The sequence below is a fragment of the Phaseolus vulgaris genome, chromosome 8, assembly GCF_051622355.1.
Source record: "Phaseolus vulgaris cultivar YP4 chromosome 8, ASM5162235v1, whole genome shotgun sequence".
Classification (NCBI taxonomy): domain Eukaryota; kingdom Viridiplantae; phylum Streptophyta; class Magnoliopsida; order Fabales; family Fabaceae; genus Phaseolus; species Phaseolus vulgaris.
This window is the reverse complement of record NC_143505.1, coordinates 8,752,605-8,824,693: the sequence shown is the minus strand read 5'-3', so window position 1 is coordinate 8,824,693 and position 72,089 is coordinate 8,752,605. Positions and strand designations below refer to the sequence as shown.

Here is a 72,089-nt window from a genome sequence, read left to right as displayed (position 1 = left end):
TGAACACCACTTGGTTCAACATAGGTATCCAATAGAACTTAGTTACCACTATTTGCATTGACAATGTTGTTAGTCATAATTGTTTGCACCTTCTCTTTACGCTTGTTTCTGCAACAAATAATAGAACCCTTTCCCACCTTTGCTTAAAAATCAAAGATAAAAGAGAGCATATAACACTCTGTTGCACCTACTCGGAACATATTACTTAAATACTTAATACAAAGATGAGATTGATGGTTAAACCATCCAAAAAGCTATTTATAACTAATAAATCTGAGACATTGTAAATGGTATACGATCCAATCAGAAAAGAAGAATGAAATGCATTGCGTAATCAAGAAATTCATAATATTTTTTTTTAAATGTATTATAAATAACTATAAGTTATTTATTAAATAAAACTAATTTTAGATACCAAAATAATTATTTATTATTTTATTAAATCAGAGACCATTTTATAAACTAAAAATATTATTAGTATCTAAAGTAGTTTCTATTATTAATAAAAATCTATAAAATAGTTTCTAACTAGGTATTTACTCATTAACTACCAATGTTTTAAATACTTATTACTTTATATTCTAAATTAGGCTCTATTAGTCTTTTAGATATTTATTTAGAATATAAAATATTAGTAGCTAAAACATCTAGCTAATTTAGATATCAATTTAAAAATTATTTTATAAATTTTTATTAATAGTAGAAATCACTTCAAATACAAATAATTTTTAATTTCTAAAATAGTATTTAATTTAATCAATATATAGTAATTAATTATTTAATTGCTATTTAATGTTTTTTTATAGTGAATTATGTAATTCGAAATAATTTATAAATTACACAATAGAGAATAATTTTTTTAATTAAAGAATCTTAAATGTGTTTTGGAATCAAAATTGTACCACCCAAAATATATCTCCAAATCTCAGCAATCCCGAAAATGTAAATATGAACAATTTTGACTTTTCTAATAGCTCGTGGAAGTGCATGAAAAATTCATGACTTTGAAAAAATAAATAATCTTATAATTGTTTAGTAATAAGATAATGGGCCACTTGTACATAGACATAATACATAAAAAAAAACATGCTTTTAGATGATTTTCACTACTCTCACTACAAGAAAATCATGAAATAAAAATCAATTTTTAGAAAGTAAAATAATTAGTTGTAATAGTAACTAAATTAGATATCATTTTAGAAACTATTTTTTTATTTTGTTTCTAAATTAGTTTATATTATTGTTAAATAGTTTTTAAATTAGTATTTAATTAGTAACTAAGGTTTTTGGTTTCTAAATTAGTTTTTATTATTGTTAAATAGTTAACTATATTTAGATAAATTATTTATCTTTTTGTATGATTAATTTCTGTTATAATACAACTTAGGCATATATAACATTATATGCAGCACACTGAGGCCAACACTGTAACAGCATTGTACATGTAAATGAAAATAAAACCAGCAACTAATATATGTATGTATTCACAAACTATTCTCTCAACAAAACAAATTCATTCTACTAGGCTACATCTACAGCACCTTCCAATTAATTCTCAACAAAAATGAATACAATTTATACTTTCTAAGATATTAAATGTATTCACTTTTAATTTAATATTTTAGAGTATAAGACCACTAGTTTTTTTTTTTCAGCTATAAGACCATTAGTAGAAGGTAGATATACCATCACTCTCAACAATTACTCATCCATTGACTCCTAGGCTCCTAAAAGAGCAGATAATTTCAAAATGATTAGTTCCTAACCTGATGAACAAGATTTTTAAAAACAATATGTAGACGCAATGTCACTCACAACATCAAGGTTTTTAGACTTTTTACAACCGAAATAATAGTTGTATGGATTATATTTATTTGTAATAGCAATAACTATGACGAAATTGCATATAGAAATAACAATATTTTTTATAGAATTTTTTTATTGTATATAAGTGAGTGCAAATTTTATAAGTTGGTTTTACAAAGTTGAATTAAGCTTAAATTGTATTTCTTAATATGAAATTAAAGTCATTTAGAACCTATTTTAACAAATATTTGTGTTTTGTTGGATTTATCAGATCATATAAATCGCTTTCGGACCACTCATATTATATAGTATTAGATACGAGTCGATAAATCTCGGTTTGAGAAAGATATATTTGATATTCACATCAACTAAAAATAAAAACATTTTATAAGAAATAATGTCTAACAAACAGGTTGCATAACTTTTCGTGTTATCTCTTTCCTTATTAGAACACGCTTATAAACCAGAAAATACTAAAAAGTATAAAAAAGCAGAATTATATCAACAGGACAAATATTTGCTAATACAAGTTATGGCCTCTTAGTAAGCTAGTGTCTCAAGGTAGTCTCAAAATTGTAATGCATCATAAATTTGATGAGATAATCAAATAGATGCTAAAGTACTGATGATTAAAAGCAATAGAGCCACATTAACTGCTTGCTGGAGCTGCACCAGCTATTCAAACTTTACATGCATTAGGAGAATCAATTGCCAAAAAAGGTTCTCAGTTTGTACTCTTCTTTGGAAAACTATATTATATATACAAAGAAGTTAAGAAAACCTTAAGAATCAAGTAATCAACCAAAGCGAGAAGTAATGAATATGTATTTACGTTTTCCAGCTAACACAAAAACTACTTCACCAAACTTTTGCTATATGAATATCATCTTATTTATTCCTCAAGTAAATGATTAGCTTCACCCATACTGATGATACAATCACAAGATCTCTGGTTGGTGGTGCACAGAAAAGTTAATGGTGCAGTTGCTACCTAAAAGAACTGCTGCAGTGTCCTACTGATGTTTAAAGCGTATTTGGTGCCGTAAATAATGTATCAGTTAGACCATGTTACATATTAAGATCAACGATTTAAAGTTTTAAGTCTATGTATGTGAAAAAAAGTCAACATAATATGGTAAATAGATATTTTGTTGCATCATCATCTTGTACTGTGGACTCTCATAGTAACCCTGTCTACAGTGAGGGGAGTTATAGAAACCAGACTCAATTATGATGTTCAATTATGATGTTCATGTGAGGTTGCCCAATTACACAAATAGTAATATATGGCAATTATCATCATGCTCCTTCTCAGAAAGTGCCTTAAACAGAAGGAGGAGAAAATAGAAAGAGAAAAATAAATAAAATTTGAGGGAGAAGAAGAAAATAGGAAGCACTGACAGTGAAATTAGACGCTAGTTGCTGATCTGAACACAGAAGATGAAGATTTCCCATTGAAAGCAGCCACATCCAAGACACTGTTTGACAAGTCACGTTGTTATCTGTTCATGGCATTGTTTTATCAATGTTTGATGGTTCCACAGTACAGTTACAACACTGAAATATAATGGAGGTACAGTTGTGTGGGTCATAATTTTGCTGTCAATTACGCCAATTTAATAAAAATGCATTCTAATGATATTGATCATATCTGTTAATTCCAGGAAAATGATTTGAATTATTCATCAAGTCATGTTAGGGGGCTCTGAACAGTGTTGAGTATTTAGATAAAAGTCATCTCCTATAACTAGTAATTTACGTGGATGTGAGTTTATTTTTAAGTTAAATTTGAATATGACGATTGAACAGGTTTAATGTGTGAAGTTCGTCATTTCCCTGTTTGGTTTATTTTCACTTTTTGCAATGAAAAGTTCAACGTTTCAGTTAAACTTGAAATGGTTTATTTTCAAAAGAAATTCTATTAATTTTTTATGGTATATGTAAATCCTTGTTCAAATGATTAAAAGGGATATTTTCATTTTTAAATCTCTATTTACATAATTTACTAGTTGTGCAAGAAGGAGGTAATACAACAAGTAAAATTCCATACTTAAAAATTAAAACATAGAACAAATTAGCTTATGTCTAGGTAAAAAAAAAAATTAAAAAAAATTAATGGAAGTTATTTAATAGAGGTTAATATAATTTTAGGAATTGATTTAATTAAGGGAGATTTTTTTAACTTTCGTTAAATTTCAAAAGGTTATTCTAAAACTCCAGTAAAATAATGAAAGTTTTTTTAACATTCGTTAAATTTCAAAGGTTTAATTTAAAATCTAAGTAAAATAACAAATATATTTTTTTAACCTTCATTAAATTTTAAAGATTTATTTTAAAACCTCAACAAAATAACAAAGATTTTTTTAACATTCATTAAATCTTAAATGTTTAATCTAAAACCTCAGTAAAATAACAAAGATTTGTTTAATCTTTACTAAATTCCAAAGGTTTATTCTAAAATCTCAACAAAATAACATAAGTTGTTTTAACTTTCGGTAAATTTCAAATGTTTATTAGTAAAATAATTAAGATTTTTTTAATCTTCGCTAAATTTCAAATGTTTATTCTAAAACCTTGATAAAATAACGATTTTTTTTTAACCTTCGTTAAATTCCAAAGATTTATTGTAGAATCTCAATAACACACTCCAAATTTTTCAAACTTTAATAATTAAATATAATTAAATCTATTTATAAATAAATAATTAAAAACTATATAGTTTTAATATATTTTATAACTAAATTCTTTAAAATTTTAAAAGTGTAACTTTACATTACAAATAAGATTTCTAAAGTTTCAAAATTTTATTTTAAAAATTCACCAAAATCCAATAATTGATTCACTGTGAAAATGAGAAGTGATAAAGCTAATTTCTCCTTACAATATGTTATTGCAATCTTTGAACCTCGAAGCCAAGAGCATACATTGCTTTGAAGCTCACATCTGACAGATAATGCAATTATTTAGGATATATAAAACAGTGATAAACAATAGTTGTTGCCAAGCTAGAGTGATGGAAGAAGCAATGATAATGCCTTATTTAGTGCTAAGACTACCGTTGACGGTCATTAAGCCTGTGTCGGAGAGCAATATGTCTATGGTGGAAGAGAGAAGTCAAAATGATCGTTAGAGGTGGTGGATAATGTGAAAATAAATCCTCGTTAAAACCATTTTTTTCTTGTAGTGGTAGTGGTCCTTCTGACTAGGTATTTGCATATCTCTGTATATTTAAATTATTTCATAGTCACATATAATAGGAACAAAGGGAGTTATAAAAGACAAACTATATAAATCAAACTTCTATAAAGTTTTGTATACAATTTTCAACTCTTGAATTTATAGTTAGAATAATTGATTGAAGAATTTAGTGAGGGTGAGTTATTTATAAAATGTTTTTAAATTGATATCTAAATTAGTCATCAAAGTTTTACTTACTAATATTTTAGATTATAAATCATTTTTTAATAAATTAATAGAGATTATTTTAAAATATAAAGTAGTAAATAACTAAAACTTTGATACTTGATGGTTAGATACCAATTTAAAAACTATTTTATAAATTTTTATTAATAATAGAAATGCTTTAGATATAAATATTTTCTTAATTTATAAAATAGTATCTAATTTAATCAAATAGTAACTAATTATTCTGGTCTATAAAATTAATTTCTATATAATAATTTTTTTATAATAATAAATATCAATAAAATAATAATAAACATAATTAATTATGTATTAATGTATAAAATATAGATATAAAAAATATAAATAATTATATTTTAATATGTTTTTATGAGAAAAAGAATAAAATAATATGAAAGACAATGTTTTCAAAATTATATTTTAACATAATTAATTATAATAAAAATATATATTATAACTACAATCTGCGTAAATTTTTTCTTTTACGTAAAGATTTATTTTTTAAAATTTATGTTCTTTAGTCATTACATAATTTTTTAACTTTCTTATGTTTTCTGTACCCTCTTTCCTCTTTCTTTCCATCGGCAGACGCAGATCCAAACATCAATAATTTAAATGTGAATGTTTGTGAAGAACAAAATATTAATAAATTATCTTGCATAAAAGTGACCTAAGAAAATTGGTTTCAGGTCACATTGGCAAATAATGTATGATACACACTAAACAGTAAAACTCAAGATCATAATCAAACTTGTTTGTTTGATTGCATCCAAATTAAATAGACATGTGATTCCAACTGAATGTCTATGCCAATCTGAAACATGTTCCAGAGTAAACGGTACAGTAGCATAGCATCATACGAATTACTCTGTTTTTTTCGAATGCTGTTATCCACGTCATTGAACAATAAATTCCAACACAACATCTTCTGTCCTTCTATTTTAATTGAAATACGAAAAAAAAATGTCCCCATTTTGTGATTGCATTTATAAAGTTAAATAATTAATATTCTTAATTATATTTACATCTTTATTCAGTTATTGTACCGTCATTATAAACATAAATAAAATTATAACTAAAAAAATCATTATAGAAATTAACTAAAATAATAATTAATTATTATATTAACTAAAATAAATATTATTTTTAAGACTAAAAAATTATTAATATATAAAATAATTTTTTTATTAATAAAATTTATAAACTAGTTTTTAAATTGATTAGTTATAAAAGTTTTAGTTCCTTATAATCTAAATTAATTAACTAACAATTTAAAAATTATTTTTATAAATTTTATTAATAATAGAAATTATTTTAGATATTAATAATATTTTTTAATTTATAAAATAGTGTCTAATTTAATCAATATAATAATTAATTATTTTTTATTTTTAAAATTAATTTTTATGTAATGTATTAAAAAGTATAATGGTAAAAAAAAGTCTTGTATAAACTATCTTTTACTATTCTCAAGCATCTTACTATAGCATTTCAATGTTTCCATGCACCGATAATAATTATTTAGTTAATATATTTTTTCTTTTTAGGAAATATAGCTTTTTTAATGCTTTGATTGAGATATATAGTTAACATTTTTTTACCAGCAGAGCAGTTAACATATTGTGAAAACACATCGAGAATTTCTTTTACTAATAATACTTCTACTCCATGGAATAATCAACCTATTTCTTGTATAACATTTTGCCAAACATAGCATGAGATAATTAACTAATTAGTGATAGTAGCTTATATATACACATACAGTGATACTATAAGAAAATCATTAAATAAAAATTAATTTTGGAAACCAAAATAAACTATATTAACTAAATTAAATACAATTTTTAGGGACTAAAAATGTTTTTGATTTTTAAATTAGTTTCTGTTATTGTTAAATAGTTTCTAAATTGGTATCTATTTAGCTACCAAATTTAGAATCTAAATAATTGGTAGTTAAAACCTTGATAGCTAATTAAATACCAATTTAGAAACTATTTAACAATAATAGAAACTAATTTAGAAACCAAAAAATTTTAGTCTCTAATTTAGTTAATATAACAACTAATTATTTTTTTTGTCTATAAAATTATTTTTATTTAATAATATTCTTGTAGTAGGAGGTTAACATAAATGAAATTAAATAAGGAAGAGATTATTTTTGCGCTAATAGTTGATTTCATAAAAGGTGAAGTTAAATTGTAAAGTTTGTAGAATAATTTATTGGATCCTTATTGAACTACTTTATTTATATATATATATATATATATATATATATATATAATTTAGTAAAAAAAAACTCTTTGAGATATTTTTTCTTCGAGTGAAAAAATGTCAAAGATTCTATATCAATTAGTAATGTGATAAAATTAAATTATATAAGTAAAGAGTAACTATTATTTTACAATTGATTTTATAGAATTGAGTTGAAATTTAAATCATAGGTGTATAAGTTGATGTGAGATATCTTAGATCAAGGTTTGTTATATTCTTTAAGATTCGTAACATGAGAAAATCCCATGCTGAATAAACTATAGATGGTCAAAGAATAGTTGATCTCCAACTTTCATGGGGAAACGCACTTCGATAGGACGACTCCATTGTTTTTCAAAGCCATTATAATCTGCTTACTCATCATTCTTGTTTCTATCAGGAAAAAAAATAACAAAAGGCTTTTCAAGCTATAAGAGGATATAAGAGGCTAGAAATTCTGCCAATTTTTAGGAGGTTGCACTACTGATTAAAAATCATTGTTGTTCTTCAGCCAATGGTAGAAGCATAATGCCTTGAAGAGTTGCTTTCTCCTACCTTTTTAATTTACCTTTTAAGAGGAATTCTAGCATTTCTCTTCTTTGATTCCAAAAATAAAAGATGGTTTCAACTTTCAAGGATCATGTGAAGGGGTGTTTATCACTCATTATTATAGCTGTCCTGTGCAATCTAAATGATAAACAAAACTTGATGTCTTTGTACAAATGATCCTATTGTCTTTCTTTGATGCACTTTGGTTGTTTCTATGTGTAGGTATTGCTGGCTGGATTGAACATGTGAGGAAAAGAGACAAAATATGTTTGTATGATGTGATCATGGAATTTTTGACAACCCAATGTTCTGTAACGTAACTAGAAGCTAGCCCGTGAACCTCGACTTCACTTACAACTCTCACATCAAATTTGTAACAGATTTTAATAAAAAGGGTATTTCCTCTTTTGTTATCTTGCTAATTATCCGACTTCAGTGTCAACGACCATTGGCATATATTAAGTTAAACACAAATTCTTGTGAGCTGGCAATAATGAACTAATTTACACATTGAGTTAACTTTGAAATATTATGAAATAAAACTTTCATCAAATATTATGAAAGACTATGAGAGCTATCTTGATCATGAGGGAGACTAAAAGTGAACTGTTTGAAATGAACGGTGTGAGAAACCGGCTAAGGTCAAGAATGAAATCCATGAGAAAAGATGGAGGTGCAGGGAGAATTTGCCATACATGTCATAGCTCAAACAAGAGACCTGAATCTGATCAAAAGACCATGGACTTGGATCAACATTGAAGAACTTCAGTCAAAATTTCTCTGTTAGTCAATTATGTGCTTTAAGTATATCAGCTTGATCCACCTCAACACGTAGATGTGATTCACCTAAAACACACTAGCATTGTCTATCTAGGACAAAACATTAGTGTAAAATAACTAAAGTGCAAATATATTATTAATCATTCAAGTTATTATAGTTCAGAGGTCACTGGTGTAGGGCTGACTTTTACTGATAGAGAATGGGAAAAGTTTAAATGCTGGCTAAAATAGAAGCTCTGACTGCATATACAGTTCTCTACTCTAGTCAAAATATAAATAGGGAGAAATTAATATAGAATCAGTTTTACTAAATTAATAAAAAATATATAGACAGCAAAATATACATAAAATATGCTTACGTAGTTGTATATTGATTTTCATTTCTCCTGAATTTGCCCAGAAACGTTTGCAAATGATATATAAACAATGAAAATACATTGATCCAAGAAAAAACATGGTGTAAAAGTTATTCCATTTGAATTCCTGTGTAATGGTGTTGGTCTTATATGCACAAGAGACCCACCATATGGAGTCATGAGCAGGAAACCATTCTCTGTATGAATGGAAGAAGACATATATATCTGTAGAGTAGACCCTGTGACTTCCAATTAGCACTTAAGACTTGTTTGTATATAAGCTACATGTTTGGAAGGTCTCTTTCATCCGCATGCACACATGTACAATGATATTGTCTCTTCAGGCTTCTCAATCTCTCTCAGCTGCCTCTTCAACTTTATTATACTTGTGTCACAATTGTCATAACAAAAATACAGATTCACTTTACAATTTCTTTTCTGCATGATTAACTGTCTTTTTAAATTAACAACTTAGTAATTTTTCAGTCACCAAAAATGATTGTGTTGTTGTACCCATAAAGGAAATCAAAAGGGTGGTTCTAGTTAATGGAAAAACCAGGAAATGGTTCTAGTTACCAACAGATATCCATTGCAATAAAACTGTTCCATTGAATGTATATATATGAGAAATTAGTATATATGTGCTCTTATTCCTTGTGTGTAGATTTTACACTTAATTATAGGCTTAAATGATCATAATAATATGCTTCAGAGAGCATAGAGCACGTAATGATATCTTAAGCTGCACACCAAAGATCAATTTTTTTTGCAGTAATAAACGCTGGAACAACTTTTCACTAAATGTTTGTGTTCTGTTCTGGATAAGTCTATTCTGTATCTACAAATGAGCATGATGTTCTATGAGGAATTTATTTGTTAGAGTCTATTTGAACTATGGTTGAGCACATTTTGTTCACTTTTTAGCTCAAATTTAAAAGGATAGGTGTGGGATGTAACAATATAGTTACTAGAATATATTGTGATGTAATTTTGCTCTGGTGGTGCTAGCTATTGTTTTGGTGTGAACTTTTAGTATGTTCATAACAAACTTTTTTACAAGGAAATATTTCTTAAATATTTTAATATATTTTATTTATTTATTTTAAGATAAAAAAAATAGTATAATAAAATATATCTTTACAATGAGAATTGAAAATTTTGGTAATACTAAAAGTACGAGATAAACTAAAAAATATTTAAATTAGAACATGATATTTTAGTTTAATAATTTTGATGTAAAATGTTCAAAACTAGAAAAGAAATTTAAATCTATATTGCTTAGATCTAAGTAATAACATTTTAGAAGAATATAAAAAGTATAATATGAGATATTTGATAGGACAAAACATTTTTCTTTATGTCTTACGTGTATTTTAAGCATTTGTAGTATCTATGAGGTATAGTACCCACACTAACCAAGGCTTAAATTTATATTTATTTATAAATATTATGGAGATTTTATTTTGAATTTTTTTTGTTACATTAGAAGAGAGTTAAAAGGAAATTTAATTGATTAATAATAATTTAGCGTGTGGAGTAAGTTTATCATACTCATATTGGTGTCTCGAACTCCTAATTTGTATGAGGTTAATCAATGTTGTTAGGAGATAAATGCTAGTTGTTTTTTCATTTAAGTTAGAAAGTTAGAAGAATAGTGTCTCATATTTAGTATAAGGGTTGAAATATCCTTAAAATACTTCTTATTTATTAATTTATTTTACTAATAAAAAAAATAATAATTTACTTGTTGACGTGAAAGTTTTCCTTAATTCTTAATAAAAGATTTAGTATAATTCTAAAAATATATTATACAAACTTTTAAAAGGTTTAATATACTAATTTGTTCTACTATGTGTTTTTTTTTTTAATTTCGTTCCATTTTTTTAAACTTTTTAATTTGATTCTTATTTTTCTAAAAGCATGTAAATGTAATTCCTTCTATTATGTTAATTTTAACGACATTAGTTACATAACGATATGGCAAGTGACTTCATTATTAGCAACCTACTAGTAAATGATGGGGTTTGGATTGTATTATGTTTATGTCTTTAAATTATGAGGGGTTCATGGCATAAGGTATTCATTTTCTTCCTCTCGTAAAGGTTCCATAGTTGGTGGTGCCGTGAAATTTTATTGTTTGTGGCTTCCATTGTTCATCATAAATTGTGTGGGAATAATATCTCAATTTCAAGTATCTTTTTGTACTCACAGGGTGCTTCATGTCATGGTTGAGGTGTTGAGAACAACTAAAATTGTTAGGAATTTAAGAAAACATACTACAGTAAAATAATCAATTAGAGTCAGTAAAAAAACAGACACAAAGTCACTTAAGCATATGCTACAGAAAATAATTCAATACAAATCAATTTTAATTTTAGAAATAAAAAAACATTTAATTATTGTATTAACAAAAAAATATTAATATATAAATTAGTTTTTATCATTAATAAATAATTTCTAAACTAGTATTTAATTAACTACTGAAATTTTAGCTATCAATTTTAAAATCTAAATAATTAGTAGATAAAACCTTAATATCTAATTAAATATCAATTTAAAAATTATTTATTAATAATAAAAATTAATTTAAATACTAATAATTTTTTAATCTCTAAAATAATATTTAATTTAGTTAATATAATAATTAATTATTTTTTATCTTTAAAATTATTTTTTATTTAATAATATTTTGTATTTAAAATTATTTTATATTTAATAATTTTTTAATAGTGTTAATACATTATTAGCATTTGAATTACATCAATCAACAAGTTCACACTTAAAGGATGGAAGCTACATAATTTTGTGTTGGTTTTAAAATGCGACACTAATAATAACGGTTTAACGAACACAAAATACACAAATAACATTAATTATAAGATTCTAGAATGGGTTAAGTCTATATGTGTATGTGTGTGAGAGAATCAAGCCCATGCCAAAGAAAAAAAAAAGTTATATTTATTAGAAAGGGTTGGACAAACGTTAATGTAAGGGATAAAATATCTTTGCATGGCCCACACTACATTTAAAAAAAATATTATTTGAGAGGGTTTGATGGACATTAAGCTGAACAAAAAAATGGAAATGATCAGTTAGAATTTGGTGCACTTTTCTCAGTGTGTCAAAACATTTAACTTTAAATGGGGATTCTAATTTGTCAATTGAACTTTTGAGAATGCTACACTATTAATAAGTTAGGTTTTCTATTTTCAAGGGAAAACATTTCTCACCTAAATCTAAATGTGTAACATCCAATTTAAAAATGTGCTATCAAAACTAGCATTAACTCCGCAATGCATATTTGTAAATGTTACTGATATATCACATATTCTTTAACTAGTGTGCTCAAGCAACTACTTTTGCATAAGTTTGACCATAAATATAATTTTTACTCAAAAAGACAATATCGTTTTAAGAGATTCCATTCTTTATAGTCTCTTAATTAACCATAATTTTTTAATCACATTTAATATTGCTTGCTAAGGTAAAAACCACCTAATAATTCATTTTGCATTGCCCGGTCTTATATCCATTTATTTATTTTCAAACTAGTGTTATCAAATATGAGGTTGCATATTATGTGGATGGCTTTTCTCGGTGATCTCTTTTGCTTATTTATCCAAGTAGTTGTTTGGGTTACTGCTTACATACTTAATGAATTTTATGACAAACTTCAAATTGTATCTAGATTTATACTTTTAATCTCACATCGATTAGAGATTAAAGTCTTTCATACTTTATAAGTGGATAAAAATCTCACTTCATAACTTGATTTTATGAATTTGAGTTAAACTTAACGTCTACTTCTTAATAAGGTATTAAAACCATTTTAAATCTATCTCATTTAACCGATATAATATGTCATTGTAAAATGTATTAATTTTACGTGTATTATTCTAATTATCACACTTGTCTCTAATCTTTTAACTTAGCTTAGATATTATAAGCGATATCATTATGTTTTTCATAGGTTTTAGTTTGGTATAAAGGTTTTAGCTTGATATAAAGTCTGCTTGGATTAACAACTGGTGGGAGGATTGGTAGTTATTTTATTGTTACTTTTTGTACCTAGCTCTTTTTATTTTTTTTGTGGGAGGTAGGTTTGCTATTTTTGTTTTGCTAGACATCTTTTTATATAGGGTTAGACACTCCTAATTCCTTAAGTGCTTCCTCCAAATTAATTATTATTTATCGGTAAAAAATTGATAAGTAGACTTAATGTAAGGTTACTCATGAACAGGTATAACAACTAGTGCTTGTGGGTTGAATAGTGGTTATGTGGTTACTTATGTAGCACAGACACTAATACAACACAGACGTGGAGATACGTATAAACTCTAAATGTAGATCACGGAGACACGAATCTATATATTATATAAATTGACAATAAAGATTTATGTACACAAGTATGTTTCAGTTTTTTTTTGTAGCAAAAAGATATTTTTCATGGCTAGTTCAAAAAGATTTGTTCCTTACTTTTATAATTATACTAAACATTCATACAATAAGTTTGAGTTTTTAAAAAATTAATGTGTTTTTCCTTTTAAAAATTGTGTTAGAATCGTGTTAAAATTGTCAGAAATCCAACAAATACTTTTTAAATTGGACACTTCACGATACGTGCTCTAAGAGTGTCTTTCGAGTGTCGGTGTCTGATACATGTGTCCGATATGGACACGTCATTTAAGAGGAGTGTTCGAGTGTCATAGGTGTTTACCCATTGTATCTAAAATAATGTTTCATATTTTTTCCAATACTCATTTTGAAAAATACTCATAGATATTAAAAAATATCTACTATTATTTTAAAATTAAATTATCTGAATATTATTTGTTAAAAAATATAAATTTAAATAAAAATATTTTTAAAGCATAATTAAAATAAAATTATATTCTAAAATATTATTATAAATAATATTAGTGTCTCTATATTATCGGTTCAAATAAATATTACAACAGTATAAATTTAAATAATTTTTTTTAAAAATTATTTTTAATTTTATAAATTTAAATAAAAACATAAATCATAAAATAGTATTCAACTCTATTTTTTTTTCTGAGAAAGAACTTTACTTTTCGAAACTTTAATTTTTTTAATAAAAATACAATAATTTTTTTTTAAAAAATAATGAATAATATAAAACATTTTAAGGATGGTCAACATTCTTACAAAATTATTTAAATAATTCATATATCCATGAATTATATATCATAATATTTATATTTGTCTTATAACAAACAAGTAATTAAAATATTTATATTTATATTAATTTATATTTAATATTTATTGTAAACTTTATAAATATCTGCAAGGATGTAATATGGCCCGGCAGTTGCAGGTGATAAATTCATAGTTAATGATTTTATTTGTATGATTTCATGGATTATAAAAGAAAGAAAAAAATATAAGAAAGCCAAATTTTATTTTTTTTAAAATGTTATAGTTTTAATACTAAATAAATATTAAATTAATATTTTCATTTCAATATATATTAACATAAACTAAAATAATAATAATAATTATTATTATACTTATTATCATTATTATTTTTATTACATAATCATCATATTATTATTATCTCTACTATTATTATTATTATTTTTACAAATTATTTAATTAATATTTTTATTTTAATATGTATTAGCATAAAATAAAATTATTAACATTACAATTATAGCATTAATATTACTATAATTATTATCATACTTATTTTTAATATTATTATTTTTATTGTAATTATTATTATCTTTATCATTATTACATTAATGTATTAAATTAATATTTTCATTTTTTTATATATCAAGATAAAATAAAATTATTAGTATTATTATTATAAAAAATATTATTAAGATTAAGAAAATTATTATTATTATTATACTCATAATTATTTTTATTATAAAAATTTATTGATTAATTTTATCAAAAATAATTTCAACATTTTAATCTATCTGTAAAAGATATTTAAGGAAAGATATTAGAAAATTCCATTTTGAATGAGGATATGATTTTTAATATGATTAGTAATTCAATACATCATGTCAAAGAATTAGATATTTTGGTAAAATAAATTATTACTAAATTTTAGGTGAATAAAATAAAAGATACTTTTAATTATATAAAATGACAAAATATAAAGATATTCATGTGACAAAATTTCAAAGAAATAAATAATTGTTATGAGATTATGTTATTGATGTTTTGTTTTTTTCTCTATTTTAAAATATTAAAAATTAATTTAGTTAATGAAATATTATTGTGATAATGATTTATAAGTGTCTTATTTTATTTAGTATGTTGATTGAAACAACTTAGGTATTAATTAAATGTTTGTGAATTTTTTTTTTAATTTGTATTTGGTACAATTTGATTTATTTGAAATTGATGTTTATAGAAAATAAGATTGTTTATTCAGTATATTATATGGTGTATGAAAGGCTTTAATCTTTAGTCGATATGTGATCTTCAGCACATCCCTTTCATGCTGAGAGTCACAGCTCGTGCGTGAGACAACATATTATGTGTGGTCTGATAACGATCCGATTGCGGGTGACTTGATAAGCCCAACAAACAAACAATCGCTAAGATAGACTCGAAATAGTTCAAATACCATATTAAGAAGTGGACTTTAAGCCTAACTCAACCTCATAAAATCGGCTTATAAGATAAGATTTGCACCCACTTATAAAGTATGAAAGACTCTAATATCTACAAATTTAAAAATCCTCACTAAGGTGAAGACCTTGGGGTTGTCGATAACAATCAGTCCAATTTAAAAAATTCTCACTCAGTTGAAGAGCCTGGGATGCCGACAACGATCCGTCCAATTTAAAAATCCTCACTCAGGTAAAGAGTTTAGGGGTTAACGACAACGACCAGTGCAATTTAAAATTCCTCACTCAAGTGAAGAGCCTTGGGAGTGCCGACAATGATCAATCCAATTTTAAAATCCTCACTTAGGTGAAGACCCTGGGTGGTGCCGACAATAATCGGTCCGATTTAAAAATCCTCACTCAGGTGAAGAGCTTGGGGGTGCCGACAACGATCAATCCAATTTAAAAATCCTCACTTAATTGAAGAGCTTGGGGGTGCCAACAACAATCGATCCAATTTAAAAATCCTCACTCATGTGAAGAGCTTGTGATTGCTGACAACGATCGATCCAATTTAAAAATCCTCACTCACGTGAAGAGCTTAGGGGGTGCCAACAATGATCGGTCCAATTCTTTTTTAAAAAAACCTCACTTGGGTGAAAAGCATGGGGAGATGCTAACAACGATCAGTCCAATTTTTTTTTAAAAAAAAACCTCACTCAAGTGAAGAGCCCGGGTGCCGACAATGATCGGTCTAATTCAAAAAAATCTCATTCAGGTGAAGAGCCTGAGGGGTGATGACAACGATCTGTCCAAATTAAAAAACCTCACTCAGGTGAAGAGCCTGGGAGGTGTTGACAAAGATAGATCCAATTCAAAAAACCTCACTCAGGTGAAGAGCTTGGGGGTGCCGAAAACGATTGGCCTTACCTGCAAATGTTTTTGATAAGCCTTTTTGCCTCGCTCACTCGACTCAAGGTTGAGGGGCTATGTACCGTCTGGATTTAGTCGATCATATACCAATTGACCCGACCTGTCAGGTGGTCCAAGGCCATGATCACCATGATTTTTGGGACTATTATTATAGACCCCCACCTAATTATATTAGTGTAATAATATTAAATTAGATAAATATTGTGGGAATCAATCTTATAAGTGCACAATTAACGTGATTTTACATACACAAAATCTCTTATTATATTACATAAATACTCTAATTTACTTGCTCAATATCCCTTATTATATTACATAAATGCTCTAATTATATTACAGAATACTCTAATTTATTATATATATGATATTCAGATTTTATGAAAGGATAATTTAATACGCCACATTAAAACTTGGAGAAAACAGGGTCAAAGATCCAAGCCCATGAAGACTTATAAATACATGACCACTCATAGGGAGTACTAAAAACTCGAATCTTTACTATATTCGCTATACACAAAATTTGATGCTCTTATTGACTTGAGCGTTAGAGTATTTTCTATAGGTGGAGCCTCCCTTCATTCCCTGGAGGCTGAATCACTAGAGCTTGAAAGAAGATTACTCAAAACCTATATGGATTACAACCGACCTCGAGTCAACGAGAATAATACTCATTGTTAAAATTTGTCGGTAATTATCGACAAACACAAATATATTATTTATCGATAATTAAAAAATTATCAACAAACACAAATTCTTAAATAATTTTTTTTATCTATAATTCAATAATTTATTGGAATGGAAAAGACATAGTCATCATTATCTAAAATGTCCTACTACTATTATTAATATCTTATAAACCCATGAACCATACTAATAATAATATCTTATAAACTCATGAACTATACTGGATGAGAGGTGTCATAGTTCACTTTAGGCTTTTTCTCCTTTCTCATATTACTTAACTAATTATTGTATACATGTTATAGGGAAAATATATAATTCAAAGTACATGAAAAACATCTTAGACAATATTCTATCTGTTTTTTTTTATCTACACCTGAACTTTTTTTTTTGGCCATATACAAAATTATCTTCTATATTCATATTCACTCATTTTTAAAAATAACTTTATTTCTCTTATTTCAAATGACTAATACTCACGTATATTTCTACACTTTGATACAAGAAAATGGGATAGAGACAAATATATGTGAATTAGCTAAGTGTGTCACCAAAGCAATACTACTAGTAGATTGGCATGTTTAACACCATTTGATAAAATCTTCATTTTTCGTAATATGTGACTTAAGAATAGATGTGTGGATAATATTGATTGAAAGAGGGAGTTTTTTAAGCAACTTCCAACATTTATCAATGGTACTTCCAATATGGTGACAATATTTGTATTTTGGATGACTTTTTAAAATTATCTGTGTGAAAATATAAAAAACTATTACTCTATACCGCAAAGGTAACATTTTCTCCCATAAACAAAGTATATGTCTTTGTATTTATTTTATGAGTATGAAAGAACACGAATGATACAAAAGTCATAGATTGTTTTAATTGTATTCCCAAAATTTAAACATTTCTAGCAATATATAAGCCCAAGATCATAAAATATGTATTGTAGTGAGAATAACTTATTAAAATCATATAAGACCTTCAAATTATAATGGAACAAGAAAATTTTATATATTAAAAAAAAGAATATATTAATAAAAAAATACTTGAGTTACTAGTCCATATACATTTATAAAAGCTAATTAAAATAAAAAATAAAAAACAATAAAGTTGCTTCCAATGTTCTCACCCTTCAATTTGGTGATGTTTCACTATGCCGACAAAATTTGTCCCAACTAAACAATCAATTATACTCCTTATTGCTCCGTGAATGAGTTGATAGGCCTTATTTATGAACAAAAAGTCTCATGAGATTTTGACACATGTCATACAAGAGTTGTGTCATTTGTCATTGGATAAAGAGCACAAACCTCACTCCAAGCTCATACGTCTAATGAACGAAACAGTTGCTGAGAAAAAAAAATGTCTTATGAACGAAAAATAAATTTGAATGAAGTGTTAATAATAATAAAACTTCATAATTCAACATTAATAACAATCTTCATCCATTTATGAGCAAATCCAAACCATTATAATAAGACAAAATTTGTCGCGGAACCCATTAAACCCTTATCCAAATTTCGAAGGACTAAATTGAAGAGTTAAAGTTATCAGTATAAGAAAATAATTAAACAAAAATTAATTAATTATTATTTTAATTAAAAAAATATTATTTTATATATTAAATAAATTATTAATATTTAAATTAATTTTATTATTAGTTTCTAAATTTATATCTAATTAATTATAAACTTTTAACTATTAATTTTAAAATCTAAATAATTAATAACTAAGTAAATATTAATTTAAAAATGATTTAATAGTAATAAAAATGAATTTAAATAATTTTTAAATATTTAAAATAATATCTAATTTAATTAATATAATAATTATTTTTTATTTATAAAATTAGTTTTTATTTAATAATTTTTTAATTGCATACTTATTTTTAATAATAATATGATGAGAAAAGATGTGAAAATTTATTTTAGATACTAATGGATTGTTGGAAGACTTTTCCTTTTGATGTTAAGGAAAAATAATAAAATATAATGCAAGAAGCAAGAAAAGTGGATTAAACGACGAAAGAAAATAGTTTGAAAGAGCCCTAACGAAAGGGTAGGAGCACATGGAAGAGGAGGGGACCTGGGCTCCGTCGGAGTATCTGATGAGAGAATAGTCACGGGAGGTATGGAGGAGGCATGCACACGTGCAAGGAAGTGAAAAGAAGAGAAGAGAATGAATGTTTTTGTTCTGGGCTTGCGTGTTATAAGATTAGAGACACGAATGGCACGGGTTAATTGGTGATGGTAGTGGTGTTTGTGTGTCTGTGATTGATATACCAGTTCTTGAAAACCTCAAGATGATTCCATTCCATTCCATCATAATTATTACTCCTATTCCTATTACCATCCAAAATCACAAGGATGTGTCAACAAGCTAGTTTAGCTGTCATTTCGAGCACTTCACTCACGGGGCTCCATTCATCTCTCTCTCTCTCTCTCTCTTTCTCTCTCTCTCTCTCTCTATATATATATATATAGATAGATATATGCGTCTTTTCATAATTTTTCACTCACATACCCTTCCCATGTTAACATACTCAAACCAAATTTATAGGTGGGACTAATTATTACAGGTAGAAGGAATACTTTACATCAAACACATGCTGATTTATGAAAACTATAAAATTATATATAAGTGAAACTCCTTGTGTAAAAAGTAAATCCTAAAACAATTGTAATTAAAAAGTATCAGTCATAGAGGATGTATTAAAAAATTAACTGTGTTTCTGATGTATGTTTAGTACTCTTTCTACTAAAACACTAACCTTATTTTTATGAAATTTAAATATTTTTGTTAGTTGTTTAGTTATATATACTTATGTGATTAATGTTTAACGATTGGTATTTATCTATGATTAGTTTATGTGCATTTATAAGGTTATAACGCGGTTTGCGAAGATAAATTAATGGAGAAAAGGATGGTATATAGAGTAAAATTAAGTAGATGAAGGATGTTTTATCACGTGAGTTAAGGAAGATAGAAAAATAAAAAGAATCTGAGGAGTATATATCACTTCGCATTGTCTGGAAGGCTAAGTGATAAATATGACAACCATTCACCTTTTTCTTGGGATCAGCACTTCCAATTTTACTATTATAGATCGTTATATCCAAGATCTAGAACAGAAACAATTAAGGAAAATTCAAAAAAAAAAATAAAAATAAAAAATAATATATATATATATATATATATATATATATATATAAAAGTTTGGTAGTAAAAAAAAGGAAATGATAATATCATAGCATGTCACGGGGAAACATAAAACTTATATTTCATTTCTGTTTTACAAAATGATTGTAACTTTAGTTTTTATTTTTTTAAATTACTTCATGTTTTAATCTTCAATAAAATATTTTTTTTTAATTTACTCCCACATAAATTATATCAATATTTTGTATCTGTAGTAGTTTGAATATAATAAGATTATCTAAATATATATGTTTCAATAAATGAAATATTTTTACTTTTTTAATCTATGAAAAAATCCTTCAATAATGACGTTTTATTACATTATAAACTTAGATGCATATAACTACTAACAAAGCTTTTTGTATTATCAAGACATAACGTGGATATATCATATTCAGAGGTTGACTAAATACAAATTATCAAAAGCTAACTTAGTAAATCTAAAAGATTTGTAATTTTTGTCTTTCTCTTCTCATTGTTTATCAAAATATCAATATTAATTTTTAATTTATATTGAATTGTAATGTAATAAACAATTAAAAAGTTATGAGTATGGTTATTACGTTATGTAACTGATGGTTACCATTGTAAGACTAGACATTTGTTATACCATTGTAGTTGTAAAAGAACTGTCCTCTAGAAGTGAATTATAGATGACAACTCTAAAGTCGTTGTCTATACCGAAATAGAATAGACTACGTGATGATAAATAGCGATTTCAAAATCATTGTATAGTTGTTAAAAAAAATCGATATATTGATCTTTTCTGCGTTAGTGAATAAATCCTTAAACAATGATAGGACATCATAAATGTTAGCTATTGTTTTTTTTAGCAACAAGACTATAGAATTTTATAAATTTTATACTTAGAGTATCTCTTAAGTATTATAATTAATTAATTTTATTTTTTATTGATAATAAATATAGACAATAAAATTATTAAGAGAAAGACTTGGGTTAGAGTATTCTTTAATTAATCTAATTATTTTATTTTATTTTTTATCAATAAAAGAATGTAGCCAATAATTATCAAGAGAAACTCTTGGGTTATTATGAAGTTATAACTATAAATTTGAATGATTAAGATTAATGACTATTATTTTTATTAGAATAGTACTGTGTATTTACCTAATAATTTAACTATCTTAATGATTACTTGGTTACCATTTATAATTATGACGTCTTATCATGTTTGTCTTGCTTCACCCAAAAAAATTATATACTGATATCTGAAAATGGCGAGGTCAATTTCGTAAAAGCATAATTTAGTGTGGGGAATATTTAGGTACTCGTCATGCAAACAAACGACATATTACACATAATTTTTAATAGCTCAGCCAATTCTATAAAAAAGGAAAACCTGTCTAAGCAGACAGATGGAAAAGGAAGGGCAGAGAAAACAAAAGGAGAGAAAAGCAAAAGCAAAATCAAAATCAAAATATCAACTACACAAAAGTGATAAGAGGAAGAAGAAGAAGAAGCATGGCTTTTAGGGACAAAAGAATAGCGTCTCTGGAACAGACTTTGCAACAACTTCGCGATGTCACAAACTCCACTGCTGTAATTTGTTTCTATATATATCCATCTATATTTTGATGATGAATTAATCACTGATGAAGCTTGTGCTTCTATCTGATTCATCTTGAATCAAAGCTTTCAAAAGAATTGACCTAATTAACAGTTTCTTTGTTATTTTTTGGCAGCTGAACAAAGCCTCAATCATTGTAGATGCCTCAAAATACATAGAGGAGTTGAAACAAAAGGTGGAGGGACTGAACTCGGAGCTGGGGATCACGGAATCATCATCAAACTCTCAAATTGATGAACTACCAACGGTGCTTATTAATCTTTTTCTTTTCTTTTTTGATTGTTGCTGCATTTAATTTGTTGTTCTTATGAATTTCTGGGTCGAAATTAAAAAGATCTTATTGAACATTCAAGAATTCGATTTAAGATGAAAAAGAGATATTAGGGGTGGTAAGACTTTTCGTAGCAGAGTTCAACACTGATAAATCTTATAAAATTGATATTTTTGCAGGTAACGGTGAAAACCCTAAAAAAGGGTTTCCTCATTAATGTGCTTTTAGAGAAGAATAGCCCTGGTATGCTCGTGTCCATACTCGAAGCCTTCGAAGAACTTGGTCTTGATGTGCTTGATGCTAGGGTTTCTTGTGAAGACAGTTTCCAGCTAGAAGCCGTGGGAAGAGAAGTAAGACAAAATAATAAAAGTTTCTGTTTAATTATTCTCCTAATTAGATTTTCCTTTCAAATAATTTTAAACGTATAAAAGAAACACACATTAAATGTATGAGGCTCTTATATAAACAATCCAAATATTGTACTTGTGTGTTATTTATATCGATTCGTTGAGACAGAATTTTTTTACCCTATATTTGCTATACACCTCGTACTTCGTACTATAGGTAAAAATAACATTATTTTTGCATTCAGATTGAAGAATTGAATCATATAAATATATGCTCCAAGAGGAAAAAATTCCAGGAGGAGGAGCATACAAGAATTTTTCACAAGTTTGATATACATGCAGTTTGAAAATCAAATATCTTGCTTCAGATTAAAACATTGTTCACAACAACAACAATAATTGAAGTTTTTCTCTAAAAAAAACAGAAGTTTGTTCGTTATTCTACCATTTTTGTTGTTGCATGGAGTATATGATGTGGCAACAAAGTCTAGAGCTGCAATAGTTACATAATGTGAAAAGGGTAAATAAAATATGATGCCACCAACAATACTCTAAAGTTTTGATCTAAAGTTTGACAAGAGCTTATTTTGCAGAGTCACAAGAACGACAGTGTTGACGCGCAAGTGGTAAAGCAAGCAGTGTTGCGAGCAATCAAGAACGAGGACTAATTAATGAAAGCACACGGATTAGAAAAAAACGAAAAAAAAATTTCAAGTACCGTTTTTGTCTTGTTTAAGCTTTGAAATTTGCACATGAACTGAAAGAATTGGTGATTGCATGTTCTGCCAAAACCTCACGAGGTACCTCTTCAATGACCCTTACGTATTGATATGGCTTATCAACATCTTCTTGGATAGTGGGAAATGAATGAATGGACATGCATTGCCCAAGTTGATATATATATATATATATATATATATATATATATATATATATATATATATATATATTGGTATTTTGGAATTCAGTGGGTGGGGAAGACAATAGACAAAAATAAGCCCTATGACAGAAGAAATGCATGTTATTATGCGTTCAATTATATTATAATTAAGCAAGCATGATTTCAGTTAGTGCTTATTAGTGAAAACATCCATGGTGTAGAAACCTAACAGTATATTTTCACGCATGTCATTAAGCTATAACACTTTTCTTAATTATTAAGGATAATGCTTGATATATTTAATGAATATAAATTACTAAAAAATAGATGATAATAATAATAAATATGAATTAATTAGAATAAAAACTAAAATCACTTTATATAATTATATCGTTTATGATAAGTTTTTTAATTTTAAAAATAAATATGTATATTTAAGATAAATTTTTAATACCAAATAATTATCGTGTATAAAAAATGAACGCTGATTATAAAGAATAGAGTAATATTTATGATTTATTAGGCAATACAATTGGAGGAGGAAGAATATGAGTACATATTTTTAATGTGAATTACATATTGATTAAAATTTACTGGCAAAAAATTGTCAACCTATTTTTAATAAATTTTTTTGTAACACATTTATTTATATGGTTTAAAATTTATTAAAACCTACAAACGAAATTCGTCAAATGTGGAGAAAAACTCATAATTATTTGCATTTTAATTAGATTATTCCTTCGTAATGTTATAGAATGTTTCATTGTCCTGTCTATCATCATCATTATTATTATTATTATTATTATTATTATTATTATTATTATTATATATATATATATATTCACTTTTCATTTAATAATATTTATTTTTTAATATTGCAAGTGTATCGGAAGGATTGTTTTTAGTTACTTTTTTAGTTTTTTTCTTCTCTATTTCTATTCATTACACTGAAATATTATCATTCCTTCTAAAGTCATAAAAATATTAAATGATAATTTTTAAGAGACAAGTACTTTTAAATAATCATTTTTAATTTTTAAAATAGTAAATCAAAGTATTATATTGCAAAACTGTTTCAATTTATTAGATTTCTATAAATAATATAAATATAAATATATATTAATAATAACTCATGTAAAATAGTATATATCTCCAAATTTCTAAGTGTACTTCATAAACAATCTACATCAAAAAGTGATTATATATATATATATATATATATATATATATATATATAATTAAAAAAATTTATTGTTGGATGCACGTGTCAGTAAACGATCAATGTTAATGACGTCGATTTGTCACACGTGTTCCTTTTTACGTTTTGAATTTTTGTAATTTTAAATTAATTAAAATATGTTTATCTTTTAATATGGATATAAATTAGATTTTTTATCTACATATTCTTGGAACCATAACTACATAATCTAATTTCTTCTAAATTTTATTAAATTCTTCACTATTATATTTTTAGTTATTTTATTTATAAAGTGTATGATAAACTGCTAAATATGTGGATAAAAAGAAAATTTTCAATTTTTGAAATAAAATATTCAAGTCACATATTTATTCTATTCATATTAGTGATAAATAGTGACAAATAAAATATACAAAGTTATTTTAAGAGAGTATAAAATAATGTTGTTTGGATTAAGAAAATTAGAGTAGAAAGTGAAAAAAAATAATGAAAGTTTTAGCGTAATTTAATTAATGTGATAAAAAAATAAATGATTTTTTAATTGATAAATTTGTAAAATTAATATTTTGTGTTATACTTAAAATCAGTTTAGAATGAATGATGATAAATTATTTATATCTAGTGTCTGGATATCCGGAAGCTCAATTGAAAAATAACTACAAATAATTTTTAAATTTTGTAATTAAAAATAAAACAAATTTGAGTAAAAATAATTATAAAAAATCAAAACAAAATTTTAGATTATGTAGGACTTCAAATAATATACTTAAATTAGTATCACATCAAACACATAATTAAAATTAACTAAAGAAGAGTACATTATAGTAAGATGATAACTTTAATTAAAAATTACTCTTATTATTACTAATTAGTTTTATTTTATTTTTATTATTTATTTTTATTATTAATAATATTATTAGCATACAAATTTATTTATTATTTTTATTAATAATATTATTATTATAAAATTTATTTTATTATTACATTTTTTGTTATATTATTATATTATATTATAATACAATAGTTAATTATTATGATATAATATAATGTAAACATCATCAGTTATGTTATATACATTATTAAGATTATGTTTATCTAATAATTATGTTTATGATTATGTATACGTTATATATGTAATATGAAAATATAATAAGTTATTATATATATATAGATAGATATATAACTTATTATATTTTCATACAGAATTGATTATTACTTTTATATTAAGGATAAGGATAAAACTGTAAAACATTATCTTTGAGCGGGATTTTCCTTGTTTGAATATTTTTTCGCAAATCATTTAGAAATAAATAACTTTTTGTGTGTCTACAGTTCTCACAGTGAAACAGACACGTTATTAAAAGAAAGATTATTAAGAAAATGAAATCTAAATTTAATTTTCACTTTAGAAATAAAAGAACAACTTGAATAATATATATAAAAAAAATGTAAAGAGTAAAAAGAAAATATTAATCTCTGGAATACCGTAATTAACCTTTCTAGCTTACAAAAATATCATTGCATTATAGGAAGGATGATAAAACAAACTCGGTTTCTCATCATTTACGTGGGAAATTAACCTTTTTAACCTGTCATTTCGTACTTTCTTATTTTTGTATTTATAAAGAAAAATTTCATGTTTTTAAATAAAAATTGGTAGTGATCAATATTTTATATAAAACTTTATTTACATTAATTTTTTATATCTCATTTGAGTCATTGAATTATTATTGATATTTACTTTATTTTGTTAGGTATTAAATTTTCTTTCATTTTAATTTAGTTTATTATTTTTTTTTTGCATATTTATTTTCTAAAAAGTGATATCAATGATTATAACTAAGTAAATAAATCTAAAACAAAAAATTAAAAAATTAAAAAAATTAAAAAAATTGAAAAATGACGGGTCAGTCCACCAACTCGCTTGCCAACCCACCCTATAACGAAGTGAGTTACTATTTTCAACCCGCACAATCTTGGGAGCTAGTCCGTCCCGTCTTGCTTTTGGCAGGCCAATGGTAGGTCGGACCTAAATGACCCCTTTTGTCACCCTAATTATAGTGTTTCCAAATTGATCACACAAATGCAAACTAAATAATTATTGTTTTTCTTTTTATCTTAGGAGACCCATGAATCACATAAAATGTAATCTTACATTCTTATGCTTTACACCTTTTAATTCTCACCATCTTGGACATTCCCCTCATCAGAAAAAGTCATTCAAAAAATAAATGCTTCATGTTACGTGCATCATGAAAATCTAATTCAAATTTGTCAACAATTTTATCTCACGGATCTGTATGAAAAACATAATAATGCATGGGAAGCAGTATGGTCAACAATTGTTTGAACTATCAGGTGTCATGGGAAGAAGATAAATTTTAATCAAGGAAGGGTATATGCTATAGAAATTTTTTGTTTGAAAACTGAATGCATGGACATAATTTTCATACTCGGATTGGGTGCAATGCCCGAAGCTCTGTCTAAAAATATTGTGATTTTTATTATCCTTTTTCTAGTAACACATATTTTTGGTTAAACTACTTGATGGTCTTGTCATGGTGGTGAAGGTATTCCTGCGAGTGCATCCTCGATTGTGCATAATCAGATTCTGCAATTAAATAAAGGGTGATGACGTTCAACAAGTTGGAGAAGTCTCCAAGGGGAGATGTAGGGTGCAGGAGTTGCATGCAACAAGAGGCTATATAAGATGCAACTAATATGGAGGTGTTGAGTTGTGCACTTGGAGAGCTACATCAAGGACAAATCGTACAAACTTCCATAACAAAATTATGAAGGCAATTCTTGTGGGTATTGGGTACTCATGGGAAAGAATAACATGGATTGAGTGGTCCAGAATATTTCAGTCAAAAGAAAGAAGGGGAGTAGTATTAAGGAAATAATAATTATAAAATTATATGCAATTATTGTATGCAATATTTGACGATATTGTACCAATTATATGCAATTAATTTAATAATTATAGAATCTCATGATTAGTATCCTACCTAATTAGATTGTAATTTGGGAGAGAGAAATTTCCTATATATTTCCTATACATGACTGATGTAATATACACATAAGAGAATAAGAAACATTTTTTCTTCTTACCATTTTTTATCATTTTCTTATATGGTATCAGAGCCATTTCGAGCCTGTCCTAGCGAGTATTTGTTGGGTTTATCAGTCCACCCGCTATCGGGCCGTTACCGGACCATCCATAACATATATCTCCACGCACGAGATGGTAGCCTCGGCGTGAGGGGGTGTGTTGGAAATCCCACATCGACTAGAGATAAGGACATTTCATAATATATAAATGGGTGCAAACCTCACCCCATGAGCCGGTTTTATGGGGTTGAGTTAGGCTTAAAGCCCACTTCTTAACATGGTATCAGAGCACCGATCTTATTTACTCGGTCTGCTTGCCCATGTCCATTAGTAAGATAACCAGTTCACTAAATTGTTGTGTCGTTTTTACTCCACATGGTTGCGTTTTACAGGACTTGGCTACGGGGAGGATGATTGGCTCGGGTAAACAACACGCACCACGCATCTCAAATATCGACCGATCCTGATTTATGGCATAAGCGCCTTGGACATCCTTCTCCAGCGTGTCTACAACTTGTATCTTCCCTACTACCTATCCCTATCAGTAAAAATCTCATTCCCATTCATAATCATTGTAGTATTTGTCCCAAAGCTAAACAGACAAGGCTACCCTTTCCTTTAAGCACAATAAAATCTCATTCTCCATTTAATCTATTGCATTGTGACATTTGGGGTCCTCATAAAACCCCAACTCATTTTGGAAAACGTTTTTTTCTCACTATAGTCGATGACTATACTAGATGTACTTGGTTATTTCTTATGAATCACAAATCTGAAACCCAACATCTCTTAGAGTCATTCATTACATTTGCACAAAATCAATTTCAGGCATCTATTAAAACCATCCGCGTTGACAACGGACTGGAATTTATTTCAATGTATGATTTTTTTCTCAAAAAAGGTATTGAATGTCAACGCACTTGCGTTTACACTTCTCAACAAAATGGGGTAGTAGAACGCAAACATAGACATGTTTTAAACACAGCACGAGCCCTCCTATTTCAGTCCAATTTACCATTAGAATTTTGGGGAGAATGCGTTTTAACCGCCACATATATCATTAATCGCTTGCCATCACCTTTACTAAAAAATAAATCACCTTTTGAGCTACTATATAATCAACCACCTTCACTCTCTCACCTAAAAACTTTTGGTTGCCTTTGTTACGCAACTGTTGTTTCACCTAAGCAAAAATTTGATCCGCGTGCCCGACAATGCATCTTCATTGGTTATCCTCACAGTCAAAAAGCATACAAATTATTTGATATAGATGCAGGCACTTTTTTTACAAGTCGGGATGTCATCTTCCATGAAAGTGTTTTCCCATTCTGCCAACAGTCACAGACACAATCCTCACCTCCATTACAAGGTATTTTGCCCACTATTGACATTGACTTACCCACTCCTGTCCAACATTCACTCGATCAACCCTCTTCTCCTACTCGTCACAATGCACCTGAACCTCCATCAAACCAACCTTCTTCTCCTACTCGTCATAATACACCTGAACCTCCAGTAGACCAACCTTCTTCTCCCATGCCAAGAAGTTTAGCACCCATTACCAAACCTTCTCCAACCGACCTTCCTGTTCGACGATCCAGTCGCACATCAACCCAACCTTCCTGGCTTCAAGACTACGTAACGGGATCCCAAGCCAATCATTCAACCACTGCCCAAGACCGACAGAATGGAACCAGGTATCCTATGCATCATTTTCTTTCTAATTCACGATTTTCTTCTACACATAGTGCATATCTTGCTAACATCACAGCCACCAAAGAACCTCACACTTATGCTCAAGCTATCCTTGATCCAAATTGGCAAAAAAGCAATGGACGAAGAGCTTTCCGCCTTGCAGCTAAATCAAACGTGGACCTTGACATCGTTACCCGCTGGACAGAAACCCATCGGATGCAAATGGGTTTATAAAATAAAGTACAACTCAGATGGTAGCGTCGACAGATATAAGGCGCGCCTTGTCGCAAAGGGGTACACTCAGATTGAAGGTGTCGACTATTCTGAAACTTTTTCACCAACAGCAAAATTAACAACTTTGAGGTGTCTCCTCACCATTGCAGCAACCAGAAATTGGTTTACTCACCAGCTAGATGTGCAAAATGCCTTCTTACATGGCACATTGCATGAAATTATTTACATGGACTTGCCACCCGGACATCATCGACAGGGGGAGAACATTGTATGTCGACTCAACAAATCCCTTTATGGTCTCAAACAAGCATCTCGAACATGGTTTTCAACATTTTCTCATGTGATTAAATCTGTAGGATTTCAACAGTATTCACAAGACAGAATAACTCATCATTTACTGCCCTTTTGATTTATGTGGATGATATTCTTCTGACAGGAAATGATTTGACAGAAATTCAGCGTGTTAAAGATTGTTTATTACAACAATTTCGCATTAAAGATCTTGGAGACCTAAAATATTTTCTAGGGATTGAATTTTCCCGTTCCAAAGCTGGTATTTACATGTCCCAAAGAAAATATGCGCTTGATATTTTGCAGGATACGGGACTCACAGGTGCTCGTCCAGACAAATTTCCAATGGAACAATACCTAAAACTCACACCAGACGATGGAGAGTTATTAAAGGATCCAGTCAAATACAGGCGACTCGTGGGACGACTGATATACCTCACGGTTACTCGGCCTGACATAGTATTTTCGGTTCGGACCCTAAGTCAATATATACAGGATCCACGAAAACCTCATTGGGATGCCGCAATTCGAGTCCTAAAGTACATCAAAGGATCACCAGGACAAGGATTGTTATTGTCATCCGAAAACAATCTGACATTGACAGCTTATTGCGACTCAGACTGGGAAGGTTGTCAGACAACTCGGAGATCAGTATCTGGATATTGCATTTTTCTTGGTTCATCTATTATCTCATGGAAGTCAAAAAAACAGACAAACGTATCAAGATCATCAGCGGAAGCAGAATACCGCGCAATGGCCAATACTTGTTTGGAGATAGTTTGGTTGCGATATCTGTTGCAGGATTTAAAGGTGCCATGCAACTTGCCAGTTCAACTTTTCTGTGACAATCAAGCGGCATTACATATAGCAGCAAACCCAGTATTTCATGAACGCACAAAACACATTGAGATAGACTGCCACATTGTGCGAGAAAAATTACAAGCTGGGATAATCAGTCCTTCATATGTACCGACACAGTATCAGCTCGCAGATATTTTTACGAAGGCATTGGGCAAGGAACGATTTTTGACGCTACGACACAAGTTGGGGATTCTTGATCTTCACCTACCAACTTGAGGGGGAGTATTAAGGAAATAATAATTATAAAATTATATGCAATTATTGTATGCAATATTTGACGATATTGTACCCAATTATATGCAATTAATTTAATAATTATAGAATCTCATGATTAGTATCCTACCTAATTAGATTGTAATTTGGGAGAGAGAAACTCCCTATATATTTCCTATACATGACTGATGTAATATACACATAAGAGAATAAGAAACATTTTTTCTTCTTACCATTTTTTATCATTTTCTTATAAGTAGGTATAAGAGATATAAAGAAGTTTAACGAGGTACTAATGGGAAAGTGGAAATGGATATTCACAACAGAAACAACTGGGTTATGGAGTGAGATATTATTATCCAAATATGGACATTTAGGGAAAACAAATACAACAAAAAAACAAAGGTATGAATCAATAAGGTAGACTGATCTTAAAAAGGTATGTGGTGAAGGGTGTAGGAAAAATTGACTCGAAAACAATATTAAATGAAGCCTAAGAAAGGGTGAGGAGGTTAGGTTATGGACAAATAAATGGCATAGTAATTTAACTATGGCTGAAAAATACCCAAGGCTATACAAGAACTTAGAATTAAGTGATGCCTATGTTTCTGAGGCTGGATTTTGGATCAATAATAATTGGGAATGAGATCTGAAATGGAGAAGATAGTGGTTTGAATGGGGGAAAGCCTCAAATAAAGAAACTATTGAAGATATAATAGATGTTAAGCCAAAAATACAAGGGCAAGATAAGTGGGTATGGAAAGGGGAAAAAATAGAAATATATTCGGTGAAATCAAGATATAATATTGTCCACAATAGTTATAGGGGTAAGGTTGATGATTTTTTTAAGTTTAATTTGGAAAACAAGTGTTATACCAAATGCAAAGTTCTTTGTATGGAAGATTGGTCTGACTAGAATCCAAACTAGGGATAATTTACAAAAAAAAGGGTGTAAGCTTGGAGACAAATCTATGTCCCTTATGTCAACTGCTGCCTGAATCTATACAACACCTTTTTCTAGAATGTAATGTAGCTAATTTTGTCTGGAATAAGTGTTCTAAGTGGATAGGAATATTATCTATCACATAACTATGTTTTCAATCACTTCCACCAATTTAGTCGTCCAAACTTTAAAAAAAAAAATATGTTATGAAAAACTATGTGGGTAGTTGTCACGAGTGAGGTGTGAGATCATATAAATTAAGTGATTTTCAAAAATGGAGTCTATGATAAATAAGAAATTTTTGAGTTAGCACAATTGAAATGTTAGGCGTAAATTAAAAATTTAAATAAAATTTAGTTGTTTTCTTACCCAAAACATGTGCATATGTTCATATGTCTGAAAACTTATAAATATCTGAATCACTTGTCAATGTTCTAATGTTTATCTTCTCTTATTGAGGTTTGTACATGTTATATGGTAAGTGGTTGGCGTCAAGTTTTGATTTTACAAGTTCAACAACAGAATCCACACTGCTAGTTTTTGTTTCTTCTTCCCTTTTGACATGGCAAGAGATGGTGTTTAGCATTTTGGAAGTTGCTCTCTTTTGTATGAGAAAGGTGGTAGTGTGATAAGAGACCTATTCGAGTGGGGATTTTTGGGATCTAAACATCCATTACTTTTATTTTTTGGTGCTGTGAAGTGTTGAAAATTTAGGTGCAGTTTTGAAATCAACACTCAGCAATAAAATCTTTTCTACTCTATCACTCACAGAATTGAGATCACGGCATAAGCCAGATAGACAATAAGTTTCAAAAGACAACAAATTATTGAAGAAAAGATGATCAAATATAAATGATCATATATACAAAGTTTACTGAAATAATTCTCTACCTAGTTATAAAAAATTGTAATTAATCAACATATTGAGTCAACCTATCTCTAGTAGAATATAACTGATTAACTAAATTTGATTTATCCTCTGCTACTCTTACTAGCTATTAGAGTTTTAGGAGTGATTTTAGTTTACTTAGAGACACGATTAGATAAAAATTAGTGACAAAATTATACGTGTTTAAGTTTGAAGACAATTTTAGGTTTATGTAAATATATAGATTATAGTCGGAAAATTTGGGCTCATTTGGATTAAATTTGTGGGAGTTTTGCACTTGTAAACTGGATTATTCTTTACCAAAACTAGAACTAACGTCTTCTTATGCAGAAATTAGATGAAAAATTTATTTATTTTATTGTCTTTATTTATTTTATATTTTTATCGTCTCCATTGTTGCTGATTAAGCTAGGTTAAACTTTGAAGCTTTACATATAAATAACGACCACAGTAATCAAACTAAATAAATATTTACAGTTGGACAGCCATAACCTTATAAGATTAATGTTGGTGCTGCTGCATACCTAAGTTGCAGCTGTAATTGGAGTCACCATCAAACACATGGAGTATTTGATATTATATTATAGCAAAGACAAAATAATTCTTATGGTGGTCAATGCATTGTAATTTTTTTCTATATATTTTATAAAATTGGTAACATATTTATTTTTCTATTTTAAATTGTTGAGTTTTGTTAGTTTTTTTTTCAACTTCTCTTTAGGTTTCTTATAGAACTTAGTCTTTTTCTTATACATACATTGATGTACTTTGCATTTTGTAACACAAAAAGTAAATAAAAAAAATTTGCATTTTCTTTTCTCTCTACTTTTTTCTTTTTCATTTACGCTTTGTCTGCTATACCCTTTTGTATGTGATTAGGATTTATCAGAACCTTTCGCTCTTCATCGTGATTACGTACTCTTCGTTAGAACGTCATCTTGAACAAAACACCTTCATCTTCATCAACTGTAATAAAAATCTCAAATTCAAACTTATAAATTTTATTTTCCACAATTTTAATTCCTTAATTTTTAGTTATTCATAATTTTGATTCTTAAATATTTTCTTACAATATTTCTCCCAATATCACTGTATTTATAATTAAGAAAAATTATAAACTAAAAATTAAATAAAAGTACGAATATAGAACCCAAATTACAATTAAATGTTAATTTTATTATTGATCCTGCTCTTAATTTTTTATCCATACCACAGTTCAAATATTATCATTCTATCTGGTTAGAAAATTTACTTTATCGTTTATTTATATTTGCTCTAATTAACAATTGTGAATTGTATTGCATTGTCTAAATTTATTTTTACTATGAAATAAAGATTTAAGTGGTAAGTTATACCAACCAGTACAGGCCCAATTAATAATATGGGCTCCCATGCTAGCCCAAGAAATTGTTTCTTGCTGCTATCGGTTCGGCTCAGTTTTTAACGGGTCTTAATGCTACCCAATAAATATTTATAATTCTTCCGAGAGAAGAAATTTCGGTGTGAAAATAAATATTAATTTTGAATTATTAATTTTATTTACATATATTATAAATAAAAATCCTAGAGATGAAATTCATAAATAATTAAATATGAATTTAATTTTTATACACACGTAAAAAGTTATAAACCATTTATAAAAATTCACTCTAATACCCTTCTCTGTTATTAATTTTGAAGCATTAACATCCATCACACCGAAGAAATGAAAAGACTAAAACGTCTCATGAAATCTCATGAAACACAAACTAATACAATAACAGGCTCGTTATAAGTGGAGCCATACAATACAGTCACACACACTCACTTTCTCTTATTCTGATAATAAAAGGGTCAAACTGATGATGTCTCAGTATAAATCCCGTGCCAGAAATTAGAAACGCTAAATAATCCTTTAGAACCTGATGCTGCACCATTACAACAAAAACAAAGGCATCAAGTTAGAAATATTCTCTCTGTTTCCGTCCATAATTTTTATGATAACACACCTAACACACAAAAGTTATCAGAAATAGTATAATAGAAAAAAACCAGAACTGATAAATATCATCAAAAGTCAAATTATACAACATAAAGTATGGAATTGTAAAATCATACAGCATAATGTTCTTTCTTCTAAAACTATAGGTTCAAACCATTTATTGTAGCAAACAAGAAGAGCATAAGAACATACTTTGCACAGTTGGTGGAGCGGCTGATCTTGTAAGGGACGCTGACATTGCAGAGACCAGGGAGTGCCTGAGCGTAGTTATCATTGATGCCAAAGTTATTAGCAGCATCCTTAAGACAGTTACACACGGTTTGTTTTTCAGAGGTTGTTCCAGCAGCACCCAGAATGCTCCTAACTCCTTCACAGCACGCATCTGAAGCCGTTCCACCATTCATCAGGTAAGACAGGCACGGTGCCAAGTCCGTTGTCACATCGCCGCATGAAATGGCCTGCGCCATCATTGGTGCACCCACCACACCCATGCACAGCACAACCATGCATGCAACCTTCAAGCTTGCCATATTTGGAAATAGAAATATTATATATCTCTCAAGTGAACTAGTTCGGAGACAAAAGGTAAAGATGCCACTACAATTTGCAGCTGGTGTGTACAAGTGATGATGCATTGTGGTGTTTATATAGACCCGTGGAGACTGTGATATAGGGTTGCTTTTGTATTAATTACAAGTTTCAAATTTGAGTTCAAGATATAAATATAACTACATTTTTAAACTAATGTTTAATTATTTGAAGAGAGTTTTTCCTTTTCTTCTAACGACACCTCATGAATTTATGGTAATTGATGGGGATTTAGGGTTGTGGGTGTGGTGAAAGAGTTGGGTGTTACTTAACATGCATGATGCAACCACTTGTTCTGCTTCGTTGTTAGTGTTGGCCACTTTATTGCACGGCGTCTTTGTTCATGAAAACGATTTAAAACTTTGGTATTTGCGTTAGGCAATTCCTGCTTGGCATCACTTGTTCCATGTAAGTTGTTGGTGGAGGCCATACTTAGCTTTTTGGACAGCTCTGCAATTTAATGGAGGGTTTGGCCGGAACTTTTTGATGGATTTGACTTCTTAAATGAATTTAAAATACCATTTATTTGCATATTGAGTTTAATTATTTTTCTTAAAATGATTGAAATTTTATAGAAAATTTTCTAAGGAAATAAAGAAATTTCAAATAGTACCTAAAATGGAGGATTTTTAAAGAAATCATAAAACCACATCTAACCTAACTTAAGTTTTGATGTTACATAGTCTCAACCAGTCCCGAATTGATTGGATTTATATATGGCATAGCAAACCCTCCAATCTCAACAACACTAAGTTATTAGTATAACCCTCCAAAGATCAACCACAATGCACTTTTAGAATCGAGTAGTCTTCTAACATTACAAATTATTAAATAAAAATTAATTTTAAAAATAAAAAATAAATAGTTATTATATTGATTGAATTATATACTATTTTAGAAAGTAAAAAAATTTATCAGTATCTAAATTAGTTTCTATTATTAATAAATAGTTTCTAAATTAATATTTAATTAGTTACCAAGGTTTTAATTATCAACTTTAAATCTACTAGTCACAGGTACAACAAATTAACTTTTATGTAAAAAGTGTCAACTTTTTTGTTCACACAAAATTTCATGTATAACGTCAGATTTTGCCTCCTAAAGAAGGTTTTTGAACCATTCTATCTTTTATGAGTCTTGATGTAGGGACAACCATGTGACATGGCGACTACCATGTTACAACTGGAGAGATGTCCAATTAAATAATATTCTAATTAGTTTTGTGGGATCCAAGGCCACGGTGGAAGAAAACAATAGTATATGAGTTGTCAAATATTGATTTTGTATGTCCTCATGGGGTAATTTCATAAGTCAATATTATTTAAGCAGCAATGATTGGTTGAACACTTTATTTGATAAATTTCCTAGTTACTTTAAAGGTTTTTTTTTTGGCAGGTATGTCCACAACACAGAGGAGTGAGCATGAATGCATTTTTTGATAGGTATATTAATTTGATGACATGTCTCCAATAGTTTGTGAACCAATATGATACTGCAACATAAGGAAGAATGCAATGCGAAACGAACTTTGTTTCTCTAAATACAGTTATTCCTTGTTGCTCTCAATCTAGCATTGAAAGATAATTTCAAGCAGAGTACACTCGTGCAAAATTGAACGAAGTCCAAGCTGAGTTTAATGGGAAAATGAATTGTGTTGTTAATAATTTATTTGTTAACGAACATACCTATCGGTTCAATGTTATGGAAGAGTCATTTCGGGATGGTCGGACATACCCACTCCAATTGTGTAGTGTTATTTGACCGCAAAAACCATGATGTTTGTTGAACATGTTTGTTATTTGAATTTAGGGGGATCTTGTGTTGCCATTGTTTGGTTGTCCTTGTACAAGAAAGAGTCATAAAATAGCCAACGAAGTATATTTTGACTAGGTGGAGTAAAAATGTCTGCCACAAGCACACATATACATAAGAGCTTCATATGGGAGTAAGGACAAATATCCACAAGTTAAACGATATGATGGGTTGTGCAAGCAGTTCTATAAAATAGTTGAAAGCGTTATACAACAGAACTTTTGCACAAACATCTTGATGTTTTTGTCTTGAAACACGATCAACCAACACACCATAATACTAGAACAAACAACAATGTTGGTCATCCACTCGTGCCTGTTGTAGATGGACAACCAATGTCACCTACTCGTACGAATTTGAATTTCCCCATCGTTGAAATGTGTAGCCCTATCATTATGAAACGAAAGGGAAGACCACACTCAACAGGAAAGAAATCATGCTCTGAAAAGGGTGGAAAACGAAAAAAATCTTTTGCTACATGCCAAGTTTCCATTCATCCAACTATAGTTAGTGAAATGCATAAATTATTTGACCTTCGATTTCATTTCCATTTCTTAGAACAATTCTTCTTTATACCATAAGTATCAATAAATCATTAACTGTTCACCAAAGTCTTTTAAATTGAAGTTACTTGTACTTGCTATAAGTTACATATGAGCCTTCCAGTTCATAACTTCTGTGTTCGAGGGTCATGGCTGAAATTGAAGTCAACCTAAATACATTCAATGGGATATGTAATACAGTTTATGGGGTACGTTAAACCTATATATGTTGTTCAAGAAGTTCACTGTTTCAAATGATGTATAATCCTTCATAACGTGTAATAATAACTCATTTTATTGTATTCATTGTTAGGTTTCAAGCAGTCATTCTATTGGGTTTGTTTCGCTTTTGACATCATTGGACAATAATTTTAATAGTTCACACCACTGAAGTGCATCTCAGGTCATTAAGTTATTTATACTATAAGTTGTTCCAATGTATTGTTCACTAAATTTGTTATACATTAAGATCTTTTTAATTCATCTTTCTTATTTCTTTGCAGGTTTAAAAGAAAACCCCGAGTAAATATTGATGAATGCAAAAAGTTTGAAGGTTATTAATGAATCACATGTCATTGACAAAAACCATGACAATCTATTGAGGATGGAGTTTGTGAATGACGTGTGTACATTTTTCTTACTTATTTTTTAACAATTGTGGTATATTTTCACTCCATCCAAATTCCAACATTACTTGTATTTAATCATTAATGCTTTTTCGCTTGCACTACGATTTTTCGCTTGAAAGAAACTTGTCCAGTGTTCCTGTATAATGAGTTCTATCTTTTCACTCACATAAAATGTTTGTGGCTGGAAAATTGGAGTAATAGTGTAGGGTGCAATTTCACTCACAGGAAATGTTTGTGGCTGAAGCAAAATTGGAGCAGCAGTGCACGATTGCATTTTTGCTCACACTAAATTTTGTGGTTGGAGTAATTACAACAACAATGCAGGGGTTCATTTTCGCTCACACTAGATTGTTCTGGCTGGAGAAAAATTGGAGCAGCATGGCACGGGTGCATTTTCACTCACTAAATATTGTGGCTCAAGCAAAATTGTTGCAATCCTTTTTATATGCTTTGTTTTCCTTTTTCACTCAAACATAACATTTTTGGATCAAGCAGTTATTATAACCTCTGGTGGGTGCAGAAACCCTAAAGGAAAGACACTTTTCCCCCATGTGCCCCAAATCCAGTAACTTCCAAGGAATTAGAGATTAACTAGCCATATTCACACTCAACCACCTTCACATTCGGCCAAATTTAGAATATAAATAATTCACTACAAGAAAATCATCCAATAGAAACCAATATTTAGAGACCAAACTAATTAGTTGTAATAATAACTAAATTAGAGACCATTTTAGAAACTAATAAAAAAATGGTTTCTAAATTAGTTTCTATTATTGTGAAATAGTTTCTAAATTGGTATCTAATTAGCTACCAAAGTTTTAACTACCAATCATTTAGATTCTAAATTTGGTAGCAAAAACCTTAGTTGTTAATTAGATACCAATTTAGAAACCATTTAACAATAATAGAAACTAATTTAGAAACCAAAAATGGTCTCTAATTTAGTCACTATAGCAACTAATTATTTTTTGTCTCTAAGATTTGTTTTTATTTCATGATTTTCTTGTAGTGATCGATAGTTAAAACTTTGGTTGCTAATTAGATACCAATTTAGAAATCATTTAATAATAATAGAAACTAATTTAGAAACCAAAAAATTTGTCAGTCTCTAAAATGGTTTCTAATTTAGTCACTATTACAACTAATTATTATTATTTTTAAATTAGTTTCTATTTCATGGTTTTATTGTAGTGAATAACATCGATTTTGGTTATTTTATTTTACAAAACCAGGAAAAGATATTTCTAGAAGAAAAGAAAAACTGATCATAACAATGAAAGTATTAGTTTATTTTCCTTCAGTGTTTGGTCTGAGGTATTAGTTCATTTTCCTTTCAGTGTTTGCACTTTGCCTCTCCATATTCACAAACAACGAAACTTCTTGTTGCAAATACATAATAAATAGACAAAAAGTAACCCAAGAGAGTTTTCCTTTTTTTGCATTCTTCCATTGTCTTGTTTCGTCTCGTGTTGAAAGTGAGATATCATATATATAATACCAATTTAGTTATTTTGCATCATATCTTAAATTTCTTATATATTGTCTTGATTTATTATAATAAATATTAAAAGTGAATAGTTTATAACTATTTATTTACTTCAAACATCAAATGTTGAAAATAGTGCTATATCACCAAATAACATAAGAAAATCAAGCGGAGGAAGTACAAGAAAATGTTATGATAATGCAAAACTTTAAAATATTGTGGTTTTTTTATATGTTAACTTTTTTTTGTGATGTATTGAATATGTGTACTTTGTAATGTTAAAAAAATGATTGAAATTGTTGGTGAATATAACTTTGTATATTGTTATAATTTTTTTAGTAATTATGAAAAATAAATGTTATTAAATTATGAGATTATAAATTTATGGATAATTACCATTAATTTAATATTTTAATTATAACCGTATATATTATTTAAAAATTATTCAAAAATATCTAAAAATTATTTGGACGTAGATCCAAAGTATATATTTTAATTTTAATTTAAAAAAATACTATTGGTGACTTTATTTGAAAAAAACAGGTGGAAATATCCAAAACATTGAACCAAACGAGTAGATCAAAAAAGACTTATGTGTATATAAGAAACGAGTGACGTGTAGTAGAAATATTGGGCCAACAAATGGGTCCAGATTAAAAAACTTGTGGTTGTGTGTAAAAAACACGAGTGAAGTACAAAATGTTGAGCCGACGAATGGGTCCAAATTAAAAAAACTGGTGAGTGTATGTAAAAATACGATTGCGAATAGTAGAAGTTCTGGTTTAGCGAAATGGGCCCAAGCTTTGTTAAGAGAAAATGTTGACGATATAAAAGCGGGCTGCAACTAAGAAAAATGCTGAGAGTGTGCATCAAAATTATGGCAATTACTTCATGATCATATAACTGCACCCAATTTTACTATAAAAAGACGAAAATGTCCTTAGTTAAATGGAGGTATATATAAAAATATATTCTGGACTCCCTTTTTCTGATTTTTTTTTAAAATAAATTTTTTGTATTGCGAATTTTTTTATCTGAAATGAAATTTTGACTTTTGTTTTCAGATTTTTAATTTTAAAACACAATAAATTTTTCTGAATATAATTTTTCAGAATGTATTATTTTTAATTTTTAATTTTTATTTTCAAAAATAAAGAGTATTTTTTGAAATTTAAAATTATGTAGGATGTAGGTTCAAAATATTGAAAATATTGGATGTATTGCCCAAAATTATAAGGAAATATTTTGTTTGACACTATTTTTTTTATCTACATCCACTTGACTATTTCTTTTTACAATAAATATTCTATTATAATAATAATAATAATAATAATAATAATAATAATAATAAATATAAATAGAATATTATAATAAAATAATAATTTATAAAGTTGTAAGTTGTATTTTATTGATAAATGGGAGTGTGAAGCTATCAGGATTCAAATTATAAGTGCCCCAACACCTTGAAACGACCACGTGCATGCCTTCAAAAATAAGTTTTCCTTAATTTACTTTATGATTTATTAGTGTATGGCCTGTTACGAGTACTTGACAAGACAAGAAACACTAACAATATTAACATTAATTAGTATAAAAGAGTTTTTTTTATGTCAAATACTTAGATTTAATTATGTGATGTAAGAGTCCGATGTGAAAATTTGCATCGAACAAAATATCTCACGTAAAAAAATAAAATTGCATATTTACGTTGAATGTAATATTTGACGTAGAATAATACATATTTTTTTATCAATAAAAAATAAAAATAAAAAATGAAAGTATTTCGGGAATGTTCCTTCTTGATGCTATAATGTGTAAATTGTTATGAAACATGACTTCCTTCATAATCCTACCCACTAAAAAAATAAAAAAAATACATGTCTACGTGAGATAATGAAGTGACTGACATGAATGAGTATTAAATAAGAATAAAAAAATATCTAAATGTATGTCAATCTTACACACACAAAAATTTAATTTAATTGATTTTGACTTAAAACTAAAACCTAAAATACAAAAAATACCATTCAACAACACATGTAATGTAAGCTACTCTTACTTAAATGATTAGTTAGAACACTTAAAGAATATGGTCTAAAGTTAGTTAAATATGTTTAAGTGTATGTCTCTTAAACTATATATAGCATGCCTTAAGATGCTGGGGGATTTGGGTAGTTGTAGGTGAAATATGAAATCATAGAAATAATTGTATATTTAAGAATGAGAGGGTAGGTTTTCACTATGCCTCAAAGGAAATCTTGTCTTGGATTACGGCTAAGGAAAGATTGAAAGACTTCTCATACTCAGATTGGTGCTTGGATCCCATGTGTTGTATTAAGTATTTGAAAAAATGATGTTGTGCTCATTGTTAATTTTTTGTATGTCCAGAATTGTTGGATTTTTATGCAGGTTCTTGTGGTATATAGTTGCTGAGACTATGAATAAATATTGCGGTTCTCGGGCAAGTTAGTAGGCATGTAAAAAATTTCAGGTTTAAAGAAAGCGGGTTCAATTTTGAGTGGGTTTCAATGGGTTTTGTTTGTGGGTGAGGAATTTGATTGTAAACGTGTTAGTGAGCTTTTGCTTGTATTAGAGGTACTTTTGTTTGTATTGTGTTTTGTCCTCTTTTAACTAAAGATTGATTATAAAGACCTTGATAAGATAGATGATGATTTCTTTTGATGTGATCTACCTTTCCTTTTCAATCTTGAAGATTTGTTTGGTGGTTTGTAGAGTTTAAAGATTGTCTGTTGGTCAGGTGTTGAGTAAGTTGATTTTGGCCACTCTCTGTATAAGAGTTGTGACACTCTTGAAGTGTCTGTATAAAAGTTTGATCACTTTCTGTATAAGGATTTCTTGAAGTGTTTGTATAAGGGTTGAGACACTTTCTATATAAGGATTGAGACACTTCTGAAGTGTCTGTATAAAAGTTGAGACACCCCTAAAGTGTCTCATTTTATTTTATTTATTCTTTTGCAGATAAAAAATATAAATATAAAAAAGAAAAATAGTTAAGTATTTTGCACTTTAAATAACGTTATGTGGACAGTGGGTGTTTCTTTAAGGATTTCAAGTGTTTATCACCTTAAGTGGGCATTTGGTTTTAAGCACTAACCAACCTTATGGATTCAGTACGATAAAGTACATATGGCTGCAATTGTATTGTCTAATATGTATGGAATTTTGTACTCAACTACTGGTGTGTAAGAAATCAATATGATGCAACTAGAAATACAACGAATTTTGAAGGATGTACATTGGTCTGTACCTATCTTTTGAAAATGGGCTGATTAAATGGGTTAAAATAACATTTTGTGCTTCTTATTAATTTATTTTTGTTGATTAAAAAAATGAGTATTTGGATAGCCTTAACCGAAATTTAAGATTTATGAATTATTCAAGTTGAATTTAATACGTAAAGTAATTGTTTTGTTGGTGATCATTATGTGACAATGTTATAGACATACAAGTTCCTGCACGTAGAAGATCCCAGTTAAGATGGACATCGCTAGTCTCCTCTGTATGAATGATGTGAAAATTATTGTCTAGTAAATTTCATAAACAGGATTAAGTTTTGAAGATAGACTATAATTGTTTTTCGATAAATAAATATATCTCATTTTCATTACTGTCCTTTTCTCTTAAAACCAATACAACTTGCCAACAACTTTTAACTTATTTCTCATTTTTTTCATTTACTTTCTATCCATTTCTGTTTTTTAGCCGAACACCTTGATGTCGGTTGCACATTGTACATTTTTTTTTATATGCAAAAAGACAAATTTATTAAACATGAAAATTATAACTAGCTTGTTTTTGGGGTTTTTCACCAAAATGGTGCATTTTTTTTTCATATTTACGTAAATGGGCAAAAACAGAAAAAATTACAGAAATGAGCAATTCTTGATCAAAGTTGCCAATGGTGTAGACAACATCAATTAAATTTGTTAATCTATCTACTTTTTATTTTTTAATTAAAGTTTCTAACTTGGTTGACAACTTCAGTTTAAATAAAATTGGATACTGGATTGGCAATTTCACTTCATTGAAATTGTCAATTCGGTTGGCAAGTTCAGTTGATTTTTTTTAAAAGAAATGACAATTAATATTTTTGGAAATAAAAAAATATAGTTAAAATTTTTATTTTAATTATAATATCAAAATTTTATTTTATTTAAGAAAATGGTATATAAAGTTGAAGAATTAAAATTAATTTTTTTACAATAATTTTAAATAAATTGGGTTAAAAATGAGTTGTGTGATAAATTAAAAATATTTACTATTTTTTAAATATTGCTAAATTTAAAAATACACTTATAAAAATGTGATATGATTTATATATAAATTTTTAGATTATATAATATATGAAAGTATAAATTATATAATATGTAAAAAGTAATAATATACATGTATTTATGTAAAATAAATGTATTAAAAAATAAATGAAATTATTGAATAAAAGTCATTAAAAGAAAATGATATTAAAATATTTGCAACTTCTACCATGACCCCCATCTACCTACAATCCAATGTCATCCATGTAGTATTATCGATCAACAAGACCACCATGTGTCACATCTTCACATAGATGACAATTTTTCCTACATCTTTATTTTATAATCATGTGTATGAATTGTACTTATTTATCATTTTATAAATATTGTTTAAACGTTACCCTATTTATTTATAATTATATCAACTATAAACGTTACTTCACGAACATAATTTCAAATTTTTAAAAACAACAAAAGTATTTTTAATTTTAACATTATTTAAAAAATACTAAATATTTTATATTTATTACACAACCTATTTTTAATCCAACTTAATTTTGGGTAACTTTGTTTCTTGTGAAAACAAAAATTTAGTTTTATTTTTTTTAAGTTTTAATAGTTTTAATTAAAAAATTTATTATTATATAAAAAATTTAATTTAAAAAAAATAATTATTTAAAAAAAATAACTGAATTTGTCAACCGAATTAGCAACTTCAATGGAGTGAAATTGACAATTCAGTATTCAATTTTATTTAAACTGAAGTTGTCAACCCAGTTAGAAACTTTAATTAAAAAATAAAAATAGACAGATTAACAAATTTAATTGATGTTGCCTACACCATTGACAACTTTAACCAAGAATTATCAATTTCTGTAATTTTTTCTGCTTTTGCCATTTACGTAAATATGAAAAAAAAAATGCACCATTTTGGTGAAAAAACCTTGTTTGGGCTTCTAAATTAGGTGTAGCTTGTTTTTCTAATGTTTTCTCTGATAGCTGGTCCTGTTATAAAATTGATCGTTACTTCATACCGTGACTCTTGTCTTCTTGTTAGCCTAGAGAATAGGTTGTTTTTAAATATAAAAATAGGCATCAGTTGAAAACACAGCATGCAACAAAGTAGGATGGAACTATTACTTATGAAATAAGTGACTGTTACAACATGCAACGATCAACTAAGATACATTAAATCGCACCCAACAACAAGATGACAAAAGCTGAGAAACTAACAGGCTCGCATAAGTGGAGCCCTACAGTCACACTCGCTTTCTCTTATTCTGATACTATATATGTGCCACACTGCTGCCTCAGTATCCCACGGCAGAAATTAGCAAAGCTACTTGCTTCTTCAGAACCTGATGCTGCACAATATTACAAAACATAAACACATGGTTAAGCATGTTATCCACCATTTCGTTTGGTGTTCACTTTCACTTACACAAATTTCAGAATATCAGTTAATAAATTATCTTTTACTGGGTAAAACATGTTCGGATACCGACAACTTGGTCTATCTTAGTGGAACTGGATTTGATCTTAAACAAAACGGCTTACTTATCTAACAGCAACAAAAAAGTTAGGAATCCATTTGAGAGGGAAAAGTAGAATGGTCAAAATAGAGAAACTGTGAGTGAGATGCATGGAGAGTTTAAACGTACTTTGCACAGTTGGTCGAGCGGCTGATCTTGTAAGGGACATTGACATGGCAGACGCCAGGGAGTGCCTGAGCATACTGGTCATTGATGTTAAACCTGCCAGCAGCATTTTTGAGACAGTTGCAGACAGTTTGTTTGTCAGCGGTGGTTCCCGCAGCACCCAGAAGGTTCCTCACTCCGCTACAACACCCTGCTGAAGCCCCTCCACCATTCATCAAGTAAGGTAGGCACGGTGTGAGTTGCATTATCACATCGTTGCATGTAACGGCCTGCACCATCATAGGTGCACTCACCACAGCCATGAACATTACAACCACGCATGCAACCTTCACGCTGGCCATAGTCGCAGAAAGAATGTTTCTCTAAAAGGGGAGAGAAGTGGTATACGATATCTTCTTGGTGTTGCTTTGTGATGTGGGTGGTGAAGAGAAGTGATGAGGTGTGGTGTTTATATAGTTGAGTGGGAGAGAAGATGAGGATGGTGCTTTATGAGAATTGAAGTGGGTTGATTTTGGTGGGTGGGCTGATTTGAATGACCATGTGCTTCTGTGCTGGATGGTGACATTGTCGTTGGGTACTTGGCATGAGGTTTGGAAGATAATTCAATGATTTGCACTGGGTCTCTGATTGCTTGCATGGCTAATTAATGTGAAGAGCTGCAGTAATGCTACACGTGTCAATCATCACTGTTCCCAAGTAAAAGTAAGTTGCAGTAACTGTTTCGCACAATCCACGGTGTCAGCGGCGGCACGCAAATGGATGAATCCAACCCAACAACTTACTGTATGTTTTGTCGGTCACTGACGGTGCGTTTGGTCAGATGAAGAAAAAGAGGAGAAAAATATAATTATTTTATTGGAAAAAAAATAAGTAAAAACAATAATTTTATTTATTATTTTAATAAAATATTCATAATTTGTTATGTATAAAAAATACAAAAAGACATATTATTTTATTAACATACTTAATATAGATTATGTAAACTTTATATATAGATTAGCGAAAATAGGTGTTATTGTGTTTTGTATAATTTTTATGATGATAGAAATTTAAATACATATATAATTAATTTTGGATGAGTTAAAATTGAAAAAAAAAATAATATATAAAAGAAAAATGATAAATTAATTAAACAATTTTTTCTTTTCTTTTTCTCTAGTTTAAGTTTATATTCTTTTTTAAACTTTTTCCTTCTTTCATTGACAGTTTTGAGTGTGATGATGTTCACGTCTGCTTTAATGAAGTGAAGAGATGATTAGAAGTAGAGGTTATTTTATTTTGATATGTGGAATTTTGTGTAAAAATGGGTGAGAGTATGCTTTATCTTTCTTTCTATTGTTACTTTAAAATAAGAAATTAAGGAAAAAGTGGAAGAGTTAATTTGCGTATAAAAAATGTACATTAATATTAATTTTAAAAATTTAAAAAATAATTTTATTTTTAAATAATTCATATAAAATGACAAAATGTTTAATTTATAATCAGAAAAAAAATTATGTACACTAAAAAATAATTATAATGAAGAATCCCTACTAAAAAATAATTATAACGAAGAACCCTTTATATAGGTGGGTATAGATATATGCATTTCTTAATTCCAATGTGTGAAAAGTTTTTTTATACATTTACTTATTAAAACGATATTTCATCTCTCTCTTTCTCTTTCTCTTTCTCCTTCTCTTCAAAATGGTGTCTCTCTATTATCAACTTTTGTGATTTGATTTTATTCAATTTTTAATTAAATGATCAGTAAAACTAAAAAAAATCAAATTAATATTTTACAGTTAATATTGTATCCACTTTTTCAATTTTTGTTATAGTAAATTTATTAAACATTTTTAACAAAAAATTATTGAAAATATTTCATCAAAAAACTGTTAAATATTTTATAATTATTAAATAAAGAAATATGATTTTTTTTATAATTATTACAGTCTTTATAATTTTAACTTCATCGAAATATTTATAAATAAATAACATAATGGTATGATTAAAAATTAAAATATAAATTTGTTATCATATTTTAAGGAATGTAAATAATATATTATAAATAGAATAACTTATTTTTAAGTGACATAATCATGTATATTTGGTAATTAACTTTAAATAAGCATTACAGAATAGTTTTGTTTTATTTAGTTTGATTTTTTAATTTTAATTTAAAATTCAAATCAAAAGTGGAAGAAAAAACAAATAAAATAAAAAATTAGTGATTCTTAAATTTTTAAATTATTTTTTATTAATTCAGTTGAATTTTGAATATTATAACCTCCAAGGATTTTGAGAGATGAAGCATCACAACGATTTGAACCGTTAGATCTTTTAGATCAAATGGCTCGCAACGTTTTGCGTCCAAAAAATCTTTCATCAATGCGGGTCACATCACGCATGCAGGCGCCGCCTGAAGTCATGTCAGACTTCGGGAAGTCCAACAATCACATTAAACTCAGAAGACTGACCGACACTCGGCACTGAGACTCTTCGGATTAATTCATCCTCGAGCCTGGGGGCAAATGTACTTGTATGGACCAAACGGTCAATACATGGCTCGGCTCCCACGGCCAGGCCGACCGAATGACACACGTCCATGCGGGTCGACCAATACCTTCGGTCCATTAACGCTCAATCAAGGTCAGTAAAATTAAACCATCATTAAGAATTAGGTACCCAATAAGGTAAGCTCATTAAAATAATATAAATAGCACACATTTCAAGAAGTAGGTACATCATTAATTATTGTAATCTAACATTCGAGTGTCAAACACCCTTTGCTGACTTGAACGTCCGAGTGCCTTCTGCAGATACACATCCCCTCCCCCCATCCGACATTCGTCAGGAGATCAAGTAACCAAGCAACTGAGATCCAAAGAAGTAGTAGGAAGACTGAAGGAGTAAGCTGAAGTGTAGATCAACTGCCTGATAGAAAGGAGAAAGACGAAGCTTCTCAATAGTTTTCTAGGTCTATCTCCCTAGCATGAACATCTGTTATCTCTTAAAAAAAGTGTCAAAAACAATTCTATGCATCAGGCACAAGTGAATCAAGTCGGTTTCTTCTATGCTAATTTGCCTCACCAAGTGTCAAATAATTCTCCCACTAGTAACATCTTCATTTTTAACAATTTAAAAAGTGCTAAATATTTTTTAATTTTGGTGCTATTGATCTTGTCTTCATTTCTTTATCTGAGTTTTTCTTTATTGCATCAAACTTGTTCTTATAAATTTTCCAAATGGTCATAGTGTTTTTGTTCAATATTTTAGAACTGTTTGTTTCAATCATACGTTTTATCTCACTCATATTCTTTATGTACAACAATTTTATTTTAATCTCATTTCTATAACTAAACTTATCTACTCTTCACTGTAAATTAATTTTCTCTTCAATTAACTATGTTATACAAGACACCAAAACCAACTAGAAGATTGATTTAGGTGATATAACTTTTGGCTCACTACAAGAAAAATTGGTATTACATATAACACAAATTCATATGTAAAAATCCATATGTAATGCTCACTTTACATACAGATCCAAATCTGTATGTAAAAATCGTATGTAACGCTGACTTTACATATGGATCCATATTCGTATGTAATTTTCACTTTACATACGGATCCAGATCTGTATGTAAAAATCCGTATGTAACGTCACTTTACATACAGATTCAAATCCGTATGTAAAATCCGTATGTAATGCTCAATTTACATACGAATTTGAATCTGTATGTAATCATCGGTATGTAAATAGCAAATTTCTTGTAGTGGCTAGTATGTTTTTAATACTTTTGCTACTCAATAATCTTTTGCTCAAATTGTTGTTTCTAAATTTAATTGTATAGTTATGAACACAAGTTTCTGAAACTATAGAACGGAACATTTCTAAAATGAAAGATTAGATGTTTTGAAATCTCAATGTCAATTGTCATGAATGAAGTTTTGACTTTTTATTTATTTATTTTCAGATTGAACTGGGTTGTGGCTAGAATATGCAAATACAATATTTTCTTTTACTTCACTAGATTTTAGGAGGTTCAAAATTGTGGAAAAATTTATCTTCAAATATTATTCAAGGTTAAAAAATCCTTTTATCCTATTATTAGAATTTACTTTTATTTTTATCACTGTTTTCGCTACTAGAAAATCATTTTATTAACTAAGTTGAATACTATTTTATAACAAAATTATATCGATCGGGACCGAACGAGCCAGGCAACCGACCAACCGAGTCGAAGAACATCTCAAGGCATGCAATAAAAGACAGTAACAACAGTTACAACAACACTTAATGAGTCACAATTCATATCCCAAAATATGCAGGAAGTATCTCCGATAAATCAACTAAATACTTGTTAGAATTAGTGGCCTAAACAAGAGAGGGTGAATTTTTTCACAAGATTTTCGCACAGATTAGAAGTATAGTGAAAAGTTCTGAAAAATCAACCAATTGATTTTCTGTTCAACTCAATAAAAATTATGTTTTAAGGTTATTTACAGAAAATCAACATGTTGTTTTCATGAAACATTCAGTTGTTTATAGCAATGAAATATAAAACAAAGTTAAAAACAGTTTATAAGAGAAGAGATAAAAAGAATCACACAAGAAGTTTATACTGGTTCACTCTTAACCAAGAGTTACATCCAGTCCTCAGCTATCCACTAAGAATTTACTATGTAGTCAAACCTAGATTACAAAACACACACCAAGAGTATGATCTTGAACCCCTCAAGAACACGCACCACAGTTTTTAGAAACACTTTTCTGAAATTACCTTACACACAAAGACATAAATAAAATGTTCAAAGAGAAGAGAATATAATACATCTAGGCTTTACAAATATATAGTACATAAGTATATCCACATACAAGTGATGATTCAAAGCTTGATTTCTTGAAAAACGCTTTTAGTAATCTTTCTTTATTAGAGTCTTGAAAAGAATGTCAAACAGCCTTTATATAAACTCAATCGTGGTCAAAGTTGTTAGATCAGAAACCAAAAGCAGTTGGAAGCATTTAAGACATTTTAAAACACATAACATAATTTTGTTATAAAAACAACAAATTGTTTTCCAAAACAATAGACTGAAATAATTTTTCTGTTAAGGTTTTCATAAAAACAACTAGTTGTTTTATTGAAATAACCAATTGTTTCGGTTAGATAGCAAAGACAAAATTAAGCAAAAAAAATTCGAATCATTTTGAAAACCACCAAGTGTCAAACAACAGGTTGTTTCGACAATTCAACAGGTTGAAAAACTTGTCTTAGCCTCAAACTCTTGAGTAGCAACTTTTTCGACTAAAAACAACTGAATAAAAATTTCTCAACTTTTAAGAAAGCATTTCTTTCAAAAGAGATAAAGATCAAATGAGCTTAGATCATTTCAAGGAGTGAATTAACAAGTTAAAAACTACTAGACAACAGACACACATCAGCAGGGTTTTCAAGCATTCCACATAGATTTGGAGGCATCAAAGCACCTTGTTCAACAATACTAACTAAATGAAAGATGGTACAAATATTCTTCAAATATTCCAACATACCTATATACCATTGAACCTCCCTATTAATCAGGGATCACAATGCACATCAGTGAATAAGCGATGTCCAGTCCATCACGGCAAGGGCCCATAACCAATACTATAAATAAAACCCTCTGCAGATGTGTAAGGTACGCTTTTATCAATTACCAATATACACTCTTAATACAGAGTACTTACTTGATCATCGGAATATCTTTTTCAGGTCAACCTCCCGACCGAGCATCAACATTTGTGGCAGAAGACTCGAAAGAAGGAACTAGAGGATTACCAAAACGTTAGCAATTGTACGCCTAGTCTCATATACTATCTAGACCCTCTTTGCCTAAATAAGTACAAAAATTATTGATATTCAAATTAGTTTCTATTATTAATAAAATTGATAAATTAGTTTCTAAGTTGGTATCTAATTAACTATCAAGGTTTTAGCTATCAACTACTTTAGATTCTAAAATTGGTAGCTAAAATCTTGGTAATTAATTAGATAACAATTAACTAATCAAATACCAATTTAAAAACTAGTTTATAAATTTAGAAAGTAGTTTACATAATAATAATTTGTATTATAAAATATTGTCTAATTTAGTCAATATAGTAATCAAATTTTTTTTTACAATTAATTTTTATTTAATAATTATCTAGTAGTGTATACAAAATAGTTAATATTGATGTTATTCCTAATTTATTTAACTTGTCACCCTCTAATTGTTTTTTTTAATAAAAGGAGTTTGATGAAATGGAAGTTTTGCATTCAATTTTGAATTAGATATATCAATTGAATTTTAAATTTGAGGGGTTAAAAATAAATTTAAATTCAAATAGTTAAAAAATAACTTTTCAATTTGGGAACTAAATATAAATTTGACCTAATATTGTAAAATAGTTCATTTTAAACAAAATTTGACACAATCACATATAGGTTTGTTAATTAACTTTAAATATATAATATTATAAAATAGTTCTTTTATATTTAGTTTTAATTTTAATTTTAATCTAAAATTCAAATCAAAAGTGGTAAAAAAAGTAAATAAAAAAAAGATTTTAATTATTTTAGTTTTTAAATAAAATTTATATTATTTTTTTATTAATTCGGTTGGATTATGAAAATAATAACCTCGACCAAATTGAGAATGGGACAAGATACTCCCCTAAATTAATTTTTCTAAAAATAAAATCTTATAAAAGAAGATGAAAAAAAAAGTCCTTTCACGTATTTTATGGAGGTGCATAACGATAGAATGGAGATGGAGAAAGAAATCGCCCATGTAGCATCGTAGTCACTAGTTCTATATGGGCTGGAAGATGAAAAAAAAAACCATCATTTCAATTTTTTTTGTGTTAAAAAACATTATTTAAGCTTTTTTCTACCCCTATAATTTTTTATTTATTCTATGAAAATTACTACTTTACCTTTATAATTATTTTTTAATCGTATAATTCAAAAAACATTTGCATCAATTTTTTTTAATTGTACAATTTAAAATATTAAGCAAAAAAGTTTACAAATTACATAATTTATAACACTTTCTTCCTTAAATCTATGTGCACGACACATAGTCAAAGGGCAATTGAAGAATGGTGGTGGCAACAAACGGTGATTGGGCAATAAGAGGATAGTTTGGTCTTTTAGCTACCTCATGAATCTGCACATGAAATTATGGGTGTGCAGAAGGAAATAGACCATGCCTCACAATGACAAAGAGGCCCATATTAAAAGTAAAAGTCCAGAAAGAAGTGGAATCCAGTTTGGAACCATAACAAATAAATAACTAAATCCATAAATTGTTATAAGACTATTTATTCCTGCACCTCCATACCTTCTTCTCTCACCTCCATAAATTTTCGAATTTCCAAAAATGCTCCTTTATAATATTTTGGATTACATAATTCGAAAGTTATTTTTCAAATTTGTAATTAGTTTTCGGATTACATAATCTAGAACTTTTTTTTGGATGCATGATTACTTTCCGGATTATATAATCCAGAAGTCTTATTTAACTTCTAGATTATGTAATTCGGAAGTATTTTTTCAAATGAGTTTCTATAATACATAATTCGAAAACTATTCTATGGGATGACACAATAAGGATAAAAATGTATTTTCATATTCCATTGTGTGTACTCAATATCGTCAGAAAATCTAATACCTAGTCTTGTTTCATTTGATAAGTGTAAAATGTGTATTTCATCTTTGTTTTTACTGAATAATAAATATATTTATATATATTCAAAATTTTATTAAATATTTATTTTATAAAAAAAAGTAAAATTTAAATAAAGAAAGTATGATTTTATAAAAAAATTAATATTTAAAAGATATACATTTTTTTTTATATAAAATAGTAATAAAAATTTATAATTATATAAAAATTTATAATATAACATACCTTAACTCAGATATTTAATAATTTAAAATAAAAAATACACGCATATATATATATATATTTCTATAACCGATTTAAAAAAATTATGTGTCTAATTTACAAGTGAAGAAATAACCTATCAACAATCACATATGACACATACGCCCCCAATCAAATCTCTCTAGATATTAAATTATTATATTGCAGTTTTTTCATTTAAAACGCGTCATATAAGTATAGTGCACTGATGGAAGTGCTTTTATGTTCCAAAAATAAATTGAGTTTGGTCTTTCAAACACTATTTACACCACTTTTCATTTTTCAATAAACAGCTATCTAAATCATTTAAGAAACCAAAAATTACGTGTTTCAATATAGAGTGACAGAGAATAAAAAAGTGCAGAGGAACTAAAATTGAACCTTGACAAATTTAGAGAGATTAAAACATTTTTATCCTATAATTTTTTTAAAATATAGTATGATCCCCATATATATTTGGTTTGTTCTTTCTTTTTAAAAAGTATTTTTTTTTATATAATAATAGGGAACACTAATTCCTTTTTAGGCCTTTATACTTTGTTTTAATTCTTGTAATATATGGCTTTTTAATTTTAATCTCTGAAATTTTTATTCATTTGGATTAGTATCTTTGAGAAGAAAAAAAAGGACAGAGACTCAAATCAAAGCAAACGTACCATTAATAAATGGAGACGGAAATTTAAAAAAAAAAAATTAAATTGGTGCCTTAAACTATGCAATTGTTAAAGTACATTTTTTCTCAAAAAATATAAAAGAATTTTATTCAAATAACTTGTATATTTATATTTATTTTCCCTTCTTTACTGTATGGAATAAAAGGAAAATGCTATTTACAATTTATGATGAATTAGGAACTTTAAAAAAAATATTTGTTTTACTTCGTCCAACTCAATTTCTATGGAAGAAATCTGTGCATTATACTTTGCCAAACTCATAATCTGCTTTTTGAAAATGGAGTCAAATAAAGTAAGTTAATTAACGAATGAGGTCGATTTTTGGTAGAAAAGAAGATTAGGAAGTTTCATGCATGGATAAAAGCAGACCAATCACAAAGTAAACAAAAAGTTTTTGCATCCCAAACCCCACACCTTAGTGCAATTGAAGACAAATGAACAAATAATTTAATGGGATATGTTGAAAAAGAATGTGGGATAGTTGAAATATAAGAAAGATAACAAAAATATATGAAAATAAGAAATTGGATAGATGATATAATAAAATATAAACTTAATATAAATAATGGATTTTTTTCCTTTTTTTCTTTCACTATTATCAAGAAACAAATACCACCACTTGCATGTATGAAGAATCCAATCTTCATAAGTATTGATTTTGATGGCATATTTTATCACTTATTTATCATCATTTTATGAATTTTATTATTATAGTTTTATTACCAAAGTTTTATTTTTTTTAAATTCTACTGTTTTGCTATTTTTTTATTAAAGTAATGATATATCTTATACCCGTATATGGGTTGAAATACTCTTAAAACATTTTATTTTTAATTTAATTAATTTTATTATTAATAAAAAAAATATTATAAAAGATCAAAATAGCGTTTTTAACACTAATTTTTGCAAAATGATATTTATTTGATGTTATTCTATTTTAAAAAAAATCATGATATGTTATAAATTTAATTTATTAAAATGTTAAATTTTGATGTTAAAATTCATGAAAAAAATTAGATAATAAAATTTGAATAATAATAATAATAATAATTGAATAATAAAATATAAAATTAAATTAAAATATTAAAATATTTCACTAAAATTTCTTTGTGAAAGTATTTCAGTTTTGTGAAAAACTTTTGCTATCACTAGTTTACTTAGTTTTCTCTGTCTTTCTATTAATTTGATGTAATAACTGGTGTAATTTTTTCTATAGGCCTTTCAAAATTGTGGATAATCAAATTCTTTTAATCAAACCATGATTGATTGATGTGACTACGTTCTTTAATTTCAATGAAATTCATTGGTGAGTTAGAAAAATATACAGTGTCTGACTAATTGTTCTTCATTTTTCTGCAGAAATTATGGGCCTAAATTTTCTAGATTAGTCAAATATTACAGCTGGAAGAAAATTATTTTTATTTTGGCATGAACAAGAATGTTTATTAAGAAAATGTGCAGGAGTGGAGAAAAAGAGAACACCACTTGCATTCAAATAATCGGTCCTTCTCATTCTTTTAATATTACGACCTACCTATAAACAATAATGTGGTTTTCAAATTACGAGTATTTTCAACTTTGGTGAGAAATTTTTATGATGGGTAGATCCTAATTTGATTTTGATTGAAGGGTCCTTTATCCTTTAAAATCAACTTAGAATAGGTATTTGATCAATCAATATATTAATGAATCTTATCTTAGCATTAGTGAATCCCTATCATCCACTATTGACATCAATTTATTTAAAAAATAAAATATTCGTCAAATTCTTTAGAAAGTTGGCAATTTAATAATAGTCTCTAGAGATGAATTCTAATTAAATGTTACAACTTGTTTTATCCATTGGGATTTTGTGAAGAACACGATAAAAATATGAATGGGTGCATGCATGTAGTTACTCAAGTCTCAAAGGGTCAAACGCCATTATTAGTGAAGAACCATATATAAGATTTAAAATCTAGGTGTAATATATTGGAAAATTGATTGATTGAGAGATATAACCATGATTCTTAAATACGAGGATAAAAATTCGACCTACAGGTTCAAGGGAAAAACATGTATTAATAAAATGTGTGTTTGTTAAGTTCTTTAAAATCAAATATTGGATGGGGTTGAGATGATAGGAAGATCGCTTGGGCCTCTCGGAAAAAGGTTTGTGAGCCTTGTGACTATGGGGATCTAGGTATTATTGATCTAAGGTTGTTTAATTTGCCTCTATTAGGTAAGTGGATCTGGAGGTTGGCTACGAATAAGAGTGGTCTGTGGAAAGAGATCCTCGTTTCTAAGTACGATGGATGGAGAAGCTTGAGAGAGGAAGGTAAAGTTGGTAGGGGCTCTCTTTGGTGGAAATATTTGAAGGAGGTGTGGACTTCAGAGGGTTGGGGAAGAAGTTTTGAAGATGGGTTTGAGTGAGAAGTTGGTGAGGGGAGGGCTATCCTTTTTTGGGAGGACAGTTGGTTGAGTTGTGGAGCGTTGAAGAGTGTTTTCCCAAGAATTTTCTCTCTTAGTGTGACAAAAGGTGCAAAGGTGGCTGAACTAGGGAATTTGATTGATGGTGTTTGGGTGTGGCACTTTGAATGGCGTAGACCCTTTTTTTAATGGGAGAAACCTCTGGTGGAGCAGTTCTTTCAGTTACTACAAGGGGCGAAGTTGGAATCGGGGAAGGCAGATTGCTGGATTTGGAAGGTAGGGGGGTTTCATACTTTTACGGTTAACTCAACTTATTTTCAGGTTAGGAAGGATAGAGTTGGAGAGGTTTCTCCAGTTTACAGTAAGTTGTGGAGGTGCAAAGTTTTGCCTTCCGCTTTGGTCACTGCTTGGAGGGTGATGGAGAATAAGATTGCTACTAGGGTAAATTTGGAAAGGCGAGGGGTGGTGGTAGAGAATCTGGTGTGTGGTTTGTGTGGGAAGGTGGAAGAGTCGTCCAGTCATCTGTTTTCCGTCTGCGAGTTTACCTGGCGGGTGTGGTGTCTTTGTTTTGAGTGGCTTGGAGTGTCGTTTGTTATTCACAAGGACCCTTTGGTAAACTTCCAACAATTCAGGTTGTGTTCGGCTTCTGATGTGGTTAATGACGTTTAGGGGGCGGTTTGGGCTGGTGTTGTGAGTGGAATTTGGAGACATAGGAACTCGGTGACCTTCGACAGGGGCGTGGTAGATGCGCTCGAGGTATTTGCACTGGTACAGGTAAATGTTTGGTCTTGGATTTTTGCAAAGTCCTGTTGTAATTCATTTACGTAGCCCAACTGGGTTTTGAAGCCAGTGGATTGTATGAGGTTGGTTGTTTAATGCTTTCTTGAGTTGGTTTGGTTGTTCATTATTTAAGTTGGAAGGTGTTCCTTGGTTGGAGGTTGATAAGGCGCTAGCTCTTTATGTATAAGGGTTGGACCACCCCTGAAGTGGTTCCCATTTATTTATTTTTTATTGCTGATAAAAAAATCAAATATTATATTTTTGACAAAAATATTTCCTTTAATGTTACATTGTAAGAATCTATATGATACATAATGAGGTGTAAAGAAAAATGTATTTGATATATGCTATTCGGTCTAAGGGTTTTTTGTAGGTTATTTCTGGTTTATGTATCCTCCTCACATGATTGGTTTGTTGATGTTGACATTCGGTTATTTGGTATACTTCAGCCTTCTGCAAAGATTTTGCTTAGTTGTTGGATGTTATGTCATGTATTGAGGGTGTGATCTCTTTGGTGTGTTATTTTTGGTTTACGTTTCCTTCTCCCAGGATCGGTTTGTCGAGTTTGACACTTGGTTAAGTGGCACATTTCAGCCTGCTAGCAAAGATCTTGTTTAGTTGTTAGATTTATGTCATGTATTGAGGGTTTGATCTCTTTGATGGGTTGATGTAATTATATTTGTTGGGTTTCTATCTCTTGATCTGATATATTATTTTGGTTATTGTAGTGTAGTGTATGTTAGATCCTTAATTGGTTGGGTGCTAGAAAACTTGTTTTGGGTTTTTTGTATAAAGATTGTGACACCCTTAAAATGTCTCATTTTTATTTTTTTTATTTATTATTGATAAAAAAACATGACACATAAATTTATAGGTGTTTAGATAGCAAGTTGTTGATAAAATTAACAAACTCTAAATTAGTTTAATATTATATTAAAATATAAATTTTAAATTTAATTTAATTTTATAAAATTGACTCAAATGAAATTTGTATTCTCTTTTATATATACAATGTATATGAATCCTCTAATCTTTTATAAGAATTTAACAAATTCTAATATTATATTAATTTGCAATATCATATGTTTAATATAATTTATGATAGGAAGAAAAGTTGATTGTGAACAACTTAATATTTCTAAAATATCACAATTTATTATTTCATTCATTATTGGAGACAAAGTTACAATTTATTATAAAAAAAACTACAAGATAGAATATTTGACTTTGACTTGTTACAGTAGAAGTGATTTTTTAAACCTACTATAACTAAGACTTTCCAAGTTATTTCATGATTGATGCCATAATTAATGGAATATAAATAATCAAAGCGCGTAGAGAGGGATTTTTATATGTCGAATTTGGCAATGCAGAGAGCAAATTATTATTTTTGTTTACAAATTGTACAATAGTCTTTTTTATTTGCATTTTTTCTTTGGGTTTCTTGTCTCATTTAGATGTTTAAAGAAAGATAGGTGTACTGTTAAGTCAAAAAGAACAAAGAAATATTAAAAAGGAAACAAAAATCGCGTTTGACAATTGATTATTAGATTAGTTTTGAACCGACTATGCGTGATATTATAATGATTAAGTCTATTTTTTTTGCCCGAAAGTAGTACGAATAAGCGATTCCAAAAAGTGTTTTCAAGCCACAACTGTAGAAGATGCTTAATTGACAGCAAATTATTATTGGGTATACTTTTGGGATAGTGTCTAAAGGCTAACATGGCCTAACGCGTTTTAATTTTAATCATTTAAAAATATGACTTTTTTTTAATTGGATTTCTCTATTATTTTATGCAAACTTGGACCGGTTAAACATTAATTATTTTTTAATTAATTACTTAATTGAATCATTCTTTTTGAAAAAAATAGTTATTATATATAATCTTTCTCTTCCAATTAATGACATGTATTTTACGAATTTATTGATAGTCTCACTCGAACAACTTTTAATACTACTTAGACACAATTTGTTTTCTTCCTTGTAGAACAAAAAAAGTATTTTTTTTTATATTTATTTTAAATTTATAGGTTAGTTAAAACGTTATGGGTTATGTATAAATCAAGCACATTTTTAAGTAAAAACACAAACACATTTTTTATTCAGCTTTACACAAGTGCACTTCTAATTCACATGTTATTTTACTAGTGTAAAATTTGAAATTAATAACAATATTTTAGGATAATTATGGAGAATTATTGTGAAAAGTGACATTTTTTAAAATAAAATGAATAATATATAATTATGATTGTTTTATAATTGCCATTATAAAAAAATTTTAGGAAAATATTATAATTTGATTTATGTAAATTGATTTAATTAATATTATAAAATGAAACTAACATTATTAAAGAGTTAAATATTTTTTTTCCTATACTATAAGCAAAATATACTTCTGTCTCTATTCACTAGAAAGAAAAATTCAATTTATCTACGGAAGAAATCAGTAGATAATAGCCAAAATCTGTATGTAATGTACAATAGATCAGACTCAAAGTCAAGTCCCTTGAGTAATGTCATCAGTCAAGTTTTGTTGTCATGTTAGGATTATTATTATACTTATGAGTATGATTATCAATATTAATATTATTAATATAATTAATATAATTAATATTATTAATATAATTAATATTATTAATATAATTAATATTATTAATATAATTAATATTATTAATATAATTAATATTATTAATATAATTAATATTATTAATATAATTAATATTATTAAATATTATTAATATAATTAATATTACTAAATATTATTAATATTATTAAATAATTGTAATATTATTAATATTATTAAATAGTTGTAATATTATTAATATTATTAAATATTATTAATATTATTAAATATTATTAATATTATTAAATATTATTAATATTATTAAATATTATTAATATTATTAAATATTATTAATATTATTAAATATTATTAATATTATTAAATATTATTAATATTATTAAATATTATTAATATTATTAAATATTATTAATATTATTAAATATTATTAATATTATTAAATATTATTAATATTATTAAATATGATTAATATTATTAATATTATTAATATTATTAAATATTATTAATATTATTAAATATGATTAATATTATTAAATATGATTAATATTATTAAATAACATTAATATTATTAAATATTTATTAATATTATTAAATCTTTATTAATATTATTAAATCTTTATTAATGTTATTAATAATTTAATATTATTAATATTTTTAAATATTATAAATAGTGTTAATATTATTAATATTATAAATAATGCTAATTTTATATATATTTTTATTAATAGTATTTATATTATTAATGTTATTATTACTAATATTATTAATTTTGTTAATATCATTAATATTATTATTATTATTAATATTATTCATATTATTAATATAATACTAATTATATTATTTAAATTATTAGATTAATATTATTAATTTTATAATATTAAAAATATGTATAAATTAGTTATGGTTATTATTATTTATGAATATTAATTATGATTTTATAATTTTTCATATTATATTAATATTTTTAATATTTTGTATATAGTTTCTATGATAATAGTTGATAGGTAATAGAGATCCGTGAGTGATAATTCGTAGGTAATAAAGATTCGTGGGTAATAGTTAATAGGTAATAGAGATGCGTAGGTTAAAAGTGGTAGGTAATAAGATCCGTGGGTAATAGCTGGTAGGTAATGCTGAATTTACCTATGAATTCAGAATTTGTGGGTAATGTCCGTAGGTAATGTTGTTCATAGGTAATATCGTAGGTAATGCTGAATTTACCTACGGACTCAGATTCGTAGGTAAAAATCCATAGATAATATTGATTTTTTTTGTAGTGATTAAAACTTTGAACAACTTGAATATTTGTAGTAAGAAAACCATTAAAATTTATGATTACCTAAATAAAAAATCATATTTAACTCTTAATAAAAAATAATATAATGGTAATTATGATAAAATACGCATCAATTATGAATTTCACACCAATTATAGTAAAAATCATCATGCTTCCACATACTTAATTGATTAAAAGAATGATGCATAACTAACTTGAATACAAAATCATCTTCATATGCAGCACATAAAACAACACTTAAATTACAAGTATTGTTGTAAATATCAAATAGTACAACAAAACCTTAGATTTTAGTGACAATTCCCAGATTATTATTAGAAGGGTTTTTAGTTGTCGTTAAAACTTTTTCTAAGTGATTTTTCTTTCCATTTTCTTAAAGAATATAAGAGTTCATTTACATTTAATTAGTAGCTATAATTTCAAATTTTAGATATTATGTATATGTAAGAAGTAATTTATTTGAGTTTATAAAATAAAGCTTAAAGTTAACAGAGATTGAAAATGTATTTATAGAAAAGATTTATATATATATATATATATATATATATATATATATATTCAAAACATTATATTCTTAATTTATTATAAAATAAATTATCTCTAAAACCTTAAGTCATCCATATTCTCTCTAAGTTTTTGGATTAACCATTGCAAAAGGTGGGGAAGATTAGATGGAATTCATCCTAATAGAATCTTAATCTAGGTGGGTTCCTCATTTCTCTAAGTTTTGTAATTTCCTTGCGAAATTTCCTAGTCCGAAATCAACTGATAATAAGAACTTTTGTTAGATTAAGATAATGCTTTAATTTCTTTGAATGTTATTTAGAAATTTATTTTTTAAGTTTTGTAGTTAAGTTAAGTTTGTATAAGACTAAGCTACCTCCAAATAAGGGAAACTAACTTAAACTTTTATTTGAATTGAATTGGAGAGGACGATGACAACTTTAGTTTAAAATAATGATAATGATAGAAAATGTCAAGTGGTTTACATGGTGTATTATGAAATAATTGGAATTGCTTCGGTTTCCTTTGGTTGAATTGATGTTGATGTTATTTTAGGGATTGTAGAATGAAAACCAAAGGTGTTATGAAAAAATCGATACATATCTATTTGGATAGTGTATTGTTTTCCTTAAAGCTAAGTTAGTAGATTTGAATTGAGGAAAATTGTTTCGAAGTTGTTTGGGAATTTTTTGTATTTTATTGTTATATGCATATCTTGCGTTGGAGCATCGAACTGGTCACTCAATTGATACTTAAGTGATGAAATTTATTGTTGCAACAAAGTATTATCACTTAAGTTCACATTGGTTACTCAATTAAAAATGTTAAACATTGAAAACTATTACTTGTGACTTGAGCAAAAGAAAAATTGTACCAACTCTCTTTTAAGAGTCTCAAGTTGAGTTCACATATTCAGCAATGAAGAGTTAATCATTTTCTTTCATTTGGTGAGGATTAGTATCTCGTTGAAGTTATATAAATGACTTGAATTGAGTTATGTTATGATTTGATTGAATTAGAAAGATAAATATTTAGGATGATAGTTTAATAAGTAGTGATTATGATATTAAGAAAAATAAATATTATTTAAATGAGATATCATAGATAATTTTTCTCATAATTTAAATGACATATATTAAAATATTATGTCACGAGAAGTTGAAGAAAATTCTTGTGTAGCGCTCAATTAACATTACCAAATTAATTAACTTGACTTCATTAAGCTAAGGTTGTTGGTAGAAAAAAAACACTTTGATATGGTTAAGATATTTTAGTATGAGACATTATGATTTCATTTAGTTATAGTCAATGTAGGTAGAGACTTTAATTATAGTTGGTTGATTAGTATAATTCTTTAGTTCGGGAATGAATTATGAAAGATAAATTTTATATAATAGATTTATTATGTATATTATATATAATATAATTTTGGGTTAAGCTTTCTTTTTCTTTTTTTTTTATCTTTTTATATTGTATTTTTTGTTAATAAAAAATGAATTGAATAAATAGAGATATTTAAGAAACATCTCAACATAAAAAAACTATTTACCATAACCACTATTTTTTATTATGCGTTGATTAAAAATTATATTTGTATAATTTAAAATCTTCAATATTTGTTTTGTTTTTTATCAACATCAAAAAATAAATAGATTAAAAAAAATATTAGGTGCTCCAATCCTTTTTACAATTGTTTAGTAGGATCTCACAACTACAAACATACAAATTCATATCCCATAAATAAAATTCAAAACCCAAATCCTATATATTATAGCTAAAACTACCCCCGTGTAATTTTTTAAACCATACAAAAAGTAGCAATACTTGTTCGTTAACAATTTTAGTAATGATTGGCTGAAAAATATCACATTATTACGTCTTTAAAAATTGAGAGATTTAATTGAAATTTTTCTTAATAAAAAGACGAAATTGAATAATAGATAAATAATAGGACAAAAAAAGTACTTAATCTACAATTAACAGTAAAAATTACAAGAAGCACATATCACAAAGACTTAAATTTTGTTAGATATTTTAAAAACACATTAACTTATTTTCATATGAAAATTATTCTACAGAAAAGGATACACAATCTTGCTTTCAAATTTCGGAAAAATAAAATAAAATATATCTACAGTATTTTAATAATGATTGTGATATTTTTTCTCATAATTTTTTTTTATCGGCCATAAACAATTTAGACAACCTTATTCTTTATCAACGTGAAAACTTTTACTACGTCAACTAATTAAAAATAATTCCAAAATAACTTTTTAGATAGTATCATAAAAGTTCACAATTTAACATATAATATATATTGTAATTACATAAGTAAAACATTTGCAGTATAGTTTCAATTAAATTCATATGAAATGCAATTGTCATTAAAAAAAAGTATTTATTGATGGTAGAAAAAAATGATTTTGAATTGAAAAACTTATAAGAGAAATTTCTGTAATATTATTTTAGTTCCTTCTTTATATAAAGTTCATGCTTTCTTGAGTGGAATAAAGCTAGCTGCAATATCTCTAGCATGCATATACGTTACTTCATTGACTTAGCTTTCCATGTAATTAAAGGAACATCATAATTCTAAAGTGAAAAAGACGCGCAAAAATTAAAAAAGTTGATAAATATATGTTTTACTTTAATTTGTATATTAAAATATTCAACTCGTTTCAAATCAAGTGGTAATATATTCATAACTATTTTTTAAATTGAAATTATTTGTTATTTTAGAAGACTTTTTCTTCGTATGCATGGCTAACAAAATCATTCTTTGCATGCTACATGTGGGTACTTTATTCTCAGGAACAAGTTATAGGTCAAGAAAGACGGTAACACGTTTGATTAACTCACAAAAGCCACAAAACATGTTGCCTTCATCGTTCACCTCCTTTAAAGTATATTTCAACAAAGTATATTTAATTTTCTGCGTTAATCCAATTTTTTTTATCAACAATAAATAAATAAAATAAAATAATTCAAAATGTTCCAATTCTTTATAAAAAAAAAAAACTAAAATAAGTATCTTTGCTTCCAAACCAGCAAATGATCCAACACATCTTACATTACATTACCTAAAAAATTACATACCAAAATAAGATACTAAAATACAAAATCCAAATATAATGATTAGGTATTTAACGTTTATTTATGAGGAATTTGACTTTCCAAAATTTATTACTAGTTAAATAAGTTTCTCCTAATAGACACAAAAAAGGTTATAATTAAATACTTGAAGCAAGAAGCGTAGGTTAGAATAGATTTGCAATTGTTAATGTAGAAAGGTTGATACATTTCTAGAATATCTTATTTTAATTTAATTTATTTATTATTGATAAAAAAAAAAATTGAAACAAGTGTTAAAAGAGAGAACCTTGCAAGCTATATTAATTTTTCTGTAAACTTGGTCATTGAAAGTTACTATTTATAACTTTTAGTCTACAATTTGTTAGAAATTCAATAAGTTAAAAATCCTACATTGCATTATAATAGTAAGATAAACAATATATAAACATAAGGATAAAAAAAATTCATAAATTTATTATCTTATTAAAGTTTTTTTTATTGAAGATGTGGTTTCTAGATATCTTATATTACTATATTAAAAAGAAACACATAATTTTATTTTGCTGATAAAAAAATTTCAAAGTTTTTTGGTGTCTTCTTACTAGTAAAAAAAATCTTTTACGTCCGATTTCTAGGATAAATTACGTTACATAAAAGTTTAACGTAGATGCGAAAGTATAATTTTATGTTCGACTTTTTACCTAACATAAGAAGTTTATTTTTGTGTCAAATTAATCCACGACAAATGTAAGTGAGTGTTTGAGAATATAATTTATATTTTTAATAATTTTGACTGATTTGAGTGTTGAAAATCTTTTACAAATTGATCTTTCCTTGTTTTTCTCGGTGTTCATATATCAGAAGATAAGCTTGGCTTCCCAATAACTTCACTCTTTCTACTTAACAAGAGAAATAATCCTTTTCGATAAGAACAATATTATATAATTTGAATTACTTTCTAGTTTAGTAGAGTAGAATAAATTTAGAGAAAAAAAATCTTTTCAACATTGTTAATAATTTTTCTCACACGTGTTTCATCAATTTGAAATGTTTTAATTGACAAATTTTTGTATAAAGGTAAACTAATGATTTTTTAAGGAGGGAAAATTTCTCTAACGCCATAAGTTACGTTCACTCTCCTAATAGTTTGGTCAATGGATCAATAATTGGTTATTACCATCACCATCTATAAGTGTTGAAAGAAAAATGCTAATTTTCTTTGAAATGAAACACTTAAATTTATTTCACAATCATAACAAATTCTTAAATTTGGAGATTTAACTTGACTGCTTCAACCCGCTTTAGAGATTATATAAAATCAACGCTAAAAAATGACATGATAAAAGGAAGATTTTTTATACAAGGATTTTTTATTATTATTTAAACTTATATTGATAGGTTGTATTTCACTGTGAAAGTTGTATTTCACATGAATAATCAGATACTCAACTCAGTTTGGTTTTATTAAAATTATTATATTTTTCATATAAATGTACATAGAAAGTGTATTAATGTATATTATATGTGGTAAATATAAGGTAATAGATTGGTATAATTGTAGATAGATAGATAGACATAACACATGGAGTAGCGAATTATATGGAGCATATCTCTCCAATGTATATGTTCCTGCTAGGGAGATGAGACCTAGAGAACTATTGAAGTCTACTTCTCCTTCCTTCGGTCGGGCAGGTGACTGGGTGATGAACTGGGATTCTTCTCGTCTTCCTGCTTATCCTTCGGCATTCGGGACTTGGTCGTCGGGTGAACACCGGATGGTGGGGGTACCTGCGAAGGCACTCCGACGCTCAAGTCAGTAAAGCGGGTGGTCAGCTCTTAGGTAAGTGGACAGTAATAAATGACATACCTTTCTCCTTGGAGTGTGTGCTATTTATATTATTCTAATGGGCCTACCTTGTTGGGCCCGTTTATCGAGGTGGATACCGCTTAGGATTGCATTACCTAATTCTTGATGATGGATTAGCTTTACTGATCTTGGTTTGAGCGTTAATTGTAATAGGGTTCGGCCATCGGCCAAGTTCCCATGGTGTGGGTCGGCCATCGGCCAAATCCTTGTGGTCTCGGTCGTCTTAGTTAAGTCTTTTAAGGTCTCGGCCTTTCGGCGCAAGTCTCCCAAGGTCTCGGCCTGTCGGCCAAGTCTTCTAAGGTCTCAGCCTCTCGGCCTCTCGGCTCAAGTCTCCCAAGGTCTCGGCCTCTCGGCCTCTCGGCCAAGTCTTCTAAGGTCTCGGCCTCTCGGCCAAGTCTCCTAAGGTCTCGGTCGGGTTCCCCTAGTCTCGGTCAGGTTGACTGGGCATCGGGCAGCCAGGTGGGTCCCGGCCTCGCCTCGTACCAGTGCACTTGCCCCCCAGGCTAGAGGGCAGATGGGTTAGATATGTTCGATGAGTCTTTAATGATGGGTGTCGGTCGATCGTCATTGTTGAGCAAGGGATTGAAGGTCGTGGCCAGCAGGTTCAAGACGTCCTTGGCCGCCAATGATGATCTCTCGGCCAGTACTGCCCGGGAGGTCGCCCAGAGGGAGCGTGCCGAGAAGGATGCTGCCGAGGCGAGGCGACTTTTGGCCTTGGCGCAAGAGGAGGCTTCAAGGGCGGCCGCTGAAGCTGTCAAGGTAAAGAAGATGGCCGAGGAAAAACTCTCGTCCTCGACCGCTGAGTTGGCCGCCCTCCAGACTGCCAAAGAGAAGGTCGAGGCTGAGCTTGACCAGAATTACGACGAGTCGGAGGAGCTGCTTAAGCAGTGCTTCGACCGAGCAGTGCGCCAAGCCCTCGTCCTTTATGGGGGGCCGCCGGCCTCTGGTAACTTCAACATAGATTATGAGGTTTACCAGGGTCGGTTGGTACCAAGTTCTTAGGTGGCTGCGCTGGTCGGCCAAGAGACTAAGTCGGCCGGGACCGAGGCGGGGGAGGCCGAAGCTCAGGGTGGGGAGGCTGAGGCCGAAGAGGGTGAATGTGTTGAAATTCAAGATTAGGTTTACCTTTGGCCGGGTTGTGGCCTTTTCTTTGTTTTAGCACTCTCTGAGGCCGGGGCGTAGCCTTCTTGTTTTGCTTTTTGATGTAACGCCCATCTTCTAATATAGCGTTTAGTTTTCATTTTACAATGGCTTTCATAAAATTTCTCAAGTTAAATAATCGGTCTTCCATTGATTCGGGCGACCGGCCATAAATTCCAGCAAGTAATATACGGGCGGTCGACCATTAACTACGAACGTTGAATTCGAGCAAGTAAGATATGGGCGATCGACCATTAATTGCGAACGTTGAATTTCAGCAAGTAAGATATGGGCGATCGGCCTTTAACTGCGAACGTAAAATTCGAGCAAGTAAAACGTGGGCGATCGGCCATTTAATTGTGATTTTTAATCGAACAAGTCAAAACGGACGGTCGGCCATTACTTGCGATGTTAGTCGAGCAAGCGTTGTGGCGGTTGACCGGTCGGCCAATACTTGCGATGTCAATCAAGCAAGTTTGGTGGGTGGTCGGCCGGGACTTGCGATGTTTAATCGAACAAGCGGGCGTTCGGCCAATACTTGCGATGTCAATCGAGCAGGTTTGGTGGGTGGTCGGTCGGCACTTGCGATGTTAATCGAGCAAGCGAGTAGGTTGGCCGGCACTTGCGATGTTAATCGAGCAAGCGTTGTGGCGGTTGACCGGTCGGCCAGTACTTGTGATGTCAATCAAGCAAGTTTGGTGGGTGGTCGGCCGACACTTGCGATGTTTAATCGAGCAAGCGGGCAGTCGGTCGGCCGACACTTGCGATGTTAATCGAGCAAGCGGGCAGTAGGTCGGCCGGCAAGTGTACCGGGTGCATTGTTGCTTCATCGCCTTCTCTTGGCCGGCCTTACATGTGCCGTCCGTTAGGTATTGGATGACGGGTGTCGTCCAGTTGTCGGCCTCAGCCTTTTCCTCTTCTATAGCCAGACACTCGGCGTCGGCCTCCGTCACACTAGGGTGTCTCAGCCATATTTGTATGACTGACCTCTGATGACTCTTCTTCTTGGTGACCGAGAGCTTGGACAGGATGTCGGCCCTTTTGTTGTCCTCCCTCGGTATGTGTTGCAAGGGTGCTTTGCTGAAGCGGGCGATACTGTTTTTGGCAGCGTGGTAGTACCGCTGCAGCAAAGGCTCTTTAACCTCGAAATCTCCATTGACTTGGCCGACCATCACTTGGGAGTCGCTTTTGCATGTAACCTCGCGTGCTCCCATGTCGTAGGCTAGGTTCAGCCCAGCCAGCAAGGCCTCGTACTCGGCCTGGTTGTTGGTCGCCCGGAATCCGAATTGGAAGGCTTGTTCCAAGAAGAGGTCGTCCGGCCCCTCCAGGACGACTCCCGCTCCACAGGCTGTTTTATTTGAGGAGTCGTCCACATAGAGAGTCCACCCGCCCGAGAGGGTGGGTAGCGGTGTAAGCTCGGCCGAGAAGTCGGCCAAACATTGAGACTTGATGGCGCCCCTCGGTTCATAGCGTATGTCGAACTCGGAGAGTTCGACTGACCATCCTATCATCCTTCCTGCAAGGTCCGGTTTAGACAAAATTTTAAAAATAGGGTAGTTGGTTCTTACAGTTATGAAATGATTTTGGAAGTAGGGGCGCATCCGTCTTGCCGTGAGGACCAGTGCGAGAGCCACCTTTTCAATCATCTGGTATCGGGTCTCGGCCGAGTGAAGGGTTCGGCTTACGAAGTATACGGGTCGCTCCTCGCCCTCGGTTTCCTGTACCAGGGCAGCGCTGACTGCTTCTTCCGAGACTGCGAGATACACCAGGATTTGGTAGTCGGGCCTCGGCTTCTGGATGACGGCCGGGGATGTGAGGAACTCCTTGAACTGCTTGAAGATTTCCTCGCATTGGTCGTCCCAGGCGAATTTTTTGCCCTTCCGGAGCAGTTGGACAATCGGCCTCGTCCTCTCAGCCAGGCAGGGGACGAACCGGGAGAGGGCGGTCAGCCGTCCTAGGAGCTATTGTACCTCCTTTACGCTGTTTGGACTTCTCATGTTGAGTATGGCTTGACACTTGTCGGGGTTGGCTTCTATCCCTCGGTGGGTGAGCATGAAGCCTATGAACTTTCCTCCCTCCACCCCGAAGGTACATTTCTCGGGGTTGAGCTTCATGTTGACTCCCCTTAGAGCCTTGAAGACCTCGTCCAGATCCTTCAGGTGCTGCTCGAACGAGTAGTCCACATAGACTTCTACCGCCCGACCTATCAGACCCTTGAAAACTTTGTCCATGAGACGCTGGTAGGTCGCTCCTGCGTTCTTGAGGCCACATGGCATGACCTCGTAATAGTAGTTGGCGTCGGCCGTCATGAAGGTCGTCTTCTCCTTTCCCTCGGGTGCATGCTTATCTGGTTATAGCCAGAGTAAGCGTCCAGGAAGCTCATAATTTTGTGGCCGGCCGCCCCATCCACCAGGCGGTCAATGTTCGGGAGGGGGTAGGTGTCCTTCGAACATGTGCTGTTGATGTTTCTGTAGTCGACGCACATCCTCCAGTTACCGTTGGGCTTGGTGACCATGACGACGTTGGCCAGCCATGTCGTGTATCGGGCCTCCCTTATGAATCCGGCCGACAGGAGCTTGCCGGCTTCCTCCTTCGCCGCGAGTCGCTTTTTGTTGCCTAAGTCCCTCTTCTTTTGGGAGATCGGGCAGACTTCCTTGAATATTGACAACCGATGGGTGATGACATTTGGGCTCACCCCCGGCATGTCGGCCGGCGTCCATGCGAACATGTCGATATTCTTTTTTAGTGCGACATGCATGATCTCGGCCTCGGCCGCTGCCAAGGCTGTTCCTACAGCCGTGCTGTGTTCTTCGTCGAGGAGGGGGACTCTCCTTAGCTCTTCCCTCGCCTCCAGCCTGTCCTCAGTCGCTCGGGGATCGAGGTCCACCAACGCCACGGTTGGCTTGATTTCCCTCGGTCGGTCCTTCCTGGGGGAGCGGTCTTTTCAGGCGGACTTCCTTACTCTGAGGGGAGAAGTGCCGGCCCTTAAAGGTTCCACCCGGAGGCTCTCGGCGTAGCACTCTCGTGCTTCTTTCTGGTCTACGTGGACCGTGAGAATGTCCCCTGTCCTTGAAGGGAACTTGAATGCGAGGTGAGGGGTTGATACTATGGCCATCAGCCGGTTGATGGATGGTCGGCCGAGGAGGATGTTGTAGGAGGTGTTGGCGTCAATGACCAGGTATCGGATTTTAATGGTCCTGGTGCTCTTTCCTTCTCCGAAGGTGGTGTACAACTCGATATAACCCTTGGTACCCACCCTCTCGCCCGAGAATCCTACCACGTGGTCGTCGTATGGCATCATCTCGGCCTCGGCCAACCTCATAGCCTTGAAAGTTTTCCAGTAGAGGATGTCTACCGAACTTCCTTGGTCCACAAGTGTCTTCCGTATGGTGAATCGGTCTATGTCGACCGCTATTACCATCGGGTCGTCCTGCTGGCGGTAGTCTACGCCCTTGAAGTCTTCGTCCGTGAAGGTGATGGGTGGCATCCTCGGCCAGAATGTCACTGCGTTGACTTGGTGTACCGCCCGGAGGTGTTTCTTCCGAGCGTTGTTTGTGCTTCCTCCCCCGGCGAAGCCGTCGGCTATAGTGTTGATAACCTCTCGATTACCTCTCTTATCGGCCTCCGTGGGGGGATCGTCTCTTCTAGGGGGGTCGGCCCTAGCGGGTTGTCGGTCGCCTCGGTTATCTCGGTCATTTCGGCCGCGTTGAGGAGACCTCGTCCGCCTTGGTGGATCCGCCCTGCCGGGTGGATCTCGGCTATT

The 72,089-nt window shown here is 29.5% G+C and overlaps 4 protein-coding genes across 4 annotated transcripts; 2 read left to right on the top strand and 2 right to left on the bottom strand.

Moving 5' to 3' along the window:
- The first annotated feature begins 21,878 nt into the window (after positions 1–21,878).
- On the top strand, positions 21,879–23,845 carry LOC137826742 (transcription factor SCREAM2). Its single transcript, XM_068632876.2, has 4 exons — positions 21,879–22,129; positions 22,273–22,404; positions 22,608–22,778; positions 23,369–23,845. Exons 1-4 carry the CDS (start codon positions 22,052–22,054, stop codon positions 23,441–23,443), a joined length of 456 nt encoding a protein of 151 aa, XP_068488977.1. The 5' UTR covers positions 21,879–22,051; the 3' UTR covers positions 23,444–23,845.
- Positions 23,846–34,733: 10,888 nt separating this feature from the next.
- On the bottom strand, positions 34,734–35,703 carry LOC137826956 (non-specific lipid-transfer protein 3). The gene is made up of 2 exons (XM_068633117.2): positions 35,264–35,703; positions 34,734–34,997 (listed from the first exon to the last, which is right to left on the bottom strand). Exons 1-2 carry the CDS (start codon positions 35,599–35,601, stop codon positions 34,985–34,987), a joined length of 351 nt encoding a protein of 116 aa, XP_068489218.1. The 5' UTR covers positions 35,602–35,703; the 3' UTR covers positions 34,734–34,984.
- Positions 35,704–45,518: 9,815 nt separating this feature from the next.
- LOC137824156 (non-specific lipid-transfer protein) lies at positions 45,519–46,565 on the bottom strand. The gene is made up of 2 exons (XM_068629634.1): positions 46,067–46,565; positions 45,519–45,769 (listed from the first exon to the last, which is right to left on the bottom strand). Exons 1-2 carry the CDS (start codon positions 46,402–46,404, stop codon positions 45,757–45,759), a joined length of 351 nt encoding a protein of 116 aa, XP_068485735.1. The 5' UTR covers positions 46,405–46,565; the 3' UTR covers positions 45,519–45,756.
- Positions 46,566–56,966: 10,401 nt separating this feature from the next.
- LOC150025383 (uncharacterized) lies at positions 56,967–58,479 on the top strand. Its single transcript, XM_090294003.1, has 6 exons — positions 56,967–56,989; positions 57,031–57,124; positions 57,295–57,357; positions 57,403–57,693; positions 57,751–57,855; positions 58,411–58,479. Exons 1-6 carry the CDS (start codon positions 56,967–56,969, stop codon positions 58,477–58,479), a joined length of 645 nt encoding a protein of 214 aa, XP_090150129.1.
- The last annotated feature ends 13,610 nt before the right edge of the window (positions 58,480–72,089 follow it).

Excerpts from the sequence above, each read along its gene's own strand:
- LOC137826742 (XM_068632876.2), top strand. The coding sequence starts at position 22,052 with ATGGCTTTTAGGGACAAAAGAATAGCGTCTCTGGAACAGACTTTGCAA. Across the intron at positions 22,130-22,272 it reads ATGTCACAAACTCCACTGCT|CTGAACAAAGCCTCAATCAT; the intron begins GTAATTTGTTTC and ends ATTTTTTGGCAG. Across the intron at positions 22,405-22,607 it reads AAATTGATGAACTACCAACG|GTAACGGTGAAAACCCTAAA; the intron begins GTGCTTATTAAT and ends ATATTTTTGCAG.
- LOC137826956 (XM_068633117.2), bottom strand. The coding sequence starts at position 35,601 with ATGGCAAGCTTGAAGGTTGCATGCATGGTTGTGCTGTGCATGGGTGTG.
- LOC137824156 (XM_068629634.1), bottom strand. The coding sequence starts at position 46,404 with ATGGCCAGCGTGAAGGTTGCATGCGTGGTTGTAATGTTCATGGCTGTG.
- LOC150025383 (XM_090294003.1), top strand. The coding sequence starts at position 56,967 with ATGGAGAAGCTTGAGAGAGGAAG. Across the intron at positions 56,990-57,030 it reads GAGAAGCTTGAGAGAGGAAG|GAGGTGTGGACTTCAGAGGG; the intron begins GTAAAGTTGGTA and ends AAATATTTGAAG. Across the intron at positions 57,358-57,402 it reads CAGATTGCTGGATTTGGAAG|GTTAGGAAGGATAGAGTTGG; the intron begins GTAGGGGGGTTT and ends ACTTATTTTCAG.